Below are 72,089 nucleotides of genomic sequence, written 5' to 3' on the forward strand. Positions count from 1 at the left end.
TGTATGCTATAAATGCTCTGGAAATACCTCTCTGAGGATCTCTTGTGTTATAAGGATGTCTGTCTAAGTCTAGAGCTTCACGTATTTTGTTCTTCGTCTGCTGAGTTTGTTCAGCCTCTGCCGACCTGAAGCTCCTTCTTTCTTCCTTAAGAACTTTTGTCCCTTTTCTCCGGGGAGCCCGCCCCTCTTTATACCCCGTCGGGGCGGCCTGGCGTGCCCAGAAAGGATGGCGCGAGTTCCAAGATGCCATAAATGGAAAGCAACCATCATGGGCTGCAGTTTGATGTTACGGGGAGGGTTGAAATTGCGCCCCCGTCCGGTCCTGTCGTCATCATCCCGTTTTTTAGCGGGTGCAGCGGGGAGGGCCCACCAGGCAGCCACCGAGTAACCCCGCGTGCCCGTTCGGTCAGAGCGACCCTGACACGACAGAGCGGCAGGCGATATGCCTCGAGCCCTGCGACGTTATCCCGAGGCACGTCGGATGACGCGCGATGTGACCTGCCACATTAAATATCCCCATGCCTCCCTACCAGACAGTGGCAGGGACTGACAGCAGGCGTGGGGGAGTGGTTGGAAGTGACAAGCGACGCTCCCTCTTAAATGCAGCATCGGACCTTTCACCAATTGACACCTCACTGCTGAGCCCTTGTGGGGACCACCGGCGAAGGACTTCTCAAGTCCTTGGGGAACTGTGTGTGCTCGGAAACTACTGTTCATAGCCCCGAGTACTCTCTCCCGTATATGCCTTTTCTTGGCCCTCGGGGAAATCGGGTACTCGGGGACCACTGTTTATGGCCCCAAGCACCCTCTCCCGGAACTGTACTTGCTCGAGTCATCGGGGAATTTGGGTACTCGGGGACCACTGTTCATGGCCCCGAGCGCCCTCTCCCGAAACTTGTACTTCTCGGGTCCTCGGGGACTCGGGTACTACTGTTCATGGCCCCGAGTACCCTCTCCCAGAACTTGGTCTTCTCGGACCTCAAGGAGATAATCCTCGAGGGAGGGCGCTACTTGGCACTCTGCTGTCCTAGCCTCGGGACTCGGGGACCCCTGGTTCCCATGTCACCGACAGTACCCAAGGGCAATAAGCTCCATAAAAATCAAAAACTCAAGAACAACCTAAATGACACTATTGATCAATCTCTATTATTCTAACAGGGACTCCCTATTTGGTAGACATGATGGGGTTGCAGGTTCTCCATCTGAGTCACTTTGTTTGGGTACTCTGATCCTAATCTAGAGAGAGGCTCGGAGAGAGCTCTTTTGCTTGTGGTGACACTGGTGTAGGAGCGAATTCACGCAAGTGGTATCGCGAGTGTCATATTGTCCTCTTCAGCTTCTTCCAAGCAATGGTGAACCTCCTTCAGTTCTTGAATGGTGCTCTCATAGAGTCGATCCAAGGCGACTGTGAGTTGAACTTGAATTTGGAGTGTGGTATTCACTTCATTGCAATAACATCGGACTCCAGTATGCGGGCTTGAGTCATCGTGAACGAGGATGTAGTGGCACATCGAGTCCTTGGTTGTTGCTCTATAGTTCAGGCACACACAGCAGAGGGCTTGACGGGTGGCATCTCGTATGCCTTCTTCGAAGCTGGACCTCCTTATCTTTATGGTTTAAGTGTGTGCAACTCTGAATTCTCCCTTGTGTGCGTGGCGTCCATAGACGAAGACGGTGATGGACCATTCAGTGCAGTTGGCTTGCCTTGTTCCTTCATACATTGACTTCTTCTGGTGTCCCAAGTCAGTAAATAAGGCCCATAGCATGCTTGGTAAGATCCCTTAGCACAATCCATTGGAATGGCGAATTTCATTGAGATCCGACTCCATCTGTAGGTTTGAGAACAAGAGGAGGGTAAGTAAACCTTACTAGAAGAGAGGAAGGTAAGGGGTCTTTGAGTATAACTTTTATTCTTTCCAAAATTCCTCTTTTTAGGGGTGACCAAGCTATCTAAGGCTGCGTTCTAGGTCTATATAGCTATTATACCACCTCTGTCGAGACCGAATGAAGAAACAAACTAATCTCATCTATGTGCTGAGCCCAAGAATCAATCCCAACACATAGTGACTTTATTGATGATAATCATTACATTACTCATATTTAATAAAATTAATCGTCTTACAAAAGTGACCTTCAAGGGTCGAAGAACCAAATAAACTGAACGAACTATAACTACTCTAATCCTTTACGACTCTGCCACATGCATTACTAGCGTACAAAGCATCTTAGAATGATCCACCTTCAGCGTACTCTTCTATACCTTCTCCAACTGAGTGTTTGGTGATAGTAAGAGTGAGAACTTATCGTACTCAGCAAGTTGTGAAGGAAATAGTATGCATATGAAGGTTTAACAAAAATACGACAAAATGACTCTTTTGCACAAACAACATTTAACATTCAAAATCCAATAATAATTAAGTAAATGACAAACCACCTCAAGATTCCATCCATCTTGACTTAACCAATAACTAACCATTTCAACCAAAGTTCCGTCCACTAAAGTTCAACACCTCAATCGCAGTTCCCACCATTATGACTAACAACCCTTAACTATGATTCCCACCATCACAGTTGACCAGACTAACCTGCAACACCTGATTTTCATTTTTTGTGATTTCCTAAAATTCTCTAGAATTCTCTAGAATAAATAGAATAGGTTAAAAACCTATTTTTTAAAAATAAATGCAATTTAACATAGGATTTTTTTATGCATTTATGATGTTATTAGACATTTAGGGTTTATTTGCTTTGGTTGGATTTGATTTGGTTTGGTTTGCTTCAGTTTGGAATTTTAAAAATAAATCAAAATAGAAAAGAAAAGGAAAAGATAAAGATAAAAGCCTAACCATTCTACTTGGCACAACTCCCTCTCCCTCACACGGCTTGCCCTCTCCCTCCCCTTCTCCCCTTCGGCCTGTCCCACCAGCCCGAGCTAGCCAACTACCTTTTCGCGTGGGCCACACCCTGGCCCAGCGTGCCGCTCGCCCAACCTACTCCCGCACTCGCCCCGTCGCGCCAAAGACGTCTGTGCCGATTTCACCTACACATGTGCCTCCGTCGTCGTCTCCGAGTCAAAGTCAAACACGCCGCCATATCCAAGAGGATAACACCGTCGCCTAAGAGTCCTAGTCTGCCTCAAGGCCTCTCCTAGCCTCATGTATAATCACCGCCAACCCTTGACCCTTTTCCCATCGATCCAACTCACCGAAAGAGCTTGAGTCATCGAGATTCAATCTTCACCTCCACCATTAGTGTCGCCTCAGCTGAGCTCGCCATGAAGCCACCCCAGTACCTCCTTGCGTTACCTGAGCCCACTAGCAGAGCCACCTTCCCTCATTGAAGGTCATGCCACAGTCACCAGAGTTGTTTCCCCAATGAGATTCTGAGCTTCTCCACCGCCTCCGCCGTCACCAACCCTCCTCAGGTGCCGCGTCACTCTTGGTAGGCCCTCAAACATATTCGCTGTGTTCTCCTCCCCATGTTCCACCGTTCATCATTGTCGCTGGCGAGCCAGAACACCATCTCGGTGACTCTTCCGATCGTGCGCCACCGTGCCTCCCCCAGCACTGTCATGTTAATCCCTTCCGGTAGCCCTATCCCCTCTGAACCGTTAGATCTAGATCATGAGGTCTAGATTAGATCTAATAGATACCCCTTTGGTGATCAATTAGGAGCTGCCACGTGCCCTCCATAAACCCAGTCAGCAACCATGCCTTGTCACCGAGCCACCTCAGCGCCACATCTGCAGAAGTGCTGATGTGTCAGTCTAGTCAGCGCTTGCACAATAAATATAATTTTTTAGTATAAAAACAAATCCAATAATCCTGAACTTTTCTGTTTTCACATAAAAGCCCCTATCTTTTGTAGTTTAGTTCCTAATTTTTTACATATTTACAAATAGGTCCCTTTATTTTTTAAAAAGGTCCTTAATCTTTATGTTTAATTCAAATTAAGTAACTTTTTCAGATTTAACCCTAATCTTTTTTTAGCAGAACTTTGTCATCCTAACTCCTTTTTTAGCATTTTTTCCGAGCTCTATCTTTCTAGATAGGTTTTGTCTTGTTGTTCGTTTATTTTATATATTGTTCTTAGTGTATTTTTTGTGTGCTTTACCGGTAATTATGTGATTAGAAAACAACTTCCCGGATCAGTTTGAGGAACGCCAAGACCAGAAGCTAGAGTACACTAAGCAGCTGCAAGGAGAAGGCAAGTGTCTTTGATCATCTTATACCTATATTTTTAAATATTTTGTTTTGCAAATTGCATGTAGTGTCTGTTAATATGATGGGTAGTCACCTATGTTAGGGTTTGCCCTAGTTTTTCCTTTACATACCTTGAAGCATAAGTGGTAGATTTACTCAGCCATGATGTCAGGATGATGGGAAGTGTCATTTACAGGATTAGTGGACATATGCAGTATTGATGGTAAACTTGATATAGTAACATGGAACCCTATGATTTGGGCAAGGAGATGGTTTGATAATGGTGGTTCATGTGGTGGGCTTGTGGATACGTTCAAGCAAAGGTGTTAGGTTTTGTTCGCTATTTCCTTGTTGGATAGTCTTTGCCCAAGTGTCACATATAAGGACTAGTTCGTGGAGCGATAACCCAAGAAATATGGGTAAGGCTTAGCATATTGAATAGGCACCTATCTCGCATTCGTTGGGGTACCAGGACCTAATTGATGGACCATGCTTCATAGTGATCTCCTGGCAGCACACCACTGGCGTGTGTTAAGTGTTTCGTGAAGACAGCAACATGGAAATCATGACTCATGGGGAAAGCTGGACAACCTTTGCAGAGTGTAAAATCTGATATATCAACCGCGCCCGCGGTTATGGGAGACTTGGATCCACACATGATTAATTGATTATGGTTATGATTATCTAGTTATGGTTATGGTTATGGTTTTGGTTATAGTACATGTAGTACTAGATAGTTATGGTGGTTAACCTCAGAGGATAATTGTTGGAACGTTTGGGTTACATTCACTTAACAATATTCCATATTTTCAATTACATTACTATTTCTTTACTCGTATTTACGTAAATATACCATATGTTAGCCTATTCTTGTCGAAATCCTGCATGTTATTACTTTACCACACTTGTTGAGTACTACATATTCTCACCCTCGCTATCTCCCACAATTCATATGCTGCTTAGTGGAAGACTTTGAAGATTTTCAAGACGAAGACCTGGTGTTCTAGGAGCATGTCTTCCGATTGGTGCATGTGGAGTGTTTGGTCGCCGATGCTTTCGTTCCGCTGCTGCCATTTAGTTTGTTGTCATTTAGGCATTCAAGTTGTTTAGTTTAAGTCTTTAATGTAAGAGTTGAATGATTGCATGTTAAAGTATTAGTATTGTTATCTTCACCTATGATGTCCTTATGTGTGATGAACTTCCTAGGAAGACATAAGTCACACTTAGTTTTGTTCGTTAAAACCGGGAGTGACATAACCAAAACATAAAGTTATAACTCTGCTAGGTTTTTAGCGCTGCTCATGACCGTGAGCACAACTAAATATTCAGTTTTAACTCTGCATATGTGATCAATCAATAAAATCAACAAGTGTTTTCACTTTCATTCTACTGTGTCTCTATTACTCTACAACAAAGTCAATGTGAACTTGGCACCGCTCACCGGTAAGGGCTGGATTGAGAACATGTACTTTATAATTCTTCATGTCCCACATATATGCGCACCGTGTTAAAAAAACCAGCAGTGGAGTGATTATCTACAAATTATGCAGCACACAAAACAAGGTAAAACAATGACGGTTAGAAAATATATAATGCATAGTTCAAACCATCTTCAAATACACTTGATGAGTTTAATAGCATTCACCATGTTGTAATGAGCAATGCTATGATCAATGTGTACAAACTGGTTCAACACATATTGCATCCTCTCTGGCCTAAAACCACCAATTGATTGCATCTCGGAATACATAGAATAAAAATAAACCATAACCTTGGAAAATATGTTAAAGATGAAATGCTCACTGCAAAATATATATCCAGGATGTGACACCAACGAATGGAATTATCAGATTTGTGGATAGTAACATCAAGTTGATTGAACCACCTAATAAGAGCATCAACTATATCATTGTCAAATATCATTGGATTGGTGAAATTGTCCTTGATTTCTTTCCCCATCAACAGTAGGTACCGAGGAAATGAGTGTGTGATCCAAGGACTAGGGAGGAAATCAAAGTGTTTGTTCTATGTGTGATACCTGTACAATACTTTAAGTTATGCATTCCAGCACTAAGTGTGCACCAATGTAACCACATTGTAATCAAGCTGAGGATGCTGTTGTGCAGTGGTCCACGATGATATGTCAAACATTCCTGGGACCACTAGAACCTTCTGGTAACCTAAGTAGATATTCTTGCCATAGAGGACCTTACCACCGTGCTGGTCATCAGCTTCAATGATCAAAATGATGTCTATGACAACATTTTGAGCTTGGTGTTTTATAGCTGAGCACAGTCACATCTGGAAGGATGAAGCTGATGAACCATGTCGGGCAGATAAACCTTCATCATATTTCTAGATAGATGACATAATATGCATCTTCAGCAACATTTGAGCCTTTGGCATGACAAATGCACTATTGGGTTGGGTTTGGTCAAGCTCCAGGTAGAAAGATGGACCCTTCAGCACATTTTCTATTCTAAGAAGGAAATTATCAGATCTTGTGTTCATTTGCAATTTTGCAAACATTAACATCAGCATTCAGTTAGCATACATCATACCAAGATCATCTTTAAGTTTCTTCGCACGAGATGCATCTTCAGGCGGGTTTACCCGCTACGATGTGGCCTTCTTAGCCATCATTATTGGTGTGCCAATAGAGATTTCTGCAAAAAAATAAAGAAAGAATAGCTATATCAATGCAGAGTACTGAACATAAGTGCAATAGTGTTGGAGCAGGAAGACATGCCCCAAACAGATGCGGCGAGAGCCCTACTCATAAGAGGCTCAAGCTTGGAGATGAGCAGTTAGTCGAGAGGAGAGAACGAGAGAGAAATAAAGCCAGTGTTCTGGGGAAAAACCTCTAGGGTCCCTCTCTCCTACCCTTTGGGAGCTTATGAGAAATTACTAGCCTGCTTCTAAAATATTATGTTACAATCATGTACATAGAGGGGTATTTTGGGTACTTCACACATTTACATATGACGTGGTGGTCGAGATACTATGATGGCTATAGTATACCATAGTGCATTGTCTAAATATCTTCAGGCTGGGACATTTCCCAATAGTATCCCCTCATCCGCTAGTTCCAAGGTACCAAGGGGCGAGCAGATGTACATAGAACTAGATCCATCCCTTCTAATGTCAGGCTACCCCGGATCTCCCCCGGTCGCTGTGACGCGGATGTCTTGGTCAAGGAGTGAAGAGCCGCAAGGCTCTTCGGGGTTGCACACCAGGGGAAATGGTAGAGTGGCTCGAAGGAGCCGCATCACTCGAAGTGCTACTATGGTGTGACTCAACGGAGGCGTGACTGTCCGGAACATAGTTGCAAGGGCAGGAAGAGAGAATGACTGCGAGGTAGAAGGAGCTAGTCTGCTATCCTCTTAGTGGTGGATGCAGTGGGGCTCAACGGAGGTAGATCCATCTGGAGCCCCCTGCTATGGTAGCTGGAGACGAAGTCGACGGCGAGGCCAAGGGGGGTAGTATGCTACCCCCTCAGTTGTAAGCATAGCGGGGCTCATCGGAGTCTAAAGCCTCCCGCATCAGTAGCTGGAGACGGAGTCAATGGCGAGGCGGAGGGGGTAGCATGCCACCCCCTCAGCATTAAGAGCAATGGGGCTTGTAGGAGGTTGGGCCGTCTGAAGCCCCCCGCGTTAGTAGCCAGAGACGGAGTCAATGGTGAGGACGAGTGGGGCGGAGCGCTACCCCCTCAGCGGTAAGCGTGATAGGGCTTGACGGAGGCTGGGCAGTCTGAAACCCCTCGCATCGGTAGCTGGAGAGGCCGAGGGGGGCAGTATGCTACCCCCTCAGCGGTAAGCACAGTGACAGGTGGTAAATACACTAGTCACTAATGACCAAGTCCAAGAGACGAGTTGGAAATCTACCCGTCACTAATAATTCAATAACTAATGGCATGTGGTAAGAAACCATCATTGATGACTTGATCAGTAGTGACGGTTTGTAGTTAACACACGTTACTAATGACCGAGTTCTAAAGAAGGGTTGGAAAGTTACCCGTCACCTGGGATAGATAATTAGTGATGGGTGGTATATACACCATCACTAATAACGGTCACAGTGATAGGTAACAGGCTTGCTCAGATCATAGGAGACGCATTTTAATGATGGGTCTCAATTATGACCTATCACTGATAATTATTATTAGTGACGGGTTAAAGAACTCATATTTTATCATTAGTGACGCGATAAGAATGACTGTTATCGTACCCTTCTCTATATTTTCTTCTTTTCTCCTTCACCTAAGAAAATATATAAGGTAGACTCACTTATAGTTGGCTCACATGTACTATTGGAGATGCAAAATTATCTCAGTCGCCTTGGCAAGATAGGAGAGAGACGGGAAAAAAGCAAGGAGAGAAACCGAGCTTCCCTCTCCACCAGCTCGACCACGTACGGGAATCACGTGAGTTCTTTACTTGTTTCCTTTGTCGCCCAACCCAACGCCCCCTGACAAGAAGCAGTCAGTGCTAACTTGGTTGGCCCATCCTTCCACCTTTGCTCGGCTACCTTGTTAGGGCCCAGACATGGCCAAATGGGCCGTTCGTGCCGGCCCGGCACGGGCCCGACTCGGCACGGCACGGCCCAAACGGCCCATCTACAGTAACGGGCCGTGCCGTGCCGGCCCGCGTGCCTTCCCCTCGGCCCACGGCACGGCCCGTCGGTGACCATGCCGTGTCGGGCCGGCCCGGGCACGATTTCGGCCCCACAGCCCGGTCGGCCCGACGGGCCGAAATAGATAAAAAAAATATAAAAAATGAAAAAATACATAAAAATATATAGAAAATAGATAAAAATATAAAAAATATTTAAAAATAGCTAAAAAATTAAAAATATAAATAAAAAAAATAGAAAATAGTGCCGGGCCGGACCGTGCCGGCCTGTCATGCCGCGCGCTCGGCCCAGGCACGGCCCGTGGCGTCGTGCCGTGCCGGCCCGGCCCGTCGGTAATCGGGTCGTGCCGTGCCTGGGCCGTGCCTATAATACCGTGCCTTGGGGCCGGCCCAGTAGGCACGGCCCATTTAGACGTCTTTATTAGGGCCTGACCTATCGAATGTATCTGCATATGCAGAAAGAAACACAAGATGGAACATGCTATGCAATACAACTGTACGTGGTACACACAGGGTATCATTCTCCCACTATATATTCATCATCTTGATCACTAAATTTTTAATAATCGTTACGGTGGTAAGCACACTTTTCCGAGGACTGTATGAACTCTGCAATAATCTTTCAAGTGCTCATTGTCTTGTGGGTTATTACTCTATTGGCAAAACTTTATTGCAGATTCTTCTAATAACCGTCGTCCATTCGCCATAAAATCGCATATATGTTATGAACGGTAGGAATACTTTTCCTTTTATGTGGGAATTATATTACGAGATTCTCTTATTCCTTTCTTGTACATGTTGGAACACACATATATGATGCATACATCTTTTGTCATTTTCACTCAAGGTAGAATATTAGTGTGGAAATGCTTGCTTGCAATGGAGACGATGCTTGCTTGCAATGGTGACGATGCTCGCACGGACGTTAAGAGGAAGACTGAGTCCCAGTATATAGGGAGATGACAATGATACTCGTATAGTCCACACAGTCTTAAAACGTGCGCGAAACCCAACGATCCCAAGGGAAAATGTCCATTCAGATCAAGGAAGCACCAGAAGGTCGAGCCGTCCGCTTAGTCGACGTGGCCCCGGGCAGCACGGCCCCGGTGGTCACCGAGCTCAGCGCCTCCGGGAAGTGCGGCATCCCGGTGCTTATCACGCCGCTCCAGAGCCAGAGTGATGGGCGAGCCGGCGGCTCCGCTCCTGCGCAGGAGATGAGCGCTGCGTTCTAGGGCTTCCTCCTCCTGGGGGAGAAGGACGACAACGACCCGGTGGCGCAGCGCAAGAAGTGGTTCAAGGAGATGCGCGGGTGGCTGATGGTGGTTGCCACCGTCGCGGCGTCGGTGACCTACCAGGCTGGCCTGAACCCGCCCGGCGGGTTCTGGCAGGACAACGACGTCGACGAGACTAACGGGAGGCCCCACCGCGCCGGCAACCCGGTGCTGCGCGACGAGCTCTGGTCGCGGTACATGACCTTCTACTACTTCAACGCGACGGCATTCGTGACGTCGCTGGTAATCATGGTGCTGCTGATGAGCGAGCGGTTCTACCACACGGAGGCCAAGGTGGTGGCGCTCATGCTCACCACGTTCGTCGACCTCATCAGCCTCATCGGCGCCTACATCGCCGGCACCACGCGCTATTTCTCCTCCTGCATCTACGTCATTGTCATCGTTTGCGTCGCCTTCCTCAGCGTCATCTACATCGGAGAGTACGCGCGTGCTACATTGATATATGCTCTCGTTACAATATTCCAATTAACCTGCGATGATTTCAATGTCTGCAGGGTGATGGTGGAAATATGCACGTTCTTCCTGAGCAAGTTTCCATGCATGGCCAACCTGGCGCAGAGCAACTGGGTCCCGGTTCCGGCGGAGGTAAAGAGTGTGATCCAGCAGAAGCAGCAGCAGCAAGGACGAGGCAGAGGAGCGCAGTAGGCAAGCCAGGGCGGCGAGGAGCAACAAGCAGCCATGTGCCTGCAGCCCGTGCTGCGTGCCGCGCGCGGACGTCTGAACGCTCGGGCGCGCGCGACGACGACGAAGGGGCGGCGATCTGATTAAGCTGTGTTTGCATCTTGCACGCGTGGAGACTGGCACCCATAATTTCGTTCCTGGTGTACGTGATGCGATAATTCTTGGTGTGAAAATAATAATGAATTTGTTTGCTAGCTCAAAAAGATTATACATGTTTGCTCTATAAACATCTGGACAATTGTAGACATCTCTTGTATTGATAATAAAAATAACGACTTTGCTAATTTTCGATCGCTTCAAAGTTACTTATTTCCCAGTCATCTAAAACTAGGATAATTATATTCAAATCGCAATACTGTTTGAGCTGTTGGAGGTTGAGCTAATGGTTCGAAAAGTAACAAAATTTCAATCACTCTTGAAATTTAGACACTCTCAGAACACAGCAATTAATACTCCGATCGGTACTGAATAATTATGTTAATATCATAACACCATGCAAGAAAACAAACTAAACGGAAACAAAAAAATTGAATCCAATGAAAGATTAGTCTTCGTTGTGGAACAAAACGACAGGAAAACTGATGCATAGACGGAATGGACAATACATGGTGTAATCAAGCTCTCGATCCATAGTCCAAACCCCTTCCAATCCCTAAAGAGATACTGAAAATCGCGTGAGGTAATCCACTATATGCCATCAGATAAATCCCAATTTCACTCTTTGCCATTGAAGAAGTCCAGCAAGAAGCACGAATAGACAGGCTAGAAAAAGCAAGAATGCCTAGATACTCCTCCATGCAATTGGATCTATAGCCAGACAAGCTCCGACATGCCCTCCGATCCCGAGTCCCGACAGCCGGGAGTACGTCCCCCCACTCGGACGGTGCCGGTGAAGACATCACCATGCACTGTTACATGCCGCCTATTGCGGCTTCGCCCTGGCCGTGACCGCCACCACGGCGCATCATCTTTCACTCTGTCCTTGAGCTCACCGTATGGCCCGCTTCATCCTTCTTGAGCTCACCGTATCTGGCCAGTCCACAGCCTGATCGCATAGCCGGCCAAACGCCCAGACGTGACAAGAAGCTACTCGAACAGGAGGGCGAAGGGGACATCATGGGAACTCACGGACGAGGATCCTTGCGAGTCGCCGCCTCGGGGCGTCGTCACAGCTAGGTATCTAAGCCCTCTCCTTGCTATGGACGGCCCATGAGAATGTAGGGTTTGGGGGATCCCATAGATCCATAGTCGCCATGTGCTCTGTGCATCCGAGAAGTGCTGAAAGGTGGGATGGGAGTGGGAAGATGGCATGTCGTTGACTTTTTCAAAAATAGCTAGTGTGATTGCGCGGCTAGTATTGTGTATATTTTTTAATGGGGTACAAAATTTATCTAGTCAAATGTCATAATATTAGAGTTATTGTAGAAACTAAAATATTTCATGTTGTACTTCATTTTTAACTTTCTTTTTGCACAAAATTTCATTCCTGAAAACAATAGTAGCTCCGATTATCAGACAATGAAACAAGTCCCTTTTACCAGGCTAAGTATTCTTGCTCCATCTCAATATTCTTATGGTTAGATCTATTTATTAGTAAATTGCCTTTTGCGCGAAGTCAATAGTATGGACAAAGCCGGTTTGGTTCGGTGTATATTCTGTTGGCCTGGCTGTCGAGTTGTAAAACTTGGATCGTCAATCATGTGCACTGAAATGTTCTATAATCATTATCATATCAGCACATCTAACTATATATTCAGATAGTGTTATTGGTCGAAGTTAAATTGTATCATGAGACGTGTTAATATGACAATTTCCTTTATGTCTTAAAGGGTAGCATGCATGGACGCTAATAAATTCTTATATTATACGTAGATCTGATCTTTTTTTCTATTATTCTGAAATTTCCATGTATATGCAAGAATCACTCAATATTACCTTCATATAGCATTCCAGTTGCCTATTTGGACAGCATCTATGATTTGCGTAGTGCAAACAGGATTTGGTTTGCTGGTCATCTATCTATTTCCTAAATAAAAAAGAGTTTCGACATTTAACCTCAAGGGCTAGCAATTACGACCTTAATAGTTGAAAAAAGAAATAATCTTAACCATTAATAAGGTTCAAAATTATAATAGTGTTGTAACACACTGGATCACCATAAGCCCGAAGTGCTACTAAAACTAACCTATAAGAGCCACTGAACCTCAAAGAAAAATTCAGCAATATCTTCCATGTAAAATTGAGGTGTAATTGACCAAATACCACAGAGGAAGATAAATATATATCACACTAACAGTATAAGCAACATAAAAAACGAGAACATATCTCGATCATACATCAAAGCCACCATAGACTTTACATAACAGGGCTAAGAGTCATCAACTGATAGCATAACAAGTTTAATCAAATGATAAATATGAAAGTGCAAACAATTTGCAGCTACCCATCATGCAAGCTCGCCATCACCTCAAGGTACAACTAGAAAGATAGCAAGGATGATATTCAAAAATCTCAGTAAGCGAATTGCTTTAATAATTTATTTTGCTATAGTTAATTAAATATTTATCTTAATAAAGATAATAAGTTGCGCATGTTAACAATATTTGAAAAAACATAATTAAGCCTGACAATACCACAACAACCACATGCTATCATCCATTAGCTACAATTCACCATAGTTGTACCATCCAAAACAATATTATAGACCTCACAATATAAGAATGACATTGATGCAATTAAAGAAAAGACATCCACTTGCATGGGAAAGGATGCATATGACATACTCTTTCTCACCCTTATCCCAACACAGTCAATGTAAAGGCATGTGTCATACCCCTCCACGGGCAATGTACAATGTTGTACCAATACAGTCACGGCCATAAAACGACAACAAAACTTCAAATGCATGAGATGCATATGCATATTCTACTTCATGCGTCTTCAATAACATAACTTCCCAAGATATGTATAATACTTCAAAAATTTTATACTATGATAAAAAAAAAAATTGCAAAGCGACGTATCTCGCTTCCTTCACTTCTTAATTTAAGATGTAAGGCAACAAGCTCATGCATAAATCGAAAGATATTACTTTCAACATAAGTATATACGCTATGCTACGCATAGGAAGAATATGAGCAACCGCAAGAAAAAAAACATATCTCACTTCCTTTATCTCATAATCTAGGGAAAACATCAAACCTTCCGAAGGCCGAAAGTAAGTAACATGCTCACATTTCATTTGATAAGTTGTAGTGAGTGCAACAATTAAAAGATAGAGTTAACTAAATAACAAGTTAAAGTGTAGCTATCCACTACATTCACTAGCCTTACCGGCGATGAAAACGGAAACTAGATGTGTCCAAAATGGCAAGACCTGAACAAGTGCATACATTAGCATCAAAATGCCACAAAAACAAAAGAAAAAGGAGACATAGTCCTCCGCCTAAAAACCCCACATACACGACATCCGAAGGTTATGGAAAACCATCTACCTAATTGTTTGCAAGACACCAAGCGAGAACCTTCTCTAGCTAGGTCAAAGACCGAAGAACAAGACAATGACCCATGGACTAACCCTTGTCATACAACAACTCTAAGTTAACAAAAAAAACTCCTAAATCGTTTAACCAAAAAGTCCAAGACCAAAGCCATCTTAAAACTATCAAAAGGGCCTACAGCCTTCCTTTTAAACATAGGATCAAATTCGACACCGGTTAGGCCTAAACTTCAAAATTATATCACTGCAGGGTAAACAAATCATATAATTACCAAAACAATGATGAGATTGGCTGCTCTCCACTAACCACAAGCATCTAAGGACTAATTAAAAGTCACCTTCACGATGAGGAATTGGAATCAACGATGGATTCGATGAAACTCCCAAAAAACCTCCTCTCCTTCTTCCTCCTTCCTTCTCTTTTCTTCATCCTTTTTCCTTCTTCCCCTTCCTTCTCTTTTCTTTCTTTCTTTCTTTCTTTCCTTTCCTTTCCTTTCCTTTTCTTCCTCTTTCTTCCTTCTTCCTGGTTGGCTGGCCTCTTCTCCCTACCTGCCTTTGGTCAGCCCCGCCACCAACCTTCGTCGACCGGTCAACGCACTAACGGCGGCCACAAGACGACGTGCGACGCTGGTGGATCCCTCGTAAATTCAAGAGACCTCTTGCGAGATTTGGATTCCTGACAACGGGAGAAGTTTTCAGGAACCGAGACGACTCAGCCTAAGTTATTGCATTGTAGCTGAAAAAGACTCGACCACTGACACTTGGATAAGTATGTGCTCTTTTCGCATGCTATTCATTAAAAGGTGTGTCGGAAGTAGTGCGGGGAAGAGTCATATGCTTAATAACTGTGTAAACAGTAGAGATTCCTCTCCCCTCTACAAATAGAGGTGATCTATAGCCATTGGGACTTAGACTGGCCCTTGTCTTCTTCTATCTTTCGCCATTCTACTAGCTTTAGCATTTAGGTTTTTCAATGAAAAGCAATGCTCCATCACCATAACTCTTCTCACAATGGTCTTCCCCTCTTACATATGTGCCCCTTGAAGTTGTTCCACCAATCATCCAAATCTCCTTTGATGAAGGTGAAGAAGCAACCACTGATAAAGTCACCTCTGGTGCTCCCCCAAAGAGGTGTGTCGTCAAGGAAGACAACAACATCAACACCACCAAAGGCATAGCTTTTTAGTGAAGATGAGGTCCGAAGTGGATGTCACAAAGCACAATGAGTGGATGATGGAACCGTACACCACAATGAAGAGCCAGTAGGTTGGGTGAGAAGATGAAGCCCGGGAGAGGGAGTTGATAAAGATATCTCTTGACAAAGCCACAATGGCTTCAACTTCTCCCACTTTGGAGATGGAAGATGATGAGGAAACTAACCCTTGTCTTGTCGGTGTTGTCCCCATCGGCATGAATGTCTGGAGGAAGGAGCATGCGTATACTCTAACGAAGATAGGTCTAGTCATAGTTTTTTGAATATGTAATCCTCTTTCGAATGTATCTTGAAAGGCAACATTTGAGTTATCATATTTCTTTTTGCATGCTTTTGAGTTTCCTTGAATGAATCTTTAAGTTTGTTCTTTCCTGCATAGGCTAGAACAAGTAGTCAAAGCAATAATATGAAAATAATTGTAAACCAATCCTCAAGTAAGAATTGGAAATTACTAGAAATTACAAGTTTTAAGATGACTAAGAAAACGATACTCGCTAACATAATAATATTATTGGATAACAAATGTTCAACCCTCTGTAAGGAAAAGTTCTCGCAACTTGTTTTCAAGTACTCCGGCTAGGTCATATGCTTTTTTTCGCCAAGTGTCACCGATAGCCGTGGTCCCTGTGTTACTCGGCTAGTAGTTCGTACTCATTCATCAAGCACTCTCGGACTTGTTACAAGAATTCTCTTACCTGTAAGTTAAGTTAAATGCTTTTCAAGATAAATTTTAAAATATCACGAACACAGGTATCATTATTTCCCTTGCCCCTGGATGTATGCTTGGAAGAAGCTAAGTGGACAGTCAGAGCCAAAATAGTGTAGTCCCCGACTATTTACTGAGGAAGAAGCTCAGGTAGACAATCGAAGTCAAAATAGTGTGAAAAAAATAAATCAAAGAAACATAATCATAGAGTCAAAATAGTTTAGTCCCCCCACTGTTTACTCGCGGAGAAGCTTGAGTAGACGGTCCGAGTTAAATTGTCCAGAGTAAAAATAGTCTTAGCCCCCGACTGTGTGCTTGAAAGAAGCTAAGTGGATAGTCAGACCCAAAATAGTATGACAAAAGTTAATCATGGTCATCCTAAGTTAGAACAGAACATCTTCCGACTAGCCTCCGTGTATATTCAGGAGGAGATTGTATAACGTCAAGTGTAGTAAACTCGGATACTCTTGACTTTGAATTGCAACGGGGCTTTTGCCAGAAAAGTAAGGTATGTTCAAGAAATTTCCAGTACATTATGCTAATTCTGAAGGAATACACAGATATAGGGACTCTATATTTATATGTAAAAAATATAGAATTTACGAAGCTGATTGATGTTCGCAGAATTATGGATGACTATGCTGTACCTTCTCCATTGCCAGCGTGACCCTGACCGATCCAAGCTCTTTCTCGGCTAGCTCAAGTCTCCTTTCGAGTTTCTGCCGCTTTCTGCCTGCCGCCGGGAGCACTGACCTGAGGCCAACCTCAAAACAGCTGACCCAAAACAGAGTGTAGCACGGGGCGAGCATTCGTGGTGCATCTATCTCTGATCATTAATTGTTCTTGCATGGTGTGTCCTTTCTGTCAGGCATCTCCGGCCTGACAAAGAACTTAGACAAAAGGGGGGACAGAGAGAAAGAAATATGGTGTCTGAAAATACTGACAACAAATGAAATGAGTTATGATTTGCGAGATTGAGATGTGAAGTTTGCCAGTATGATCCATCTCTGATCCTGGATTGTGCAAATTCAGAATCAATATTGAGGCTACCTGACAGCAGGTAGTTACCCTACAATTTTTTTTTTAGACAGGATGTCTCAAATATTCAGAAACACAATTTGGTAGATGACTCGATTCATCAGTAATCCAACACTCATACAACAGCGGGGATTATTACCTATATTCCCCTTAAGAACACGCACATGAACAAATGCGTATAAGAATCACACCAGTAGTAATTCATTATCAATACACTGATTGCTTGGCAGTCCAATGTCGGCTGCCACTGACGTTCGTCGATGTGGTCACTTCAAGACTCATACAGCAGTGGGATTATTGCCTATATTCCCCTTATCAACACACCAAATGAACAAATATCACACTAGTAGTAGTAATTCATATCGATTGCTTGGTATCAGCGTTCGATGTCGGCTCCATCCGATTTTGGGGACGACGCCGGGTTGGTTGCCGTGTAGCAGCCTCGGACGTCGTCGCCGCATGAGAAGGCGATCTCCTGCAGCTTTATCGACGCACTGGAGCTGAACACGAGCAGTGGCTTCTTCCGCGGCACGGGCACCGGCTCGGCCTCCCGGTTCAGGATCTGAACCACGCGCCGCATTGCAGGCCGCTCCTCGCAGTTTGGGTTCGCGCAGCTCAGCCCCGCGAGCAGCAGCCGTAGCATCTCCTCCCGGTCGAATTCGCCGGCCAACCGCGCGTCCGCGGCCTCGATGAGCCTGTCCTCGCCGTGGAGCCGCCACACCCAGTCCACCAGGTTGACGTTCTTGCTGCCCCCGCTCTCGTCCTTGTCGATGGGCCGCCTCCCGCAGCAAACCTCAAGCAGCACGACGCCGTAGCTGAATACGTCGGTCTGCTCGGTGGCCTTGCCGGACTGCAGATACTCCGGCGCGAGGTAGCCCATGGTGCCCGCGGTGAGCGTGGAGACGGGGCTCTTGTTGTGGTCCATGAGCCGGGCGAGGCCGAAGTCGCCAAGGCGCGGACTCAGGTTGCCGTCGAGCAGGATGTTGCTGGTCTTGATGTCCCGGTGGATCACGCGCTGCTCGCACTCCTGGTGGAGGTACGACAGCACCGACGCGATGCCGGCGGCGACGGTGTACCGCTGCGGCCACGACAGCGTGCAGGGCTCGCCGTAGAGCGCTTTATCGAGGCTGCCGTTGGGCATGTACTCGTACACCAGCAGCAGCTCGCCCTTTTCGTCGCACCACCCGTCGAGGTGGACGAGGTTCTTGTGCCGGAGGCAGGCGATGACGGAGAGCTCGGCAACAAACTCGCTCCGGCTCTGGTGCGCCTGCGTTGACCGCTTCACGGCGTATGCGGTGGCCGCGCCCGGCATGACGGCCTTGTACACCGTCCCAAACGCGCCCTTGCCGATGACCCTGCTCGAGTGGAATCCTCTGGTCGCCACGCTCAGCTCCTTGTAGCTGAACTTCTTCGGCCCCTTGAGCAGCTCTGGCGAGAAGGTGGCCTCCTTCCTAGATGTGAGCTCGATGAGCTTCTTGATGGACACCCAAGCGAAGAACACAAAGGCGACGGCGAGCGCTACGTTGCCCAGGATGACGAGGGCGAGCCCAACCTTGTTGTGTGGGGCGGGGGCAACCGCCGCTGCCTGCTCTGACGAGTTTTTGGTGGCGTTGGATTCAAAGGAGGAGGCGTTGGCCGTGGCCGGGACGCCGAACGTCTGAAAGGTCCATTCTTTGATGGTGTGCTGCTGGGTGCTCCCCTCCGTGGACGCCGAGAAGCCGACGTACATGGCCTCCTTCAGGTAGCCTGAGAGATCGATGGCCACAGAGAGGACCGGCCGCTTCGGCTTGGAGGCAGCGGAGTAGCTGAGGAACACCTCCAGGCGGTGGTCCGCGCTACGGTAATCTATCCACGCTGTGATGAGGTTACCGCTCTTGAGGTCGACCCCGGACGTGGTGAGGTCGACGGCGGTGACGGACACCGGCGAGCTGACGTCCAGGCCGACGTGGTTGTCGCTGGGGTCGGCGAACTCCGAGTTGGCCATGGTGTCGAACTCGACGGCAACAATGGCTGCGGAGCCGTTGCTGGAGCCGGCCGCGGCGGAGGCGGAGGAGTTAAAGAGGCCGAGGTAGCCGCCGGTGGCGCCGAGGGTGGCGCGGTCGGGGGAGACGAAGAAGGCGATGCCGTCGCCGCCCGCGGCGCCCGCGTTGGGGTTGGCAATGACGAAGGAGAACCTCGCGGCGAACGAAGCGGTGGCGTTGGCAGTGGCGTTGGGGACCCGGAACGCGACGGGCTGGGTGCAGAGGACCGTGCCGGCGCTGGAGGACGGCACGCCGGTCTCCCGCGTGAGCCCCACAGAGCCGTTCCGGAGGAAGGAGTCCCCCAGCAGGATCAGGTCCGAGAAGGACAGCGTCGCGGAGTCGATGCTGATGTTCTTTGCCGCCACTGCCGCCGCGTGCAGCACCGTCAGCGTCAGCAGGACCGGAAAGAATCGGAGGACGGAGAGGAGATACGAGGCCATTGGTGGTGAGAAGAGGAGATCCGGGTCATGAGAGATCTTGCGGGGTGCGCGAGTGGTTTAATGCGTGAGGCGTTTGTGAGCACGAGGAGCAGAGGCAGAGGCAGAGAAGAGCATGGTGGGGAGACAGGAGGCACCGAGGGTATCCGTGCGTGCAGGGGGGGGGGGTGGAATTTGGGGTTTTTTATGTGGGCTAACGGTCGGATTGGCGCGTTTGAACGCAACGGTCGGCGAGTGAGCATCTCTGCCTCAGTGTCTTTGCTGGTGGAACGTGGGTCAGCCCCGGGTGGCGAAAAGGGCGCAGCTGGAGTGTACTTCTCTCCAGTAGGCCTGACAACTAAATCGGAAAACCGACTTAGATCATCTCCACTAGCTACTCAAATTTTTATCCTTTAAAATACTATTACAGCATCCTCTATCACTATTACAGTATCCCTTATTTTTTCATCTCCAGCAGCTACCCTATTTTCTACCTTCTACTCCTTTTTTTCTCTCTCCGGACCCGCTGCCAGCCTCTGTGAATAGTACTGCTACAGTAGGTCCGCAGATTTGCTGCTCCATTTTCTCTCTCCGCAGTACTGTAGCACCGGATACCGACTCTGCTCGAGTTGCTACAGTACACCTCAAAGTACTGTAGCAGCCGGATCTTAAAAATGCCGATTCTGCTGGAGATGGTCTTAATCCCGATTTATCTAACCTGTGTAAAAATACTTCTGACTTTGAATATGATGAGTACATGAAACCGTACAGGGACCGTGGGTGTGAAGGCGGGAGCGTCAGCGCGAGCAACGGTCGGGAAGTGGGTGTGGCACTGGCGGCGCATGTAGGGCAGGTGGCGACGAGCGAGCGGCGGCCCGAAGGCGGACGCAGGGTGGGCGGAGCCAATCGAGCGGTGTCCAAGAGGCGGCGGTGGGCGAGCAGTGGCCAGGAGGTGGACACGGGATGGGCAACTGGTGAGCGGTGGATGCGGGCGACAACGGGTGAGCGGCGGTGGGAGGGAGACGCGGGGCAGTGGGCAAAAACCCAGCCCTAACCATAGGTCCTCGACCCGACTCGCTTCGTTACCAGCCTTATTCTCCAGGGGACGATGACCGGCTAGGTTCCAGTGCCAACGGACAAGCGTCTCATTTTGATCCAGCATGAGCCAGTCAGGGTTTCAAAAATCGAACTTGGATCGAAAACCGGTCCCCAACGGTTTCGTCGGTTTTTGTGAATACTGCTTAAAGACCGACAAAAACCAGTAAAATTCAAATATTTTTGCCAAAAAAATGAATTTTAAATTTGAATTTGACTGAATTCTACCGAATTCCCTACCGGTTTCGGTTATCAAACCGCATCGAATCGATCGAAATTCACAAATATCGATCGGTATTCGACGAATTGGTAAACCCTGGAGCCAGATCACCGACTATCATGCCTACGGTCGTGTTTGGATTGCTCCCGAGACATGCTTCCTCCAATTCAAAATTAGTGTTGTTTTGGTTGCATGTAGTTAACTATTTTAAATTTTGATTATAAATTAATTTTATGTATTGGGTTTTTATATTTGAAAATAACACATGTAGATTTATCTTGAAAAGTTCTTTCATAATAATATATTTTAACTATATTTTATCAATATATTACAATAAAAAATAATAATTAAAATTATATTTTGGAGACTATATTAATATCAAAATGACATTTATTTTGAACGAAAGAGAGTACATCACTAAAAAGTCTGAGAGAGCAAAACACTGCTTGTGTTACGTGGCAGATGTCCAATGACTGCACCAGCTTGGAGTTTTTTGGATTAACAAACATCATACCATTATATCTCTTAAACCGTGTACCTGTTTTGTGATCTATTTTTACCATGATATTCCTTATAATTAAATTAGAAAACATCACTGGACTATTTTTCAATAATACAGGTCATACTTATATTTTTGATAAATTTGATATGGCTACGATCTAAACACCATTTTACCCATGTTTTAGCAACACCCGTGTTTTGGCGTTACCAAATTTTAGTAAGGTTGTCATATATAACAAACCAATCATGCTCGACATCTCCACGTGAGCAACCACGATGACAGGAGTACATGACCCATGTCAGTCACCCCCTCTTTTGTGCCACGTAGGATTCGGGCTCACGTAGAGGAGAAGGACAGGACGCTGGGAGCCCATCTCCATGACAAGAGTAAGACGCGGCTCCGCCACTGCATAAGAACACTGAACATTTCTATGTTAGGAAAACAATTAACATCTCTGAACTTACAAAAAAAATCAACAGAAATGTTGAATGTTCTTACGGGTGTCCAATAAAACGATAAATGTTAAACTTTAAAAAGAACAGAACAACATAGAGGTACAAACATTCCCATTAAAGATTTCTGTACGTATACAAGTTAAAAAAAATTGAATGTTCTGTCACTCATTGTTCATTTGGAATTTCAAACCCAAATGTATACACCACAGAATTTGTAAAGTTTCACAATGGGATACAAAATGCAATCACAAACCGTGATCTGTACACATATTTGAACAACTTTCAGTCACAAAATTAATTTGTTCACATCAGATCTAGTGGTTCTTATTTGAACATGATCATTTGAAATCCATGGACCCCAAAATTCAAAAATTGTATGGCATACACATTCATGTAGAAATATGGAAATTGCAGCAAAATCATTCAAAAGATGAACACATTTCTTTGATCACCTAATCAATATGAACATCCTCACGAATTTAAATCTGTACACATGAATTCAACCAAACAAAATTAAAAATGCACATTCAAACGATGGAAGCAGGAAGCAAAGATGGTGAGAGGAAGAGGAAGCAGTGGACGGGTTGCCGGCGTAGGCCAGCAGTGGCATGAGCAGACACTGTACTCTGAGCAAGCCCTCTCCCAGCATGGAGGCGGGGGGGGGGGGGACGAGGTCTTGCCACACCGATGGCCGTGAGACTATTTCAAAGGTACCGTTTACAGGTATGCAAATCTGGATAGCAGGGGCTCCTCCTCGACAGATCCAGCGAGGAGCAAGCCAGATTTGGCCAGGACCAAGCAAACCTCTCCATACATGTCATGTACCTCGCCGCCTGCCGCCTTTTACATTACCGCCAGTCAAGCAGATAGAGGAGAGAGAGAAATTAAAGGTACATATAGCCAATACACAAAAAAAAACAGAGAAAAAGCCTCAAAACACTTCCAACTCAGCATCCAAAGAAATCCTTGATGTCCAGACGCTCGCTAGCTGTTACGGCATCCATATTCTTCTCTACGGACTAGATCAGACAGACACCCTAAAAATCCGAACTCATGCCGAATAAACCGTCAAAGATCCGAACTATCTTCGTAGAACAGAATTGATTCCGCCGCTAAGACAGGTCGCAAGCAATGACATCCAAACTCCAACGGCCGCCACAGAGACCAAACCTCCCCATCATTGAGGCATGACACGAGCAGGCCCGATCTCGCGGAGAGGAGGCAGCTATGGCAATCCACAGGCTCATCCGTCGTAAGGCACGCAAGTGTGTCGATGGCGTGGACTAGCCAAACCGCGCCGATCCACGCGAGAGAAAAGCCCAAACTGAAGCATCCATGGACCTGCACTGCCACTGCTGTAGACGATGTGGCCAAGTAGCACCGACCGGCCATCCCTGAGCACGGGGAGGATTTTCCAAGGCAACGCCTCCACAGAGGACACGACGTTGAACATGCTGCCATTGCTCAATCCGGCACGCCGAATAAAGTTTTCACCCGAAGAACAGAAGAAACACTCCAGCAACGCCTAAGGAGGAAAACGACACCCATGAGAGTCATTGTTGCAGCTTTCACCTGGAGGCCCGGCACAAACCAATCCAACCAAGCCGCGTCGAAGAAGAAGTTGTACATGTGACACTCTTTTTGGGGTATATAGGAGAAATACACAACACTAAAAGTGTTATGAGATTCTCTATTAGAAGTTGTTTTGTTGCATATGACCATCTACAAATTCGGTTTGGTCAGAACTACACCTCTGCGCACACGTATTTTACTTCTCTGACCTATTTCCGTTGACGTGGATGTGGCGCTCGCCATGGTAGCTCAGCTGGGCTCGGTCCAGCGTGGAGCTAGTTAAGTCGCACCTACACTCGAGCCTGTCTCCATCCATCGAGTATGAGAGGCGAATGGCAGGAGGAAGTGAAGGGACGACATCAGCGACATCGACTCCAATAGAGGTTTCGGCTGAGAAGTGACTTAAGGCTCAAGCCAGGTAAGCTATCATTCTTGCTCCGTTCCTTGCTACCTGGGTCTGGTAAGGTTAATTGAACATGATGATTTACCTTATTTTGGGTATATTCTCACGTACAATTGCAAGTTAATGGTCACATGAACAAAAAAGTATGGATATGGTTAATTGAACCTGACGACTAATTTTGTTTTGTGTATATGTTTAGGTATATGAGTAGCAGAATTGTAGGTGATGGTCACATAAAGCAAAAAATGGGCCACGCTGGACCGACCCCGACTAGGCTGCCATGGCGAGCCCCGTGTCCACATCGATGGATATGGGCCAGAGAAATAAAACACGTACGTGTAGAGGTGCAGTTCAGACCAGATCGAATTTGTGGGTAGCCCTTTGCAACAAAATAACTTTTGAAGAGAATATCAAAACCAGACTGATTGTTGGGGTGATTTTTTTTTTCTTTTGCATTTTTGCCTGGGCGAATCCATGTACTTCTACTCTTCTAATTACTAATTTCTCCAGTCCAATAGGCCCAAATCTATACGCTTCATCTATGGCTCAAAACAAGGGTCCACAAGCACCCGAGTTCACAGCATTCCCGTCCCTTGATCTACGCATCAATGACATGCATCTTGCCTCTTGTGGTGGCGATTTGCGATGAGAATAGAGCAAGATGAAGCAGAGTTGAGCTGTGTTGAGTTGCTACATCTCTGTAAATGGAGACAAGAGTAGCACAGCAAGTGAAGCCACTAGGATGGCAACTTCGAAATTGTGTGTCGGTAGCAAACGGGATACCAAGAAGAGAGGAAGAAAATCTTGCTTCCAAGATTAAGTAATTGAAAAGGTATAAGTCATGATAGTTCCAAACTAAATATATAAAAGATTATGAAAAATCACGACAAAATTTGGTAACATAGGTATGATGTCATCTATAATTGGACAAAATTTGAACTTAAAAGATGGCTAGTGTAAGGCAAAAAAGAGAGATAACGTCGTTACAGAATGAAGCGAGCTAGTTTTAATAGTTCGGGGTAGAGTGAGATGAAAAAAAAGTTTAGGACGTTAAGGGCTTCGACGAAATAATTTACAGGAGAAAATCTAACTTAAAATTTCATCTTATGTAGATGTCGTGTGTCAACTTCAGTAAATGTTTAATAGCAGCTTCAACCATATGTGTGGTAGCAACTTATGTCAAGATGATGTAGCGACTTCTGATGAGGTAACATCTTCAGGAGGTAATTTGCAGAAACTTATATAGTGTAGGAATTAACTTCAGATGAGGTAGTGAATCTTTGGTTAATATATTAGATAGAAACTTATATGGAGATTCTATTAGCAAGTTTACACCTAAGTTGCTAGTTTCATTAAACATAACTTACTAGTAAATATAAAACGATTTCGAAAAATATGCAATGCGAGTAATCATGGTTTAAAATGTGGAAACAAACTAGTACAATAAACTAGCTAGCTTTCCTGTTTGCTGATTTCGACCCACTTCACCCACGTTTCGGCCTAAATTAGGCTGCTCCACAGGGATTTTTTTTATTTTTATATTTTTTAGTTAAAATTTAAATAAATAGATTCCCGGCAAAAATATTTACAAAACTAGATGCCTGCAGCCCTCTGAGAGGGCGGTTATGGGTCCTAACCGCTCCCTGAGAGGGCAGTAGGCCTAACCGCCCCCTCAGAGGGCGGTTGGGGCCTTGCCGCCCAGCCCACGAGCTTACCGCCCCCTCAGGGGGCGGGTAGAGCTCCTTACCGCCCTCTCAGGGGACGGTAAGGGCTCCGCCCACCCCGCCGCGCCGCATCAGCCCCCCGCGCCCTCTCGGTTATAAATAGCCAAAAAAAAATGGGAAAAAACTCATAAAATTCGGAAAAAAGTGAAATTTGAGAAGAGAGTGAAGTAGAGAGGAGAGGAGAGGGGAGGAAGAGAGGTCGGTGAAGCCCTGCTGTATTTGGGCTGTGGATTTGAAGAAAAAATTCAGGTAATTTTTTTCCTTTTTATTTTTGTTAATTAGTTCAGTAGTAGTATATGATATAGATTTTAGACATTTATGACCTAGGGTTTAGAAAATTATCAAATTTAGTTAGAAAATGGTACGATAGCAGTTAAATATAGAATATTATTTTTAGTATATTATTTTCAGTATGTTATTTGTAGTATATAGTTTTTAGTATATTATTTGTACCTGCGGACGTATGAGGCAACATTAGATAATAATTTGAGAACAAAGGGTAGCATTTAAAAACTATTTTATCCGATAATCAGAAATATAGTTTGTTGTCTTAATATGGGTTATATTTGCGGGTGTTTTCAGGGATGGCAGATAAATTAATTTTTCAGATATATTATGGTGAGGGTGAAATTAGGTACGGTCCCAACGGTGTAGATCTCTCTGGATTTCGTCATGTCATGAAGGGACTTAGTAAGGCTAATGAGAGGACTATTGTGGGTGTATGCAAATGGCTCATGCGGTTTTTCCAACTGGATCCGCAGCAATATGAGCTGAAGTTGAAAGCTGTTCTGAGCCGTGCTAGTCAGGGATACTTTGGTGAGCTTGTTCCCATCGAAGCCACATCAACTTGGAGGCAGTATGTAGATATATGCTGTGAACGTGGTCTGCCGCTTGTTTTATTAGCTGAGACGTACTTGAAAGATCAAAATGAGGTGAACTTTGCAGAAGCAGTAGCAGGACCAAGTGAGGCAGTGGAAGATGAGTCAGAGGCGGCTAATGTAGGGTCTAGGGAGGAGGTTAGTGATGTTCCAGAGCTGCAGCCGATGGGTGTAGCTGATGAAGGGGAGCACATCCCTAGCATCATTGAAGATATGGATTTGGAGGCTGAAGAGTTGGAGGAAGGCCTTGCCGATGGGGATTCGTCTGATGAGGAGGCTAATGCTCCAGTTCCTGCAGAGTGGCGGGATCAAGAATTTTTGAAGTTGGTGGTTAGCGAGGCTGACCAGACACCGTGGCAGTACCATGAGAATGAGGTGTCACAGGGTGCTATGTACCCTACAAAAGATGCAGTTATTGATGCAGTGAAATTTTGGTCGTTGTCTCTTCGTAGGCAATTCAAGGTTGTTAAATCAAGTAAAAGAGAGTATGATGTGAAGTGCTTGGTTCCTCAGTGCTCTTGGCGGGTGCACGCATTTAGAGGGAAATGGGCAGACTACTGGCAATACTCAATAGTTAAGGAACATAATTGTCACATTGAGGAAATAGAGTTCGCCCACCGGAACCTGTCTTCTGCTTTCATTGCAAATGTTATGTATGGAGAGATTGTGGACAACCTAAGGTATGAGCTACGATCAATAATCCGTGCTATTGAGCAAAGGTTCCAGTACACAATAAACTATGCGAATGCATAGAGGGCGAAACAAAAGGCTATTGAGATGAGGTTCGGTACATATGAAGATTCGTATCACAATCTACCTCGTCAATTAGCCACAATTTGTGCAAAAAATCCAGGCAGCTACTATGATATCAAGCATTACCCCTCTACTGATGTGTTGCAGCGTGCTTTCTTTGCATTCGGTGCAACTATCAAAGCATTTAGATATTGCCGACCCATCATATGCCTAGATGGAACATTCCTGACTGGGAAGTACAAAGGGCAGATTTTGTCTGCAATAGGGGTCGACGGTAACAACCAAGTCTTGCCACTAGGGTTTGCGTTCGTGGAGAGTGAGAACGGGGACAACTGGTATTGGTTCCTAAAGCGGGTGAAGCATGCAATTGTTCTTGACCGACCAGATGTGTGTCTCATTCATGATAGACATGCAAGATTGTTGCAGGCTTTGCTGGATATGCAACACGGTAGCGTGCGACGGGGTGTACCAGTACAGTGGCCAGATCTCAAAAGCAGGTGGTGCATGCGCCATATGGGTGCGAACTTCTACAAACAGTTTAAAAACAAAGAATTAATGAAGCTCTTCAAGAAGTTGTGCAGTCAGAACCAGCAACGTAAGTTCAACGCATTATGGGCAAGACTTGATGAACTGACTCTTAAATAAACTGCGGAGGCTGCACCTAACGGTGAGGAACCAATAGCTCTCAGTCCTCTCCCAACCGATACTCCGCAGATTGTAAGGAGATCGGGCTCATCTATTAGGAGCTTTTCACAGTGGATACGCAATGAGCCGAATGAAAAATGGGCTCTGCTGTACGACAGTGGTGGTGCCAGGTATGGAGTAATGACTACAAACCTTGCAGAGGTTTATAACTGGGTCATGCGAGGAATGAGGTCCCTACCACTAGTTAGAATTGTAGAAGGCATTTTGCATGGGACCTGCAAGTACTTCATTGATCGGTATGCAGCTGCTAAGGTTGTAATGGAGGACAATCGTATGCTTTACGGCCGGATGCTATGTGAGTACATGGAGAAGGCAAATAGGAAGGCCCACATACATCACGCAAATCAAGAGGGCACTGCAGAGCACAGGTTCAGTGTCCTGTGTCAGGATAAGGGTCGGAGGGGGGGTAGACGTGAGCGGCATGTTCAAGAGTGTGTGCTAAGGAGTGGGATATGCATATGTAGTTGTCAGAAGCCACAATTACTCCACAAACCTTGTACACACGTTATAGCTGCGTGCGCGGAGCACCATATGCTTCCAAGGCAATATGTGTCACAATATTTCATGAAAGATCAAGTACTGAACACATGGAACCAGGAGCTGTATGGTTACGGCATTGTTGACACTTTTACAAGTAACCCAGGGCCTGCAAGAATATATGTGCCTGATTTGGGAAAGATGAAGAACGCACCGGGCCGAAGACAAACTCATCGGATTCGCAACGATATGGATGAATCCGAGGCTGGCCCTAGGATTAAGCGATGCAGTCAGTGCAATGAAGTAGGTCACACTTACAAATATTGTCCCAAAACTGCAGGCGGTGATGCACCTGTTGTCTAGGTGAGCTTCATGTGTGTTCAGCTAGTTTTGTACCATTTTAATATGTGTTAATTTCGCATTTAGTTAATTTGCATTCAAAGTATATTGTTGTTGTATTTATTTATCAATGTATTAATGTACATGTCTTTCAAATGCAGAGATGGCTCACCCTTCGACCCCGGAGCTTTTGGACCCTGCCGTGGACAAGAAGCATCGCAGCTTCTTATCCGCTGAGCACCAGACGGAGCTAGGAGTGTTTCGCCCACGAGACCCCGGAGAGCTGCTGATGGTAAACGAGCGATGGAGCCACAGGGTACTAAGAAAATTTGATACGAAATTGTCATATCACTGCTGTTGTTACATATTATTGATGTACTGCAATACTTATAGGTTGGCAGCGGCCGGACTCCTACCGCTTTGCCGGTTGGTCGAGGCCCGATCGACGGAGAACCCCGAGGTTGCAGCCCGTCGTTTCTACTTCGATCGGTCGCTGATAGTAGCACTGGTCGACTGTTGGAGGCCGGAGACACATACGTTCCACCTACCGTGCGAAGAGATGACCCCGACCCTGCAGGACGTCTCCTACCTCTTAGGCCTTCCTTGCGCGGGAGCTACGGTTGGGGTCATCGATATGCAGGCTGACTGGATAAACGACATGCATCAGCGATTTGGGCCGGTGGAGCGAAAGGCGGACGCACCCCCCTACGTGCCTGAGTTCTTATCTGATGCATGAGGGCCAACGAAGAAGTGGATCCTACAGTTTCAGGTACGGTAACATGGAACCTATCGAATACTAACAAAGTATGTCGTAATGATCCTTTCTGACACCAGTCATATGTGCAGCCGGCGTACACCCACCCACACACCAACGCATACGTGGTCTCGAGACATTTGGAGGCCTACCTCCTTTGGTTGTTTGGGTGGGTGATGTTCACTAGTGGCCAAGGCCACCTGGTAACGAGGACACTTGTGCCGTACGCCCGGTTGATAGCAGACGCTGATGCGGAGGACGTACCGCAGTTCAGCTGGGCATCCGCTGTTCTTGCTACGACGTATCGGGCGCTCTGCGACGCATGCACGAAGAAGGAGGCACTAGCCACTTTCGCCGGGTGTCCACTTCTTCTTCAGCTATGGTCGTACGAGCATTTCACCATAGGCAGGCCGGTGGTGGATCGCTCCCCGTACCCAGAGGAATGGTACGGCGAGACAGACGAGGATGCGCCCACAATGGCCTCGCTGTGGTGTCGTTAATAGTTTCGTTCGTACTATGTTAGTCTCTGAATATTTGTATTGATGTTTGTCACTCAGCCACACTGGGCCCACGAGCAGCCTCGCAGCGCGTACGAGTATTTTCGTACCCAGTTCGACAGGCTACGTCCCAACGATGTGGTATGGGAGCCATACAGCGTTCGGTCCGTGCATACACGGGCAGGGTTGGGTTTGTCACCCTTGTGCACCCGCGACGAGGAGTACTGGCTCACCAAGGCGCCCCTTGTCTTCGACATCTACGTCAAAGAGTACTCACCGCATCGCGTCATGCGGCAGTTTGGCCGTCACCAGGCATTCCCGCTCGTCCCCATCCGTATCGTCCCCTTGCAAGTCCACAGGTACACTTGCAAAATTATAGTTTGAGCAACCTTCATTTCAGTTTGACTTACATTTGCCGCGGTATGAATGCAAATACACGCGAAAAGGCCAGCCAGCTGGCAACATCTGGGCGGACCGCTTGGCCCCTTACGTGGCAACATGGGCCCAAGCGCTACAGGACGTCGTTGATGAGGCGCGTCCCCACACCGAGGGGAACTTCAGGGAGTACCTACGGTGGTATGTATCACGTACGCGGACACGTGTCACCTACACCCCTGAGGATGTCCGGGCCCACGTCGCATCGACAACGGAGACATACACGGTGCATTGGGACGAGGACGCCGCTTTAGCAGTAAGTAACTTTTTGAAGTCTGTACTCCATATTCAATGAACATAACCATATACTTTAATTGTTCACTTTTGTTCGTATCCGCAGACAGATATCATTTATGACGTAAATAGGGATGCAGCTGCTGCCATGGACCGCGTCTGGCAAGGGCATCACCTAAGTGCGTCGGATGTTGCGAGCTTCATTAGACGGGTTTTCGACAAGACGACGCACGCCTTGAAGCTGACCTCCTGCCAATCTACCACAGATGTAGCAGGGCCGCCTCCCAGGACGAGTGGTGTACACGTCGAGTCATCTCGGCCGTCGGACGTGCACCGACGTTCTTCAGTGTCGGCTCCCACACGACCCCTTCTATCACGTCTTGGAGGGTCCGAGCAACATGGTACGAATTATACTTTTCAATAATATTGACCAATATCCTTTACTTATTGTTATTAAACATTCATTAGGTCCGTCTACACAAGTCTCGACGCAGCCTCGCAGATCGAGCCCTGTGCATCCACAGTCAGGTACTCCGGGAACTCTTCTTCCTAATTTCTAATACTTTCAACAAAATAAGTTAGTACTGTGCTCAGGTTACTTCGGTGACGAGGCCAATCCGTCTTCGGCGGCCCCACGCCTACCCCCCCCCCCCGCAACGTACTACGGCACATCAGCGTGGCCTTCTTTTGCTGCACCGTCGTACCACGCAGATACAATTATACATTTTTTACTACTACTTTTAAAACCATATTGTTTGTACCTAACGTGATTATTTGTTCACAGGCTCCTCCAGCCAGTACACATGGACGCCTGCCGAGCCTTCACAGTCCTTCTACCCTAATCAGAAGGATGAGGCTAGCCCCGACACCGCATACGACATCGTCCGTGACTTCTTCGGGGGCACACCTGACTACGACGTCCTTCAGCGGTCCCAGGTTTCCAGTGCACCGCTTCGGACACAGGCCACGCACAACGAGCCCTCGACACCGGTGGTCCCTACTAAGCCTACCAGATACGTCGGCCCACCCGACCCTCTCACCTACTCCAGGGGTCACGTGAGGGTTAACCAGCGGCATCGGGACTACGATGGGGCGCACGGGCGACGACAACGAGGGAGGCATGAGTAGCATTTTACATTTTATGTAACTAACATATGCATATTCGCTTCGTGATGTACTCCTATGTATTAAGACACGTTCACTTTGTATGGTCGACTTAGCATTTCGTAAATGCATTCTATATTCAGACACGTTCAATGAAGAAGTGACCACAGCACTAAACTTTAACCATGACTTGACAACACATGCCTCCTGCCGCAGGCTTTAAACAAGATGTGACAACACTACCCAGCCTTTTCAAATCAGTAACTGACAACACGGGTACCAATAAACGTGGAATCTCTGACCATGGGCAATGACAAAACTTTCCCATTCTTCAAGATGGAATCCGATGCTCCTCCCACCAGCTACGCCCATGCCCTCACTCCTTTCTTCAAGAGCGAATCCAATGCTCCTGCCTCCCCCAACTATAAATAGCCAAACCTCCTTACGGTGAAGCATCGCTCATTTCTCATATCTCTCAAGTGCAATGTCTTCCTCAGCTCCATCGAGCCCACCAAAGAAACATTGGGGGACTACCATACCTGAAGGTCTCGAACCACCAATGTGCTTCTGTGGTGACCTTTGTAAGCTCCGCGAGTCGCAGGATATCTCATACACCTATGGACTACGCTTCTTCATGTGTGCCAACTACGAGTATGACAAGCCTCGCCATGCAACAACTGGTTATCGACCGGTACGGTAACAGATATCCGCCTCATCTCTTCTGATTATGCACCCTCTTTTACTAACCGCTCATCTTGTTCCATTTGTTCAGTCCCCTCCACCGCTCTGTGATTTTATTCAGTGGCTCGACAATGAGCAAAATGACTCACAGAAGCTGTGGGTCGACATGAATATGAGGTGGAGAAGGGAAGCCTACGCACGTCGGGAGTACGAACAACAGCAAGAGGAACTTCGCCTCAAGTGGGAGGAAGAAGAGCGTATGAGGAAGGCGGCGCACGACCGTACCGTGGCTCATGCTCGAGAGGCTGAGAGGGAAAGGAAGCGGGAGAGAGCCCGCCGTGCTAAGGCGGCAGGTCCCGATGCCCTCCGAAAGGGAAATTATCCTAGATGCACGCAGTAGAGAGTACCTAATATAACCCGACATACTTTCCTTCCCTAAGGCATGTTATGATTAGGATCGGCGCACTAATAAGTAGGTCTTAGTGCGAACCGTACATGCCACCTTTGTTTTCTCATCGTGTCGTCGCGGTTACAGTGTATTGTAATATTTTCACCATATGTTCAATACTATGTTTGTCCTCGTTCCCACCCCATACCCACGTAAAATGCTGCAACTACTAATTACTGATTTTTTTCTCCCGTTATTACATAACCTACTCCAAATTTAATTTCTTAATTTCCTTACACCCTTTCCTTTTTTATTTCTTTAATTACAAAAATTATACATTTTTAGAGGATAAAATGGGAAACAAATTAATTTTACAGGAAAAAATAGCCCTACCGCCCCTCTGAGGGGGCGGTTAGGACCCGTAGCCGCCCTCTCAGAGGGCTACGGGCGTCTAGTTTTGCAAATTTTTTCACCGGAAATCTATTTATTTAAATTTTAACTCAAAAAAATAAAAAAATAAAAAAAAACTCCTCCACGTGATCCAATCCCACCCCTTAAGAAAACTATGAAGGGAAGTCCATGCCCACGGAGCCTGCGCGGGCCAGCCCACCTACGCGCAGTCACACGTTTCAGTTAGAGCGCGCCTGTCGTTTTAGAGTCTCCGTATTCTATTTGAAGTAAATTTTCTGGGCAACGACAACACACCCTACTCATAAGTATGCTTCTTTTACAATTTTTTGTTACGTTTCATTTGAAATAAATTTGCTGCGCAGGATACCTACACAGCCAGCACGCAAGCTTTTTTGGATGTAGTTGACCCTTGAACCAAAACTTTTGTTCACACACTCGTCGCTTTCGCAACTTTTGGCTGTGTTTTTCTTTCCTACATGAGGCTGCACATAAGTAGATGGTACATGGTGTATGTAGTGAGTATTTTCCACCTACTAGAGTAATAGGTATGCAGATAACACTAACAAAGTTAGTTGGATGAAAACCTCACCATTGAATATGTCACTCAAAATGTGGGAACATGGCCCAGATGACATCGAGACACATATTATATTGCTTATAAGATACCGTAAATTTTGCTGCGGCAGATGAGGACCTATCTGTCTAAAGGTGCATTTGGTCTCAGTTCTCTCAGGATGGAAGGAGGCGATGATGAACCTAACATATAGCTTAGGGAGAGAAATAGAACGAGACGGCCAAGCGTGCGGCCTAGTGGAAGCTGCTGGCTGCGGCGGCACCTGTGCCACCTAGATCGCCGCCGGAGAGCGCAGTGGCAGGTTGTTGGACGCCTCTCCCCAACACATCGACTCTGCCGCGCGCGACAATGCACTTCCACGCCAGCCGTACTACTTCACCGACGTCACGCTCGGCAGTTTCCTCCCCAGCGCAGCATGCCGTCACCGGTCAGACCTCGGAGCACGTACATAGCTCCAAAACTCATTCAAGATCAAGGCCACTTTCCCAACCGAACACATGGAGAGAGCGACAACGAGACAGCTGAGAGAGACGCGAGTCTTCCAGCCTTCGTGCACAGGAGCATGCAAGCATGCACTTGACCGGTCCTGGTTGAACGCACGTAATTAATTCATGGAGAGCAACATGGTAATCATGGAGTACAATGCTCAAGTTTCTTGCTGGATGGAACGATGGATGACAGAAGCTTAATTACTAGCTGGATAAATTAAAAGCAAGGTAAGTACATGCCGCTCTCCGACGATGCCAACGACCGGCGGCGAGAACGGCGCGCGCGCGCGCACACTCACACCAAGCACCTGCAGCAAGCTCAGGCGGCTGGCGAGTGGAGCCGCCTCTTATTAGACACGCGAGCTAGCTCGTCTACTCCGACCCAGTGCCCACCGCCGCCGGTGGCTCCTCATTCGACGAGCTTGCCTCGTCGGCGCAGAATCTTCCTTGGCTTCCACCGGCTTGGAACGCCGCTCCCCCGAAGTAGGCAGGAATGGAGTGCTCGCCACCGAGCATCTGGTACTGGCCGCCGAAATGTGGCCTAAGGTTGGCTGGAACCATGGGAACGGCGGCGTACGCCTGCATCGGAGTGGAGTACGGGAGCGGGTACACGGCAGGGTGCATCTGCCCGCCGTGGAGCGCAGCCATGGCCACGGACGGCGCGCAGGGCGCCCTTGTCTGGGCGCGGTCACCGCGCCCGGAGCCGCGGCCTGTGCCCTCACAGTCGCGCATGCGCTGGAGGTAGCCGCCGAGGGGCGCTACGTAGTCGTCGAAGCCCAGGCGTTCCATGGCCCACACGATGTCCTCGGCAGTGACGGTCTTGCGGCGCTCGGTGTGGCATCGTTCGTTGGCCTCGCCGGTGACGAAGCTGATGAACTCAGATACGCACTCCTGAATCACCTCCTTGGCGTCGTCGGAGATCTTGGCGTGGGGAGGGAGCACGCGGCGCATGATGCGGACCACGTTGGCAATCGGCATCAGGCTGTCCTGCTCCCGGATGACCATCTCCGTGTTGGGCACCGGAGGTTCAGTCGTCACTGCTGCTTCGTTGGGAACGGTGGGCTCCGTTGTCAAGGTGCAAGGAGCATTGGCTTGAGGGCTCTGGGGATGCATGGTCATCGATGTGATGGTGTTAGGTGCTATGTGCTGCTGTGATGGTCATGTTAAATAGGAAGCTTGCCAGCTGGGGGATGCTGCCTTAGCAATTAATCCAGATGAACCCTGATGGGAAAAAAAATGTTGTTGGGGGATAACTCAAAACATCAAAGATTGCATCCCTGATGGGTTCGGCATTATTACCTGTCGGACTTCTTGGTCAAGGTTTCGATGAAATACCTAGCAGAGGTGACTAAATGAGTGACCCGGTCTAGCATGGGTCCATTGAGATATGACTCGTTTAGTTAAATGGGTTAGGTTATATCGATTCACTTGTCATGACTTTAGCTCAAGCATGACCTCACTTAAGATTCAGTCTGGCATGGCACAAGCTCATTGAGGCAAAACCCGTTTAGGCACGATCTATTTAGGTCTGTTAGCTAAACGGACTGTTTCGTGCCGATCCACGTATAGCGACTCTAGCTCAGACACAACCCATTTAAGATCGGGTTGTACCGTGCTGCGGGGCAACACGGTAGGCCCGATGACCTTTTTTAGCCTGTTAGTCTGTAAAAAATTAAAAAAATCAAAAAACTTGTTTTTATTGGAATCAAACACATATCCTTCTGTTTGAGAGTCAAACATACTACTATTACACCATATATCATATATAGTATTAGATCTAAATAAATTATATAAAATATTAAAAGAAAGAAACTGTTAAATAGATCATTACCGTACCAACCTATTCGTTAGTCACCGTGTTAACCTGGTCCACTTGACCACTTTAGGGCGTGTTTGGTTGCCTGCACGCGTGCCGTCTGGCTCTACGCGTGCAGGCAACGCTCGGCTGCTTGCTGTTTGGTTGCCCGGATCGATGTTGGCGTCTGTATCCGCCCGTGCAAACGCATCGCCCCAGCCTGGCTCTGCGCGTACATCGGAATCGGGCGTACGCGCTGGGCCTGGCTCGGTCGGTGCAAATCCACTCTACATGTAAATTTTTTTATTTAACTCTCGATTTTATTTAGAGGTACAAGAATAGTCTAAAAATTCTAAATATTTTCATGAGTAAACTAGAGCTCACTAGCAACCTATTTTAATTAGGTTGATCCAAAAAGTCTAAGTCAATATTTAATTAAAATTCTTCAAAAATCATAAAAAAAATTCATTAATATTCTTATCTGGTGATGTACTAATTTATAAAAATATTTTCAGCTCTAGCTTATTTGGTAAAAAAATGAGTTTCTTTATAATGCAACATATACTCATGCGGGCATCCAAACACAATATCTTCTCAACCAAACTGAACACATACAGCCAACCAAACAGATCCTACTGTATCTCCTCAGCCTGTCTCAACTCAGCCTGTATAACTCATACGAGTCAGACTGAGAACATACGGGTAACCAAACAGACCCTTAATACCCAGCGAAAGGTCTACAGGGATACGTCCTGTCTGAAATCCCTACCAGTGGTTGTCAACATAACAAGCTGTGACATTGACAGCTGAGAATAATAATAAAAAAAGATTAGTAAGCATAGACAAGATGTGACATCGGTAGCTAAGAATAAACATAAAAATTGCTGAGCATTAGAACAAATTACAAGAAAAACTAACTACACATCAAATGACAGAAATTAAGAAAAGATAATTGTAACACAGATATTTCACTGGTTGCTAACGCAGTGCACCTTATCTTCGTAAATAGAGTAAATTTCACAAACCTATAATTATTTATGTCTTTGTAAAACAATACTATAGCTTCTAAGATCTATTTTACAAAATCACAACTACTTATGTCCTTTGTAACGTAAAATTATAATTTTTGGATTTGGTTCCACCCATCAGCTACATATTACTAGTGTTTCCCATTATACTAAAAGTATATGGCTGACGGGTGGGACCTAACAAAAAAATTGTAGTATTACGTTGTAAATAGCATAAATAGTTGTAGTTTTGTAATATAGATTTTAGAAGATGTAGTTTTATGATATAAATGGATAAATAGTTTTAGGTTTATGAAATTACTCTCATAAATATTGCAGTACAATACTGTCATCAAGTGCTTCTTGCCAAAATGATCAACAATCTGCAAGCAAGTGTTTCAATGAAATGTGACACGAAAATAATAAATCTACATAAGTAAGAGATGTGAACATGTAAGGATGCCATACTTTACAAACTCAACTAGATAGGAACCACACCATTTTCTGATAAACACAATTGCTTGTTTCTGTAGATATCGAAACGGTACGCTAACTGATGCATTCAGTATTCGTGATAGTACGACAACTAGGACTACAATGAACAAAATTCAAGAGAAGAAATATTAGCATCAAGCAATCATCAAGAAATTGCACGAGAAACAATAGTTGCTGAACATCGAACAAGGCCAAAAATTTCATGTGAAACCACACTTCAAGTAAATGTAACATTTTGATGTGTTGCAGGACATGATGATCCACCTGAGCGCAAATTTCGTGATCCAGACGATGGTGGTGCTGGTGGGGTGGCGCGGTGCAACGTCGGCACGCTGATGAGGTACTCGCACGGCAGTCACGTCCTCTCCACCATCGAGAGGTTCCTCACCGCGAGGAGGCTGGTGCTTCTCCGACCCGCACTCCCAGTCCAACCCCAGTGAGGTCAGTCAGGCTAAGGCTGCTGAAGAAGAGAAAGGAGGACGCTTCTCTGCTCTGCCTCTTCGATTCCTCCGGTTCTGTTCGGCCATTAGTAGCCAACCGATAAATATTTGAGCTCTGTTCTGTTGAAAACAGATAGAGACACTACACCACAGCACATAATTTGAGGCAGCTATTCAAGGCAGACTAAACTGGTTAGCCTCGAATTTGTGCTTTGAGGTAGACTGCGCAGCCTCACAATGCCTACTTGAGGCAGACCGGTCGGCAGTTTACGGATCATCGACAACCGGCACTGGCCGTGGAGATCATGATCATAGGTGTTGAAACATTTACACACAACATGCTATCGACTTCGCCCAAGCCTGCACCGAGGACCGGCTTCTCTAACTAGGGGTTCTAAGATAACTTTACCCCTCCAACCAACTAACCAGCAATCAATCGGGTGGATTCGATGAAGAACTATCTGCTGATGATTCCGGCAACGAGGTAAGTCATTTCATGGAGTTTGAACCACTCGGTTACCAAGACAACCGCGAAAGTGATGATCACCACAAGTCGGGATCCTCCCTCGTAGCTTCCGACAACATGGATTGTTGAGACATCTATCTGGAGCAATCCGATGACAAATTCATGATGGATCTGGACTCCTCCTCCATTCGAGATTACTCCAGAGAAGTCTTCTCTATTGAAGAGGGGGGGGGGGTGATGATCTGGGCAATCATGATGATGATCCCACAAACACACATATCCCTCCTGCCTCGGCTCTGGGTGACCATTAGTAGGGGGCTCGACACTTCAAATCTACAATGGTTCATAGGCTCCTCCTTCCACAAAAGGCTCTCATGCGCCCGCCGACTGCGGAACTGACAACCCCTATTGGCAAGGGTTGGATCACATTGATGACCGGATTGACAAAGAAGGCTCTTATTCGGACCAAGAACTCTCATCTAGCCTTCACTGGGCACAACTCTAATATAGGGAAGTCTCGCACCGCCCTATCTCATGATGGATCAAATTCTGAGAGACACAATCCCTGAACAAGATGACCTGGGAAGATAGCCAAGCGTTTAATTGCCGAAGAACCTTGCCGCTCAAAGATCATCCGATCAATGATCTACGCGATGTCATCAACCGGTGTAGGCGCTCGAAGACCCCTGAGGAGGCATCAACTGCACCTCGGCGGTCTAGTCGAGAGGCGTCCCAGCACCACTCGAGTCGAGGTCGATCTCTGACCCCCGTGGGTAGAACTCCCGAGGCCACCCGGACTAATCAAGGTGCCAGCAACGGGTGCCAGGCCTTCTCTCTAGACCTATGGAATGTTAACTTGCTGGCAAGGTTCCGTCACAGGATAATCGAGAAGTACAATGATAGTCTGAACCCCGTTGAGTTCCTCCAGATCTACACCACGGTAATCCAAGCGACAGGCTCTATGATGTATTATGACTAAGTTCTACAATACGTATGTTGATCCTGGCACGAAAAATTATCTCTACCATTGTGAACAGACAGAGAAAGAGACCTTTCATGAGTTCGTACGTCGCTTTAGCAATACCCAAAACATCATCCCTAAGTTCACCGAATACGATGTCATCCTGACATTCACTCAAGGGGTTAAGAGCCGATGATGCATTGAAGACGTCGTCAGAAAGGAGTTTGAGATGGTCAAGAGATCATGAAGATCGTCGACATGGTGGCAAAGGCCAAAGAGGCGCTCCTATTCATCAAGGAGATGGCCCAGGGCATCAAATGCCCTAGCCTCAGCTCGACAACGACAAGACCAGGAGCAAGTGCAAGAAGAACTCTAAGGGAGGTAAGAGCGAGAAAACCAAAGCTAACGAGGTTTTTGCAGATCTGCCTGACACCCATCTTGACAAGTGTTCCGGCTTATCCTGGGGCAAGAGCTACACATCTGGCACTGGTGAACGAGATGGCAAAACCTAGTGCGATCTCCACCAGATCGACAACCATAACTTCCACGAGTGCTACCTCTAGAAGAAGATGGTCAAAGCAGAGATTGAGAAAACAGCTAAGGAAAAGAAGACCCAGGTTATGATCCAAAGCAAGAACTCCAGCTCCAGCAGCAGCGAGGATGACTTGGATTTGGTCTCTTTCCAGTTGAGCGAGAGTACAGTTGACCACATGTTCAGTGGTTCCGCATCCTATGAGTCCAAGTGGCAATATAAGACAATAACCCAAGAAGTTTTGGCTGCCATCCCCAAGGGTCGTCGGGCCATCAAGTGGTCGAATGTCAAGATCTCCTTTGGTCAGGATGACTATCCTGAAAATTTCGTACGGCTTGGCTGCTTCCTAATAGTGGTCGAGCGTACAACAAACAATTGTAGGGTCACCCGAGTGCTAATTGACAAAGGAAATTCACTCAAAGCAATGCAGATCTCGTGATCTGCCATCAAGTCAGTTATGCAAACCTTCCATGACATAATACTCGGATCCTCAACTACTCCCACAGCATAGCACTACACCTATTAGTGCATGAAGATCCCAAGATCTGAGGAAGTCATAAATGTCCACTGCGATAAGCGAAGTCTTGATATGGCAACACAACATCAACTCGATAAGGAGACAAAGAACTCAAGGCCTAAGGTGGCTGTAAAGTCCCATGGAGAAGTCATAACTGTTCCTTTGGACCCAGTAGAGCCTTCCAAGACCATTTAGATCAGCTCTAACCTGGACCCTAAATAGGAACTCGCGCTCGTCACCTTGCTCTAGGCAAACACCGACATGTTTGCATGGCAATCGTCTAATGTGTTTGGGATCCCCAAGGAGGTGATTGAGCACAAACTAGCTACCCGGCCTGATGCAAAGCCGATTAAGCAGAATCTCTAGCGGTTCATGCCTGACCGAAAGGAGGCTATCAAAGAGGAAATCAAAAGGCTCACCAAGGCAGGATTCATTCGAAACATGGATTACCTCAGGTGGCTCACCAACCCCGTCATGGTAATAATATCAAACGGCAAGTGGCGTAGGTGCATAGACTTCATGAACCTTAACAAAAGCTTGCCAGAAGGAAGCCTTGCCTCTGACACAAATAGATCAGATAGTTGACTCCACCTCCGGGAGTGACTATTTAAGGCTTCTCGACGCTGATTCCGATTATCATCAAAGTAGCATGCATCCAGGAGATGAGGAGAAACCTCCTTTGTCACTCCTTTTGGAGTCTACTGTCATGTCAAGGTTCCTTTTGGATTGAAGAATGCTGGTGCTACATACCTATGAGACATGCAAATAACCCTCCATAACTAGATTGGCCAAATGTCAAGGCCTATGTCGATGATCTCATCATTAAAACTAAAAATAAGGAAGATCTCATCTCTGACATGCAAGAAACCTTCAACAGCCTACATAAGAACCAAATCACATTGAACCCAGAGAAGTGCGTGTTCAAAGTCAATACAGGAAAATTACTCGAGTACTTGGCGTCGTACCAAGGAATCGAAGTTAATTCCGAGAAGATCAAAACTATCGAAGAAATGCAACCTCCCAAATCAGTACAAGAAGTCCAAAAACTCACTGGATGCATGACAGCTCTCAATCGTTTTATATCCCGACTAGGAGATTGAGGACTTCCTTTCATCAAATTGTTGTGCCAACATGACAAGTTTATATGATCAGAATGTACTGATCAGAATAAGTACACGATTCATTCAAAAATCTAAAGAGATATCTTTCGTCCCCCCTATGCTAGTCACTCCCAACCCAAACAAAGATCTTTTGTTATACATAGTGACCGGACCAAATACCGTGAACGGGGTATTGGTGGTAGAAAGGGAAGTGCCCGACAAGCGAGAGAAGAGCCAGCGATCGATGTACTATGTTAGCGAAGTACTCCATGGTCTGAAAGAACACGACCCCTAGGTGCAAAAGCTATTATGCACTATGCTTATGACATCTCGCATGCTATGATACTATTTTCAAGCTCACAAGATCACTATATCATCAATATTCCCACTAAGGGAAATCCTCCATAGCAGAGATTCACTCGGCCGAATCGCCAAGTGGGCTTTCGAGCTCAGGGAATTCAATATTCGTTTCATACCTCATACAACGATCAAGTCACAAGTACTCGCCAATTTCGTTGCCAAATGGAAAGGACATTATCAACCCCAGGACAACCGCGATGACCTATCAGATGTATGCATTCTTTTCTTTGATAGATAAGCTTCAAGGCGCGCAGGGGGCTGGAATTATACTTATCTCTCCTATAGGAGAAAGCCTGCAATACACTATGCAGATTGACTTCCCGACCAAAACAATGTAGCAGAATATGAGGGTCTACTTGCTGATCTCTGAGTTGCTTCTGCTTTTGGAATCTGTTGCCTTCTCGTGAAAGGGAATTCACAGTTGGTGGTGAAGAAAGTTAGCAAGTAGTATAAAATCTCAGATAAGACCGTATCAGACTACTTTGCAGAGGTGAGGAAGCTTAAAAAGAAATTCATCGAACTCAAGGTCAAGTATATCCCAAGGAAGGATAATTGTCTCGTTGATAGTCTTGCCCATCTAGCATCCTCATGGTCTCCAAGACAAACCGGCATTTTCTTAGAGAAACTATCAAAGCTGTCTGTGAAATTATCAGATGCCACAGCCAAAGGAGAGGTGGTCAATGAGACCTATAACTAGCTCATGGCTCATTAGGGATTGACGCCTCAAAAGGAGTCACAAGGGAACTCGTGGCTCAGCTCAAAAGCAAAGTTTCATGGATGGACACAATCCACAAGTACATTTAAGATCAAGTTGTACCTAAATATGATGCACTATTCGAGCAGATTTTCTATCGATCTAGGATGTATACCCTGGTGGACAACATTCTCTATTGATGGGGCGCCCACATAGTAATCATGAAGTGCATCTCTCAAAAGCGAAGTAGAGAACTACTCGAGGAAATCCATGGAATAGTGTGCAGAGTTCATACTTCCTTCTGAACTCTATTCAGGAAGGCATTTAGATAAGATTTCTATTGTCCTACCACTCTCCATGATGCGAGTGAGTTGGTAAAAAAGTCTACCACCTGTAAATTTCACAGCAGACATGCACATCAACCTGCTCAAGCCTTACTGATGATCCCCTTGTCGTGGCCATTCGTGACTTGGGTGCTGGATATTCTGGAGCACTTCTCGGTCACATCTGGGGGCTTCAAGTTCCTATTTATCGCAATTGACACCTTCACCAAGTGGATTGAAGCTGAGTCAGTCGGTAAGATCACCTCGGCAATAGCCAAGAGCTTATCATGAAAAGCATCATGACATGGTTCAGCGTCCCGAGTAGGGTCATCATTGACAATGACATTTATTTCTCTAGTGCGGCATTCATTGATTGCTATGAGGGACTAGGCACAATAATTTGTTTTGCCTCTGCAGCCCATGCACAAAGCAACGGATAGGTCGAGCACACCAACGGTCTGGTGCTCCAAGTAATCAAGACCCGCGTCTTCAACCGCTTATCCACCTATGCTAAAGCCTGGGCTTCTGAGTTTCCCAATGTACTTTGGACACTCTGAATGACAATCAATTGGGCGATGGATGAAACACCTTTCTTCCTAGTCTATGGGGTTGAAGCCATGCTACCTTATGAACTAAAGATCAAATCCCCCTGAGTCATTCCCATATACTTGTCATGAAGAATATCACCTCCAGTAATTCTCTACAAGATAATCCACTCTTCCTTGTCAGTATTAATTGTGTCAACGGTTGAGAATTCCATCAAGCACATGGTGTCAATCCTCAGGTAGGAACATGATGTTGGGGTAGAAGATGAGTGCGCAGCTCCTGCCCATGGACACCTTCCACATGAACCACGATGGATCCGGAGGACGCAATGGTGAGGGTGGAGAGCCTAAGAGCACCCCAGCCTTGCATAACACAACTGCACCCAACCATGGTGGCAATGGTGATGGCCTGGGGCACGTGGTATGGATATCAGTTAAGGCAGCGCAGCGACCTGCACCCAGGTCTGTGGACGTTGCAGCAGTGGGTGTGTCCCATCTGACAACAACAATGAGCTTGGCAGAGTCACTCGTGGCCACGTCCTTGCCATTGGCATTGACAAAATATTGTAAGCATTCCATTGAACATTTGGCGGGCATCGCTTCCTCCAGCTTGATGGTGTCTAATGGCTTCAAGGAGACCAACGAAGACTCCACAGTCACCAAGATTACCTTGGACACAATCGTTGGAAGCCAAGACATGGCCACGACATGGGTTTCACTGGTGTCGATGTCGAGACCCTATGTGGAACGCACAGCGTCTGACTTAGCAGTTAGGATGACTGCTGCATTTGGAGCCACTGCAACCACGCTGTAGTTGGCGATGGTGATGGCCACTAATTATGACATGGTTGTGACACCGGAGTCAGACGTGATGTTTCCTAGGCATATTGTCGAATAGTTGGTGGGCGACTCATTGTCGAGGGTTGCATCGATGCATGAAGCATCAATGCATCATCATCCATTATATCGTCCTTGGTGGTGTTGATGTAGAGCGTCGACAAGGTCGCTGTCAGCTCCACGACTCCGATGAGTGCAACCAAGGCCCTCAAATCAGCCCCCATATTCGTCACCTTCACCAAAATCTCTATGTTGGAGGCTTGCAACGCCACCAACACCTTGGTGATCTCTACCATCTGCTTCTCCATCTCAATCTTCTTTCGCTTGTAATCAAGAACCTGGAAAGCAACAGCTCTGATGCCAAATTGTTATTCCAACTTGATCAACTCCCAAAATAGAACAAGTACACTAGGAATTGTCCAATAACTGAATCAGGTACACATGTATTTAGTGAACTAAGGGGTATGGGAATGGAGAAAGAGGACTAGGTACACATGAATTAGAGGTAGAATTTGGGATTAGAGTAGCGGTAGCAGGGGTTGGGGAACAGGAAGCAAAGCACGAGGTAGGAGTAGAGCCAGAGGAGGAAGAAGAAGCCATTTCGCAGTTTCTGTTCGATCCTTAGCCGATGACTGCTTGGCATCCTTTTGTAGCCCTCTTGTTTCCATTTGGTTGGGCCATGAGCCAGACGGCTTGTCCAGCAAGGAAACCTAATGGCAAGGGCCCCGTTCGTGATACAATCTCCCATGTCTCAATCAAATTCGAGGCCGGTGATGGCAAATAATTGGATACACACACCCTCTTCTGGGCGAATAATTGGATACACGGCTCCTCGATTGAGCTGCTCATGCCAAACCTATGGCGGGCAGTGTTGCGACGGACCAGGAATAAAAGGACGGTGGCAGAGGGCCATGTCAACCGGCAATGGATTTGTGACATCATTGGGGCTCTGATGTTGTAGGTCCTTCGTGAATACAATCGTACATCTGGGAGCTCCTCCAATCCATGTCGACACATCCTTCTGCCACCGTGTACAGGACCGATTCATATCGAAATGGACTCCTTCTGCCAACTACTCGACGTCAAGCACCTACGCGAAGCAGTTCATCAGGCAAACAACGATCTGGGCAGCAAGCTGCTATGGAAGACACGTGCTCCATTGAAATGCAAGTTTTTTGTTTAGCTAGTCCTAGACTGCCGATGTTGGACCCCAGATTGTCTCCGATGTCACAACCTACCTAACCATGGGACGTGCGCGCTGTGCACCCAGGAACAGGAGACGCTCGAACACTTGCTTGTGGGCTGGGTCTTCAGCTGAGAGGTATGGTTTCTCTTACTTCCTCGAGTCACAAATAAGTGTTCTTTTAGATATTAATACGATCATCAATATACTATTTTGTTCACTAATTACTAGCATAAGATATATGCAGAATATAGCAAAGTTGTTATATTATGAGACCAATATTCAAGTCAAATATAAATATATCATTTCAAAAGTTCAATCGTAATATTCAAAAAGATATTGATAGTCAAAGTTTAGGTGTTAACTATACGTAACACAAAATAACACTTATTTATGACTCGATGGAGTATTAAGACGAGTCTTTGCTGGTCTGGTGGGAATGATGTCAGAAACGAATTGCAAAGAGAAAAGGAAACAATTTGACTCCTTGGTGGTTCTTTTTTTCAAATACAGAGATACCCCATTTCTATTACCATATAATGGAACCAACCGTTTAGTGTATTACAACCACACAAAAGGATAGACTAAAAGATCTAGTTCTAAAAGTCATTTGATGAACACGAGGACTAAGACTAAGCAAACCAAAACAAACGACATAATCAGACAACTAGCAGTCCGCTGTCATACGACAAAAACTGGAAGTAGAAAGGCCTGACGGAGATCACTGAGCCTCATCATTATCCTTCGACGGACGTTGTTCATCATCTTCATGCTAATCTTCAGATATAATTACCTGATTATTTGGAAGAGCTCTTGAAGAAGACTGTTGTTGAGCACCAAGAACACTCATCACAGTGTTCAGCAGGCTTTGCGCCCCTTGCATCAGCCCATCCTTACTCATGCCCTTTAATAAATCTACTAAAGTTTTCAAAAAAGAACATGCATGAAAGATAATCACACTAGGATCACGGATTAACTTTTTTCAAAACATGCACTATTACGCATTTTCCAAATAGCCCAGCAAACGGTAGCCAAGGCAATCACAAGAAACATCTTCCCTTGAAGAGGGAATGTTTTAATCCAACCATAATATTGAGTGTTAGAGCTAGAAATAAAATCAGCTCCAATAAAGAGAACAACAAAGCCCCATGCTGCTTTAGCTACCGGGCAAAGGAAAAAAATGCGCATGTGATTCCTACTGAGACAAAAGTAGCAAGTACCATCACCAACCCAATTACGTTTTATCATATTATCTTTAGTGAGGAGTGCATTTTGTTCTAAAAGCCACATAAATGCTTTGATTTTCAAAGGTAACTTAGCTTTCCAAATGTGCTCATATGATATGTGAGGAGAGTCTCTCACAAATCACCTATACATAGATCTAACAGTAAAGATACCATTTTTTTCAAAAGCCCATGAGATCACATCATCAGATTCATTTATGAATTGGAGTAACCAAATTTCTACTACTTGAAAAATCAGTTTTTCTTCCGCTCCTAATTCGTTCGTCCGCCTTTCGTCTGTCTCGCTCTTTGGTCAGCCCACGTTCTGCACTTCTGCTTTCATTGGTGGGCCCATGGACTTGCATCCTCATCCCTTCCCCGTCCCCTCCCCCAGGGTTTGATTCCGCCACCTAATTTCATGCCTCTAACGCGGCCTCTCAGCCTCCACCTCATAGACGCGATGGCGCCGCTTTCGGGTGAATCCACCCTATCGACACTGCCTCTGCTCACACTTCCCCTTCTTCACCACCCCATCGGCGCTGCCTCTGCTCAGGTTCCCGATCTGTGACCACCTTCACGCGGATCTACTTGCCCCATCCTCATCTCTGGTGCGCCGCTCGTGGAGGCCTACAACTCACGGTGCCCGCCGCGGGGGAACGTGGAGCCCTTGCCGTCGCTTCTCCTCCTCCACGCGGGCTCCAGCTCCCTGCCTTCACGTCGTTCTTCTCCAGTCGTCCGTCGTCATGACCATCAAACGGACTCCCCGACGCCCGAAGGTCGTCTTCCGCCGCTCGCTGGAGTTCCCCCATCATCACAGCATTGTCACCGTCCTTCTTCGGTCGTCCGTCGTCGTCCCGACCTCATCGCTGTCAATGTCCTGAGCCGGATCCAAGGTAGCCGCCCTCAGTCAACACTCATAGTCCACGTCAGCGCCACGTGCCTTCCACGTGTCAGTCCACGTCACCCACCCAAGCCCAGTCAGCCTGCAGACGCATTAATTAGGTTTTTTAATTCAAAAATAAACCCTTTAATCTCTAAAATTAGGTGATCTTACATTTAGGCTCTTAAACTTTATTGTTTTCACAATTATGGCCCTATCAGTATTGTTATTTTACTTTCAGCCCTCTGAATGTTTACTAATTTACAAATAGGTCCTTGAATTATATAAATAAGTCCCTGGAACTTTTTGTTTTTACAAATTAGCCCTTGTTTTTTTAGAAAGCCCATGTAGCTTAAAACCTTCATAACTTTTTCATACGAGCTCCATTTTAGGTGATTCTGTTTAGTGTACCGTTCTTAGATGTTTGTACTTGTTTGTTTCCAGTGTACGCGATTGCAATAGGAGATGAGCAGTTCGTGAATTGCAGGATCGGACTTTTGAAGAGTTTGAGCAGCCCGCTACTGAAGGCAAGTGTCCTTGATCACAGTGATCCTATTATAGAAAAGTGTGTCTTTTACTTTCTAATTGCATGCTCTGTCAATATGAATCACTTGTTTAGGGTTTATTAGTACTTTCCATGATTATCCTTGTCGCCTGTGTTGTAGTTGGGTGTCAAGGGTAGAAATGCTTAGTTGTGCTGTCAAGTTAGGTGGGATAAATGTTAATTTGATTAATGGTCTATGCAACATGAACCGGTTTGGGTAATCTTTGGTAACAACATGGAACATAGGGATCTAGGCAGGTTGGTTGGTTGGTATGACTGCTGTGTGTGCATTGGGTGATGTGCGAGTACATGCTTGAGATCCTAAGGACCGGTTCCTGGATATGTAACCCAGCATAACAGCTCAACCACGAGGGTTATATGGGTACGGCTTGGCCAGTTAATTAACCACCCCTCCAATTCTGTGAGCACCATCGACGGCTGAATGGCACAAGAGGGGGCTTCTACAGTGATGTAATCTATGTTAGCGGTGAAACCTTAATGGGTGCTTGTAGTTTGGCGGGAGCTTTGTAACGGCATTGTAGTGATCTCTCGACGCATACCTTGGAAGTGTGTAAGGTACCGACGGGTACCGGCAAAAGAGTTGTTCACGACTCGTGGGTAAAGTGTGCAGACTGTGCAGAGTATAAAACTGACCGGTCATCCATGCTCACGGTCAAGAGCAGGCTTGGACTTCTTGATGATTAGTGGGGATCTTGGATGGTTGGTTTTAGGTAGTCGGGTGATGGTACTCCGATGAGTCGGTAGCCAGATATGAGATATCTTGTGAGTTTGGTAGTCTGATGGAATCCGATGAGCTGTTCCCTTAATGATGGTGTCATCACACTTAGTAAATAGAATTGATCAGTCCTTTTTGAGTCCTAGAATAGGATGACATAGATGCAGTAAATGTGAGTTAAGCCTTTCTTGCCTTAAGCCTCCATATCATGTTTTTTCACACTTGCTGAGTACTCTATGTACTCACGTTTTCCTTTTCCCAACCTCTTGATGTTGCTCAAAAGGTGTGGACTTCGAGGACATCCTAGCCGATGGAGCTGAGTTTTAGGCGAAGGTAGATTTCGACTTGAAGACCATATTCTAGGCTGGCGCTGCCCCAGAAAACGCATGTGGATAGATGGAGGACCAGTTACTGCTGGAGTTATCTTAGTGTTTTCTTTAAGACCTACATGTCTTTTTGTAATGAATCTTATCGTTATGTAATGATACTATTATGTTATTCCTTATGAAGTTACCGTATGTATGAAACTTGATCCTGACATATATGTAGAATGCATCTGGTTTGTCCTTTTGAAACCGGGTGTGAAAGAGGTGGTATCAGAGCCGTGTCGACCGTAGGACAAGCCTAGCTAGAAATGGTCTTTATTAAGGACATATCTATATCAAAAACTAATTCTGAAAATTATTTACTCTACCAGTGTCATTTTTGCCATTCTTTCTATTGCTGTTGTTTCTAAAATTTTGGAAAATTGTTACTGACTCATCTCTTTCATTCAAAAATTTTAGATGACTCGCACAAAGCAGACACCCTGCAAGCAGATTAGTGGTTTTGTTCCAGCTAGAGCTCCCGCAGAGGACACCTGGGCGTTCCAACCGCCCGTGGAGTTTCACTCTTCTGGACTTCAGGCAGGGGAGTTTCCTCGCAAGCTTTGGACGATCCTCGAGAGTCTGGGCTATCAGGAGGCCCCAGTCTACAAGGGAATCAGGACCCCGCTCATCGGTCATGGCTACGCTTAGATGGTGGAGGTGATCATCTTTGCGAAGCGTTCGGACGATGATGGCCACAGGGTGTGCATAGGATCCATTTAGCCCTCACACCGAGAGAGACCTTTGCAGCTGGGATATGTGACGCAGCTCGCCAGGCACTTTCAGTCATCTGTGCAGAGTACCACGACACTATTTAGACTACGCAGTACAACTTCTACCCGCAGCGTAGGAGTAGTAGCTTAGAGGTCACCTTTGTCGGCACCAACAGGGAGGGTGACGCCAGACTGGTGGAGCAGGTTCACCTCACCGACACCTTGACTCAGGAGCTAGACAGAGCCCTTGACAAGCTAGACGACGTGCACCTGAGGCTGGCTGAGGCAAAGGAGAGGATTTGCACCGTTCAGGCTACGATGACTAATAACTTGAAGGAGGAACCAGAGGAGATGCCCGAGCCAGAGTTGCCCCGCTCTCTCTCCCGCAAGAAGCTCCGCCTCGACACCACTCTACATGTTGCACTGCAGGAACTTTCTCAGGGTGGCGACAATTCCTGAGTTAGTAGTTTTCCCATAGTAGCAGTTTAGCGTCGTTTAGAGTCATTTGTTTTATGATGTAATGAACTTGTTTGATTTCAATGCTATGAACTTGTGTGTTAGGTTTGCCTTGTGTCTGTCGGTGTATTGTGAAAGTTTATCTTTCGCAGTTGTATCATCTTCGATCTATAGATATCAGCTTATAAGTTCTTTGTCATACTTCATCTATCCTTGCCCTATTCTCATTTCCCAATCTCATGTTCTTGCAATCGTCAGATGGTGAACATGAGGAATACGAACAATGCTGGTGCCAATAGGAACAACACCGAAGGCACCAGCCCCAATGCTCACTCCCAGGATGAAAATCAGGATGCGTTTCCCTCATGGAACGGGCGGACAACCGGAACTAAGTGCACCCAATGCAGATGATGGTTGTGCAGACTCAGATTCTATAGGGACTGATGCAGGCCATGGCAAGACTTCAACAGGCACCCCCAGCTTATCAGGCACCACCACTGCCACCGCAAATGCAGCCGTAGAATAAGCTAAAGGACTTCCTGAGCACCAAGCCATCTATGTTTGCACAGGCAATCGAGCTAATGGACGTCGATGATTGGCTCAAGACGATTGAGAGTAAGCTGCAGATTTCTCAATGCCTAGGCAAGAAAAGAGTCCTCTTCACTTCTCACCAGCTTGGAGGATCAGCTTCAGATTGGTGAGTAGCCTACACTACAGCCCATGATGACCCCTAAGAGATCACCTGGAAAGAATTCAAGGACATTTTCCACAAGCACCACGTGCCAGCAGGGAAAGTGAACTGAAATAGAAGGAGTTTCTTGGATTAAAGAAAGGTCTCATGTTAGTGCGTGAATACCTTACCAAATTCACGCGGCCATCCCATTATGCCCCTGGAGATGTAACACCGATGAGAAGAAACAAGACTATTTCTTATAAAGTTTGAACTCGAGACTTCAGTATTCTCTCTCAGCTAATGAGTACCCGAGCTTCCAAAACTTGTTGACAGAGCCTTTATTCTGGAGAAGAAGAAGCAGAATTTAGGAGAAGAACGCAAGCAGATGATGCAGGGTCAGTCTTCAGGCAACAACACCCGTCTCCGTTTCAACCCACCACCAATAGGACAGGTGTACCATTAGGTAGGCTACAACCAGCAACAGAGGGCACCTAACTAGACTTCGGGATCTTTTAGTCAGCCAAGGCAGCAATAGCCCCAGCAGCAGCAGCGCTCCAACTACTAGGCCCCACGCCCAATGAACTAAAACCAGCAACAATAGGGTCGCACTAGCCAGGGATCCAGTACAATTGGCCCATGCTTCAGCTGTGGGAACTTTGGGCACCTTGCTAATATGTGTTCCAAGAAACAGCAGGGTTAGACCAACAATCAGTAGTAGAACCGCCCCGAAGGTCAGCCACAACAGCAGCCTCGTCATAACTTCATGAGTGGGTGAGTCAACCACGTTGCAACAGAGGATGCCCAGGATACCCCGGATGTGATACTTGGTACGTTTCCCGCCCAACTCTCACCCCACTACAATTTTATTCGATTTCGGAGCAACACATTCCTTTATTTCAACTAAGTTCGTAGAAAAGCATAGTCTACCGATAGCCATAATGAAAAGTCGGTTGATAGTTAGTTCTCCAGGCGGAGAAATGGAATCGAAGCATGTATTCCCTAAGATATTCCTTGCCATTAAAGGGGTGGAATTTGCCGCAAACCTTATTGTCTTGGAGTCTAAAGGGATATAATTATTCTGGGAATGGATTGGTTGGCTAAGTTCAATGAAGTGATAGGATGTACCACCAAGATAGTTCAGTTGACACACACATGTGGCACCAAGGTGGAGTTCAAAGCCACAGCATCATCAGAAGAGAATATCAAGCTCAACCTGGCCAAGGCAGTAGGGGAAGTCATAGTAGTCAGCGAGTTCCCAGATGTCTTCCCTGAAGAGTTGCCAGGTATGCCACCAGACCGAGACATTGAGTTCGCTATTGAATTAGTACCTGCCACTACTCCCATATATAAGATACCGTACATAATGGATGCCAATCAGTTGGTTGAGCTCAAGGAGCAAATCCAAGAGCTATTAGACAAGGGGTTTATTCACCCCAGCACCTTGCCCTAGGGAGCCCCAGTTATCTTTGTGCCAAAAAAGGATGGGACTTAGAGAATGTGTATTGATTATGATGCACTTAATGAGGTGACCATTAGGAACAAGTACTCCTTGCCTCGCATCGAATATTTGATTGATCAACTAAAAGGAGCATGCGTCTTTTCCAAGATTGATCTTCGGTCAGGTTATCATCAGCTGAAGATCCGAGCATCGGACATTCCCAAGACCACTTTTGTCACCCGTTATGGTCTGTATGAGTTTACAGTAATGTCTTTTGGATTAACCAATGCCCCAGTATACTTCATGTACCTCATGGACAAGGTCTTCATGGATTATCTGGACAAGTTTGTGGTTATGTTCATCGATGATATTCTGGTCTTCTCGAAGGATGAGGAAGAGCACAAAGAGCATTTGAGGATTGTTTTGCGGAAGCTCAGTGAGAATCAGTTGTATGTCAAGATGAGCATTTGTGAGTTTTGGTTGAAAGAAGTCTCTTTTTTAGGTCATATCATCTCAGCAGGGGGAGTATCCATTGACCCCAACAAAGTGAAGGAAGTTCTAAATTGGAAGCCACCACATACCATTTCAGAGATCCAGAGTTTTTTGGGTTTAGCAGGATATTACCGTCGCTTTATAGAAGACTTCTCCAAGATTGCCAAGCCAATGACGGAGCTATTGGATAAAGGGAAGGAATTTAAGTGGACTCCCACTCGTGGGACCAACTTTAATGAATTAAAGAAGAGATTAACCACCATCCCAGTGCTAATCATGCTCGACACACAAAAGCCGTTCTCGATATACTATGATGCCTTGCGCCAAGGTTTGGGATGTGTGCTAATGCAAGAAGGCCACGTAATAGCCTATGCTTCAAGGCAATTAAGGAAGCGTGAGGAGAATTACCCTACCCATGACTTAGAATTAGCTGTTGTGGTTTATGCACTTAAGATTTGGAGATAGTACTTGATAGGGAAAAGATGCGAGATCTTCTCCGACCACAAAAGTCTAAAGTATATCTTCACTCAATCCAATCTCAATCTCAGGTAGTGTAGATGGCTAGAACTAATCAAAGATTATAATCTTGGAATCTACTACCATCCAGGAAAAGCAAATGTAGTGGCAGATGCTCTGAGTAGAAAGACCTATGTTAGTATAATGATTATACAAGAAAGACAACCTGGATTATGTAAAGAGTTTGAGGAGCTTAATTTGGAAATTGTATCTAGCACAACAGCAGTTGTAATGGAAGTGGATTCTACCTTGGAGCAGGATATACGCAAGGGTCAATAAGAAGATGAGAAGATTCTAGAGATCAAACAACTCATTAAGGAGGATACAGCTCCAGGATTCACGAAAGATGAGCAAGGAGTGGTGTGGTATAAGAAAAGAATATGTGCTCCTAATGTTAAGTCTATTCGGGAGTCAATTCTAAGAGAAGCCCACGATTCAGCTTACTCTATTCACCCGTGAAGTACTAAGATGTACCAGGATCTCAAGGATCGTTACTGGTGGTACGGAATGAAACGTGAGGTAGCAGAATATGTAGCCATGTGTGACACCGCCAGTGAGTTAAGGCCGAACACCAGAGACCAGAAGGGTTGTTTCAACCACTGAAGGTACCCGAGTGGAAATAGGAAGAAATCAAGATGGATTTTATAGTGGGATTACCTTGAACATAGTCCAAGTATGATTCGATTTGGGTCATAGTAGATCGGTTAACAAATGTAGCTCATTTCATACCAATCAATGAGACAAATCAAGGACCGAAGCTCGCAGAGTTGTACCTGTCCAAGATTGTGTGTCTTCATGGTGTACCCAAGAGGATAGTTTCTAACCAAGGTACCCAGTTCACATAACGTTTTTGGTGGCATTTGCATGAGTCTATGGGCACCAAGTTGAACTTTAGCTCGTCTTATCACCCGCAGACTGATGGACAGACAGAGAGGACCAATTAGATTCTAGAAGATATGTTGAGAGTATGTGCTTTAAAGAACGGCAAGAGTTGGGATAAGAATCTTCCCTATGCGGAATTCTTGTATAATAACAGCTATCAGGCAAGTTTAAAGAGGGCCCCTTTTGAAGCACTATATGGACGGAAAAGCAGAACCCCGCTATTCTGGAATCAGACCGGAGAAAGCCAAGTCTTTGGCCCAAAAGTTCTAAGGGAAGCAGAAAGGCAAGTACAGGAAATTCAAAAGTAAAACGAACGGCGCAGTCAAGGAAGAAGAGTTATGCGAACAATCGACGTCGGGAGTTGACCTTTGAAGTCAGAGACTTCGTGTATCTCAAGGTATCCCCGATTAGAGGACTTCGCAGATTGAAGGTCAAAGGAAAACTGGCACTCCGATACATTGGGCCATTCAAAATACTACAAAGGAGATGTGAAGTGGCCTATCAGCTTGAACTGCCACCCTAGCTCCCCGACGTCCACAATGTGTTTCACATCTCACAATTAAAGAAATGTACGAGAGTTCTACAAGAGTAGCTGTCGATGGAGGAATTAAATGTACAGGAGGATCTCTCTTTTTCGGAATACCCTGTCAAGATTCTCGAGACATCAGAACGTGTTACCTGGAATAAAAGAATCCATATGTGCAAGGTGTAGTGGAAGCATCACTCAGAAGCAGAAGCCACCTGGGACAGAGAAGATGATCTAAAAGCAGACTTTCCCAGTCTCTTCTCCAATCTTTTCGAATCTCGAAGACGAGATTCATCCTAAGGGGGGTAAGTTTGTGGCGCTCGTTCTTTGCGCCAGCACCGCACCCGCGCCCACTCGGCCAAAATCGCCACCATGATCCCCCCTCAACGCGCCGTGGTGCAACAGCTTCCCAAAACTACCGGCGCACGATCCAACCCCGTGCCCCAAAACCTCACAATCGCCCGCGGCTATAAAACCCGAATCAACCCCCGACCAAGTTTCCTCTCGCTCCTTCGCGCCTAAGCCCCCAAATTGCGTCGGTTTCCCACACTCGAGAGCTCCCGTGACGTCGTCGCAGTTTCGCTATACTTCGTCGCTGTCACCATCGCCGTGCCGTTCTGTGCCTCCCCGACGCCATTCGAGCCCATGCCCATGTTCTCCGCCCACACCTCATCGTCTCCCGTTGTTTCCTGTTGAAGCCCAGCCACCGCATGAAGCTTTAGCCACCGCTGAAGTCGTGCAGTTGAACCTCGCTATCGCTAGGCTGCTTCGCCGTGCTCCGACACCGACGTGCCCATCAAACAGACTCCCCGACGCCCGAAGGTCGTCTTCTGCTGCTTGCCGGAGTTCCCCGATCATCACAGCGTCGTTGTCGTCCTTCTTCGGTCTTCCATTATCATCCTGACCTCAACGTCGTCAACATCCTGAGCCAGATCCAAGGTAGCCCCACCACCATCCGATCGTAGATGAACGGTCACGATTAGATCCAGTCATACCGCTTCGTGAGCTACCAGGAAGCTACACGTGTCACATAATCCCAGTCAGCACTCATAGTCCATGTCAGCGCCACGTGCCTTCCACGTATCGATCCACGTCACCCACCCAAGCCCAGTCAGCCTGCTGACGCACTAATTAGGTTTTTCAATTAAAAAATAAATCCTTCAATCTCTGAAATTAGGTGATTTTGCATTTAGGCCCTTAGACTTTACTATTTTTAGAATTATGCCCCTGTCAGTAAACTATTTTACTTTCAGCCCTTTGAATTTTTACTTATATACAAATAGGTCCCTAAATTTTATAAATAAGTCCCAAAAACTTTCTTTTTTACAAATTAGCCCTTGTTCTTTTTTAGAAAAGCCCATGTAGCTTAAAACCCTCATAGCTTTTTCATACCAGCTCCGTTTTAGGAGATTCTTGCGCTCACACGATCATAGCAGTCAGTACTATCCATTATTAGGCTTTTCATAATACCTTATTTCTGTTTAGTGTACTGTTCTTAGATGTTTGTACTTATTTTTTTTTGGTGTACATGATAGCAATAGGAGACGAGCAGTTCATGAATCTACAGGACCGGATTTTTGGAGAGTTTGAGCAGCCTGCTACTGAAGGCAAGTGTCCTTAATCACAGTGATCCTATTATAGAAAAGTGTGTCTTTTACTTTTTAATTGCATGCTTTGTCAATATGAATCCCATGTTTAGGGTTTATTAGTACTTACCATGATTATCCTTGTCGCCTGTGTTGTAGTTGGGTGTCATGGGTAGAAATGCTTAGTTGTGCTATTAAGTCAAGTGGGATAAATGTTAATTTGATTAATAGTCTATGCAACATGAACCAGTTTGGGTAATCTTTGGTAGCAACATGGAACATAGGGATCTTGGCAGGTTGCTTTGGTTGGTATGACTGTTGTGTGCCCACTGGGTGATGTGCGAGTACCTGCTTCAGATCTTAAGGACCGGTTCATGGACATGTAACCTGGCATAACAGCGCAACCACGAGGCCTATATGGGTACGACCTGGCTAATTAATTAGCCACATCTCTAGTTCTATGAGCACCATTGGACGGTTGAGTGGCATAAGAGTGGGTTTCTGCAGTGATGGAATTGCTGTTAGCGGTGAAATCTCAGTGGGTGCTTGCAGTTCGACGAAAGCTTTGTAACGGCCTTGTAGTGATCTCTCGGCGCACACCTTGGAAGTGTGTAAGGTACAGACAGGTACCGGCAAAAGAGTTGTTCACAACTCTTTGATACAGTGTGCAGACTCTGCAGAGTATAAAACTAATCGATTAGCCGTAATTCACGGTCAAGAGCGGGCTCGAACTTCTTAATGATTAGTTGGGATCTTGGATGGTTGGTTTTAAGTAGTCGCGTGGTGGTACTCCGATGAGTTGGTAGCCGGATATGAGATATTTGGTGAGTCTGGTAGTCCGATGGAATCTGATGAGCTGTTCCCTTAATGATGGTGTCCTCACACTTAGTAAATATAATTGATAAGTCTTTTTTGAGTCTTAGAATAGGATGACATAGATGTAGTAAATCAGATGTTGGAGCAAGAGTTCGTCTTGCCCCAGCAAATACGGCGAGAGTTTCTTCTAAAGAGGAGACTCAAGCTTGGAGATGAAGTTTAAGAGGAAGGAACACCACGAATGTATTGATGGTAGGAAAAATGGATTGATCTGGGGGGAGTATCACAGGTTCGCTGTGATGCATGTTCTGTGTCCATCTAGCCCTCCTTCTCTGCCAAGAGGACCATGGCCTCCTATTTATAGGGCTATGCATAGCTTGGCGTACAAGTTATAATAACGTACAAATATCTGGGGTCCGCCCAAATTACCGAGCCTTTTCCCGAATGACTACCTTCTATCCTGTCGGGGGATAAATATCCACCGTGGTAATTATCGTGGTGCCTGCCCCCTGAAGGGGGAGAGCCGGTCGCTAATTGCGGCCCGGTGCCGCACTGTCAGGGGTGTCAGGATAGCCCTCATCACGCCGAGATGTCAGAGTGGCGTCTATTTAGCCCGGGCCTTTAATGCTGGTCACTTCCTTGCAGGCAAAGCAGGACCGGCGCTCCCCTCTCGGCAGATCTTCCCAAGGCCTACTGACTCACCTTGCTGCCTTCGGGAAGTGGCCTGACCATCCCGATGTGGGAGGCCTCAGGAGGCATAGAACAGGGAGGTGAAGACGTTGGGAAGCGGGACCCCGGAGGGCCGGGACTTAGGGAGGCCGAAGCTTCAGAGGACCGAGGCTTCGGGAGGCCGTGTTTTGGAAGGCTTCGGAGGGTCGAACCGGCGATGCCAAGGGAGGGCTTCGTAGTTCGATGAGTTGGTAGCTGGATATGAGATATCTGGTGAGTCTGATTAATAGAATTGATAAGTCTTTTTTGAGTCTTAGAATAGGATGACATAGATGTAATAAATCAGATGTTGGAGCAAGAGTTCGTCTCACACTTAGTAAATAGAATTGATAAGTCTTTTTTTAGTCTTAGAATAGGATGACATAGATGTAGTAAATTAGATGTTGGAGCAAGAGTTCGTCTTGCCCCAGCAAGTACGGCGAGAGTTTCTTCTAAGGAGGAGACTCAAGCTTGGAGATGAAGTTTAAGAGGAAGGAACACCACGAATGTATTGATGGTAGGAAAAATGGATCGATCTGGGGGGAGTATCACAGGTTCGTTGTGATGCGTGTTCTGTGTCCGTCTAGCCCTCCTTCTCTGCCCAGAGGACCATAGTTTCCTATTTATAGGGCCATGCGTAGCTTGGCGTACAATTTATAATAACGTACAAATATCCGGGGTCCACCCAAATTACCAAGCCTTATCCTGAATGACTACCTTCTATCCTATCAGGGGATAAATATCCACCGTGGTAATTATCGTCGTGCCTACCCCCTGAAGGGGGCGAGCCGGTCCCCAATTGCGGCCCGGTGCTGGACTATCAGGATAGCCTTCATCACGCCGAGATGTCAGAGTGGCGTCTATTCAGCCTGGGCCTTTAATGCCGGTCACTTCCTTAAGGCAAAGCACGACCAGCACTCCCCTCTTGGCAGATCTTCCCAAGGCCTGCTGACTCACCTTGCTACCTTCGGGAAGGTGGCCTGATCATCCCGAGGCGGGAGGCCTCGGGAGGCATAGAACAGGGATGTGAAGACGTTGGGAAGCGGGACCCCGGAGGGCCGGGACTTAGGAAGGCCGAAGCTTTGGAGGACCGAGGCTTCGGGAGGCCGTGTTTTGGAAGGCTTCAGAGGGTTGAACCGGCGATGCCAAGGGAGGGCTTCGTAGGTGCGAAGGATACCGTGAAAGGATCTGATGATATCAGAGATAGAGCTTTTAACAGACGGTTTGGAGATCAAGGCTCCGGAGGGACCGGGCTAGTGATCTTCGACCGTTATCCTCAGGCTGGTTTATTTTCCCCCCAACAGTACCCCCTCATTCTCCGGCCCCGATGTTTCAGAGGGGGGAGAGGATGCAGAGGAAAAATCAACCCCAGCCTGGTATCATATCAAGGATGCTTGATGGCATTTCTCTGTCCTTCGGAGTCGCCAGAGTAGAGGTTTCGTGCGGGTTGTGAGAATCCCACACGTTTACCTGGTGGGACAAGACGTGCCACTGTTGTGTTCTGACTGGATAATGCGAGGGGTCGCTAGGGTCTTGTGCCCGCGATCCTGTCACGTGCCGAAAGGGGTTCGTGTCATTAATGTAACGGGACGTCCGTGCTAGAAAACGAGGCATTTCTTCGTGGAGTGCTGCCACGTATTGGAGGGAAACCGGATAAGGCCACGGCCCCTTCCCCTAGGAGTTTTAATGGGAGGACACGGCAACGTTCATCCCGCTTCATCTTCCGGACCTATGTGGTTGCGTGGCTCAGGTATAAAGGCGGGGTTACCCGGTTGGAGTCTCCACAGCCCATGAGCAAGTAGTTAACCTTGACTTGGGTATATCATCGTCTTCCTCCTCATCCTCCTCGGAGACATTGATGATCTCGATGACTCCTTCAGGAGATGGGTTGTTTCGGTCGTCAGTAGAGGCGTCGGAGGCGAAATAGCCTCCACCTTTGCAGGGGAGGCGGTTGTCCGCCGCTCCGGCCCGACCTTTGGTTGGGGAGGGCATGCCTATCGAGATCATCGATATCTCTGATGATGACGATGAGATCGACTGGGATCTCCTGTGAAGGGAGAGTGAGTCGGTGTCAATGGGCCCGGCGGTGAAGCAGGAAGAGGCCAGGAAGGCGAGGGAGAGGGCCTCACCGGTGACCTCCTAGGACTCCTCAGCGTCCTTCAGCATCTTGGGAGTTGGCTACTGTATCGGCTTTCGCAACAGCGGGCCGTAGATGAGGCGCATACGCCGTCTCATGCGTGGCCCCTGCCGGGACCCGTAGGAGGTGAAGGCGGTCACTGGGATGGCGTACTTGGTGACGCCGTGATATACCCATGTCACAGCGGGACTTAGTCACCTTGTACTCTTTCTCGCCTTGTTTTGCTCCGTAGGGATCCATCTTCGTGGCATTTTCTGTACGGTGTTTTAGTTTGTATCCCCTGGCTGTGTTGGTTGTTTAATAATATAACGTGGGTCTTCGGGAATGGTCGTGTCTCTTTCCGTATTGGAATGCGAGAGGACCATTTGAACGGGTGGCCGCATGCGTGCGTGCTTTCGTGGCTCGAAACCGTACTTCTTCATCCCTTTCGAAGGCTATGGCTAATTTTTCTGATGACCGATGTATACGTAGGGTAGCTAAGGAGAATCGGGTGGAGTAGTGGCGATCTCGTCGTCTCTGGTTACAGCGTACTTCTTCCTAATTTGTTCCAGATTTCTGACTCTATGAAGTCCCTCTGGAACCTTTGGAGATGAGCTCCGGAGGTGGTCCTTGAACCTTCGGGTTCCTTAGCAACTACCTGAGTTGAAGGCGATGATGTGTCAGAGGCGCAGCCGAAGGCTTAGGAAAGAGAGGCGGTCCGTGACTCCCTCGACCCCTACCGCTGACCAGCTTCGGAGGTATTCCGTCTAGAGCCTGGCGACGACGCGTCGAAAGCGAAGCCGAAGGCAAGGAGGAAGAGAGGATCCGCGACCCCCTCGGCCCTTAGCCGCTGCCCGGCTCTAGAGGGATTCCGTCCAGAGCCTGGCGACGGCGCGTCAGAGGCACAGCCGAAGACTGGGCATAAGAGAGGGTCTGCAATACCCTCGGCCCTTAGCCGCTGCCCGGCTCCGGAGGTATTCCGTCCGGAGCCTGGCAACGGCGCGTCGGAGGTGAAGCCGAAGACCAGAAGGAATAGAGGGTCCGTGACCCCCTCTGCCCTTAGCTGCTGCCCGGCTCCGGAGGTATTCTGTCCGGAGCCTGGCAACGATGCATCGGAGGTGAAGCTGAAGATCGAGCGGAAGAGAGGGTCCGCAACCCCCTCGGCCCTTAGCTGCTGCTTGGCTACGGAGGTATTCCGTCCGAAGCCTGGCGATGGTGCGTTAGAGGCAAAACCGAAGGCCGGGCGGAAGAGAGGGTCCTTGACCCCCTCGGCCCTTAGCCGTTGCCCAGCTCCGGTGGTATTCCGTCCGGAGCCTGGCGACGGAGTGTCGGAGGCAAAGCCGAAGGCCGGGCGGAAGAGAGGGTCCACGACCCCCTCGGTCCTTAGCCGTTGCCCAGCTTCGAAGGTATTCCATCCGGAGTCTGGCGACGATGCGTTAGAGGCGAAGCCGAAGGATGGGCAGAAGAGAGGGTCTGCGACCCCCTCGGCCCTTAGCCGCTGCTCGGCTCTGGAGGCATTCCTTCTGGAGCCTGGCGATGGCGCGTCAGAGGCGAAGCCGAAGGCCGGGCGAAATAGAGGGTCCGCGACCCCCTCGGCCCTTAGCCGCTGCCCAGCTCCTGAGGTATTCCATCCGGAGCCTAGCGATGGAGCGTCGGAGGTGAAGCCGAAGGCCGGGCAGAAGAGAGGGTCCGCGACCCCCTCGATCCTTAGCCGCTACCCGGCTCTGGAGGTACGTCCGGAGCCTGGCGACAGCGTGTCAGAGGCGAAGCCGAAGGCCGGGCGGAAGAGAGGGTCCACGACCCCCTCGGCCCTTAGCCACTGCCCAGCTCTGGAGGTATTCCGTCCAGAGCTTGGTGACAGCGCGTCGGAGGCGAAGCCGAACACCGGGCGGAAGAGAGGGTCCGCGACCCCCTCGGCCCTTAGCCGCTGCCCAGATCCGGAGGCATTCCGTCCGGAGCCTGGCGACGGTGCGTTGGAGGTGAAGCCGAAGGCCGGGTGGAATAGAGGGTCCGCGACCCCCTCAGCCCTTAGCCACTGCCTGGCTCCGAAGGTATTCCGTCTGGAGCCTGGCGACGGTGCATGGGAGGCGAAGCCGAAGGCCGGGCGGAAGAGAGGGTCCGCGACCCCCTCGGCCCTTAGCTGCTGCCCGGCCTTACTGTCTCTGCAATGGATAGTCAGGGGTTCCACTATGTTTCCCGTGCTATGAGACGCGTGCTTTTATTAAATGTTAGTATAACCCTCATAAAATAACATGTAAAAGGTGTTTTCGGTGGAGGTGGTAGGGTAATGTTGTTACCTTTTACCATACATGTTTGAGTCACCTGATCATACCTTTCCCTATAGGGAGGGGAATTTTTATACCCCATTGATTTATCTACTGTGCCTTTTTAGAGGCTAGCGGGTTTTGTACCCCTTCGGCACGGAGGCATTAGCCTTCAAGATGCCGGGGTACCTTTCCTGCCAGGTCTTTTCAGAATCCTTTTGCCTAACGGAGCTTTCAAAGAAAACATCTCCATCGCGGGGGTTTTCGGAAGTCTCTCCGTCGTGCGGAGGTTTTGCAAAAGCTCTCCATCATGCGGAGGTTTTGGAGAGGCTCTCCGTTTTTGCCGGAGGTTTGTAAAACTCTCCGTTGTGCGGAGGTTTGGAAAAGGCTCTCTGTTTTTGCCAGAGGTTTGTAAAAATTTCTCCGTTGTGCGGAGGTTTAGAAAGGCTACCTGTTTTTGCCGAAGGTTTGTAAAATTCTTTGTTGTGCGGAGGTTTGGAAAAGGCTCTCCGTTTTTGCCGGAGGTTTGTAAAAAACTCTCTGTTGTGTGGAGGTTTGGAAAAGGCTCTCCGTTTTACAGAGGTTGTGAAAGGCTCTTCGTTTTTTGTGGAGGTTTGTAAGGTTCTCCATTTTTGTCGGAGGTTTGTAAAACTCTCCGTTGTGCGGAGGTTTGTAAAAGGCTCTCCGTTTTTACCGGAGATTTGGTAAAGCTCTCCATTTTCGCCGGAGGTTTTTGTTAGAGTTCACCGTTTTTACAAGAGGTTTGGTAAAGTTCTCCGTTCTCACTGGAGGTTTGGTAAAGCTCTCCATTTTTACCGGAGGTTTTGGTAATATTTTCTGTTTTCACCGGAGATTTTGTAAAGCTCTCTGTTTTTACCGGAGGTTTTGGTAAAGATCTCCATTTTCACCGGAGGTTTTGGTAAGGTTCCTTGGCATGTATTAATGCCGAAGGCCCTACACACTATCGGAGCTACGCAATACCTTCCAGGAAACCTAGGCAGTCTTGCCTTCCAGGTGACCTAGGCATGCTACGCCCGTGGTGTGTAGGTATGTCGTGCTCCCAGGGAAACGCCCGGGGTGCACCGCAACACTGTCCACCAAGGATGTGCCCTAGCGCGTGGCATTTATACGACCGAAGCTATGCAATGCCTTCCAGGGCACCCTGGGCATAATCTGCCTTGCAGGTGACCTAGGCATTAGCGGCGCCCACGGTACATAAGCATGTCGTGCAGAGAGGATTCCTTGTGACAGCATTCCTCAGAGCACCGCATCCTCAAATCAGGGCAGTCCCCTGATATGCGGTGTCCACACACTATTGAAGCTACATAATACCTTCTAGGTTGGGCAGTCTTGCCCCCCAGGTGACCTAGGCATGCTACGTCCGCAGTGTGTGGGCTCCACTTCCTACCAGGGTAAAGCCTACCCTCCGGGAAACCTTATTAGGTAACCTTGGGTTTAGGCAAGCGATGCTTACTGGTGCGTGGGCTTGTCACGCCTCCGGAGAAATCCCCCGAGGGCGCCGCAACTACATTACCGAGGAAGTCCCTTGATAACCGGCATCTACACACTATCGAGGCTACACAATACCTTTAAGGAAACCTAGGCAGTCTTGCCTTCCAGGTGACCTAGGTATGCTACGCCTGCAGTGTGTAGGCATGTCATGCAACGAGGATTCCTTACGATAGCATTTCTCGAAGTACCGCAACTCCGCCACCGAGGACATCCCCCAGGGCGTGGCTTCGACACCCGAGGCTATGGAAATGCCTTCCAGGGCACCCTAAGCATAATATGCCTTGCAGGTGACCTAGGCATGGGCGGCTCCCGCGGGTGTGGGCCTCACTGTGTATCGAGACTACGCAATGCCATCTAGGAAATCTAGGCAGTCTTGCCTTCCAGTTGACCTAGGCATGCTACATCCGCGATACGTGGGCTTGTTACGCCACCCGAAGATGTCCTACGGGTGACGCCGCAACACGGTCTATCAAGGAAATCCCTTGATACGTGGCAACTACACTTCTGAGGCCACACAATGCCTTCCAGGAAACCTGGGCAGACCCGTCCCCCAGGTGACCTAGGCACGATACGTCTACGGGAGTGCAGGGATTTTGCATGGTTATACTAGCAAAGTTTTGCAGTCTACTGTTGGTAATAAGAAGCTATTTGTAGCATGAAACATAGCTAGGTTAAACAACTGCTCATGCTAAATGAGAATGTAACTTAAGTTCTACTACATCTACTTAGTAGCTATCTATTGCAAAAGACTTCTAACAATATTGTTGGAGGCCTCCAACGGACTCTAACCTTGCCGTATGAAAGACGGATCACTAGGTAAACTACTGGGTAGTTAACAGTGGGCATACCTTGGTAGGAATAAGGCCTCTATTGTGAGGCTTGGCGGCCTCGAAGCCTGTGGCTAGGCTGGGAGAGGCAGTGCTTGACCCCCTCAGCCTTTAGCCGTTGACTGGCTCCGGAAGTAATCCGTCCGGAGCCTGGCGGCAACACGTGGGAGATGTGGTTGAAGGCTGGCCAGGAGAGGCGGTCCTCGACCACCTCGGCCCCTAGCCGCTGCCCGGCTCTGGAGGTACTTCTTCCAGAGCCTGGCGACGGCGTGTCCCCAACTCAGTTCTCGTTGTTGGGTATGGTATCATTGGTAGTAGCATTGGTGGTGATGGCGCAAGGTTGAGGGGCCGGGGATTCACCCGGGAGTTTGCCCCGGGCCCCTAAACTCTGCGTCGTCCTTCGCTGGCTCCTTCTACGGCCAGGTGCTCTGCTTGCCTTCCAAGGTATTCCTCCCGAAATGTCATGAGGGTGCGACAGTCGTTGGTGTTGTGGCCGTGCCCTGGTCCGTGCAGGACGCACCCGTGTGCCTCCAGCGGCACCGGAGCTTGGAGTTGTCGTTGGGGTCGCTGTCGAAGGTGATGTGCCCCGGAGCCTGTTTCCCCATGGTTTCCTTCCCCCTTGGGAGACCATCAAGGCCGCCCGGTGGATCGGCTTTTGGAGCCAAAGTGGTTCTGACTATGCCTCCCCGGACGAGGCGGGCTTGGAGTTCCCTGCGCGTGGTTGGCATTGCGAGGGCGGCGTCGGAGGCGCTGGCGGGGTCCGCGCCCCCCGGAGCCCTCTGTCTCCTTGGAACCCTTTCTTATCTGAGGGGCCCAAGGAGGGCGCTGGGTGGATAAACTTTTCGAAGATGTTGGCTCGCTCGGGGTATCCCAGGTGAGGTCAAAGGGGATACCCGGGGACTAAGCCCAATTGGGAGCATTCCTGGGTTGGACTGCCTAGAACCATTGGAAGGTGGCCTGCTTGGCCGTGGCGTCGGCCGCGTCCTCTCCTGAGGTGGTGAGGTCTTCGTTGTGCAGGGGCTGGGAGGCCAAGGTCGGAGGAACGCCATCCCACATGGCAGCAGAACTAGAGCATGCATACGGTGCGTATGGCTGAGACAGCCATGCATATGGTTGCATGCTTGCAACGGTGGGTATGACGGCTCTAGCCGATTCTCTGGTGGTTTTTCTGATGGATTCCTACCTCTCTTAGCACTTTTGTGTTCGAATCCCCACGGACGGCGCCACTGTTGGAGCAAGAGTTCGTCTTGCCCCAGCAAGTACGGCGAGAGTTTCTTCTAAGGAGGAGACTCAAGCTTAAAACGAAGTTTAAGAGGAAGAAACACCACGAATGTATTGATGGTAGGAAAAATGGATCGATCTGGAGGGAGTATCACAGGTTCGCTGTGATGCGTATCTGTGTCCGTCTAGTCCTCCTTCTCTGCCCAAAGAACCTTGGCCTCCTATTTATAGAGTTATGCATAGCTTGGCGTACAACTTATCATAACGTACAAATATCCGGGGTCCGGCCAAATTACCGAGCCTTATCCCGAATGACTATCTTCTATCCTTTCGGGGGATAAATATCCACCGTAGTAATTATCGTGGTGCCTGCCCCCTGAAGGGGGCGAGCCGGTCGCCAATTGGGGCCCAGCGCCGCACTGTCAGGGGTGTCAGGATAGCTCTCATCACGCCGAGATGTCAGAGTGGCGTCTATTCAGCCTGGGCCTTTAATACCGGTCATTTCCTTGCAGGCAAAGCACAACCGGCGCTTCCCCCTCGGCAGATCTTCCCAGGGCCTCCTGACTCACCTTGTTGCCTTCGGGAAGGTGGCCTGATCATCCCGAGGCGGGAGGCCTCAAGAGGCATAGAACAGGGAGGTGAAGACGTTGGGAAGCGGGACCCCGGAGGGTCGGGACTTAGGGAGCCCGAAGCTTCGAAGGACCAAGGCTTCGGGAGGCCGTGTTTTGGAAGGTTTCGGAGGGTCGAACCGGCGATGCTAAGGGAGGGCTTCGTAGGTGCGAAGGGTACCGTGAAAGGATTTGATGATATCAGAGATAGAGCTTTTAATAGAGGGTTTGGAGATCAAGACTCCGGAGGGATTGGAATGGTGATCTTCGACTGTTATCCTCAGGTTGGTTTATTTTCCCCCTAATACCTGAGTTAAGCCTTTCTTACCTTAAGTCTTCATGTCATATTTTTCCACACTTGCTGAGTACTCTATGTACTCATGTTTGCCTTCTCCTAACCTCTTGATGCTGCTTAGAAGGTATGGACTTCGAAGATATCCTGACCGATGAAGCCGAGTTTTAGGCGAATGAAGATTTCAACTTGAAGACCATGTTATAGACTGGCGCTCCTCTGGACAACGCCTGTGGATAGATAGAGGACTCGCTACCGCTATAAATTATCTTAATGTTTTCTTTAAGGCTTACTACTCCTTTTATAATAAATCTTATTATTATGTAATGACACTGTTATGTTATCGTTTATAAAGTCATTGTATATATAATTTGATCCTGACATATTTATATATATATATATGAAATACATGTAGTTTGTCTTTTTAAAATCAAGTGTGACAATAGACGACAAAAAGCTCGCTCGAATAAAAAATGTTAAGGCTACGCCCAACGGTTTCTCTTCGGGAACGAAAATCCTGTCGTGAAGGGATTTTCGTTCCCTTTAGCACTCCAACGGTTTTCCTTCACAGTTCCCTTCATGACAGGATTTTTAGGGTCATTTCCTTCAGGACGGGATTCTCTCTCCTTTCCTTTCGCGATTTTACTCGAAAGGAAGCTGTTGGAAATGAGAGAAAATAAAAGGAATAAGAACGTGGAAAGAAATCGAGAAAGGAACGAAATAAAAAAAATATGGTTGAAGATGGTCTAAAGGGGTTGCACCTGTCGTGGGCAGGTGATTCCTTGGATCTCCGTTCGCGACGGCGCTGAGGCCCGCAAGTACTGGCGCTGCTTCGTCGCGCCCGCTTCCTATTCGATGGAATACCATGCCGCCGATACGATACCAACTTCTGGTTCTTTCACTCAGGTGCGTGCGTGCTTATCAGCATCAACACCTTCGTATGATGCTTGCACCAATTTCGTCAGACTGAGCTTGCGGTCTACTCTTATGTTTTCTTGTACTTATCTCTGGTCAGCGGGACTATTACACTAATCACAACATGCAGTAACCCTGAATTGAATTGATCACTTGTTCATGGCCTCAAATACTACATGGTATTACTCTTTACCACCTAGATTTCATAGTTCTTGTAATTTGATCCTCACAGAACAACACAAGCTGAATTTCTCAAGTAATACTGCCATAAATATCAAAATAATCATTCAGTTAATTGCACAAGTACACTGCCCTGTGAATTAAAAATGCTTATTTTCTAAACTATTGAGAAGCTATAAATGTCAACAAGTACAGGATATGCATATCCCCTTTGAATAGAATCAGCTGGTTAGCAGACGCTAATTAATCTCAGTGAGTGCGCTGCAATAACCTTAAAGAAAGCTAAACAAAGCATTCTGGCATCGGGCCACAACCTGGCATGTCAAATCTAAAGTCTTGTTTGATAGCTCCATGATGAATTTGGTTCCGTCCTGCAATTCTGTGCTGTCGATATATTAACTTTTGTGGTTTTGTTCACCTTAAAAAGCATGTACCAGACATGAGCTGCAGATTTTTCTTAGAATGGAAATAATCAAATCTGAACTTGGGCCTACTATAGAGGACGGTTCGAAACAGAAAATGATAAAAGTGATATGCTCGCTTTTGCAGTTTATTGATACCAACCTCCAAGGGGATTCATTTCAGTCTGACATTATCCTTGAATTTGCTGAAAAGACCATAAAGTCCAGGTATCACTTAATTTCTGTACTTTCAATTTATCTTAATGTTCTTTACTAGGGACTAGCTTTGTGAATGCTCGTGAATGTTAGTGAAGCGCATATAATCGTGTGCAGTGCAATGAAGGTTAAACTTGCAACCTACGCCAGGAAAAGCGATTTCATGTTGCTTCAATGCATTTAGTTCAAAAAAAAATGTTGTTTCAATGCTAATATGGGATTTGTTTGAGAGAACAAGTTTAGCATCAGGGCAAGTATCGTATGTTACGTTAGCAAAAATTCATGTTCCATACTGCTCTCTTTGCCAGAAGCAAGTTTGATGCTTCAAGGCAAAATAGTTCTGTCTGTTATTTGTTATTTGTTTTGTAGTAATGTACAAACATGCGCATAGTCTATTCATGTTATGAAGTCTATTAAAAGGAAAGTGAAAAAACTATACGATAGAAGAGCACAATAAAAATGATGACTTGAATATTGTCCCAACGATCAGGAATGCTATTCTTCAGTTAGAGGAAAACAGCCATTTCCAGGATTTTTGTAATAAGTGCTGGAATTTGTCTCATTGTAGTGACTTGCAATGTACTTATTTGAAGTTTCAAGTGAAGTACATCCAATTCTCACTGATTTCTGGTGTTCTTTTAAGAAAAAATATTCTTCTATACTATACAAAAATATATATACAATGTTTTCCCCACAGCTCTGGCTAAAAATTATATATACAAAGTTCCAACATCAATATGATATTTCCTGTGTTGTACCGAATTTTGTAGCAGAAATCGAAGTGATCGATTGTCCTGCGGACTGCAGAAGCAGATGCCCCTAAAGCCTGAAAGTAAGGTTCAGTGGTTCACCCCAGCAATCCAGCATCATTCTGACTTGCATGCGACGTTGTTTACCTACCTGCATGTCATTTAGATTGGACAGGGTACGATTCCCCTCATGGCCATTTTCAAATTCAACATTCAACTGCTCTTCGACCATCTGTTACCTTCATGTTTCTTTTGCCTGAACATTTTAAATTTGAAGCAGTGCCGTTCATGAACTCCTGCAGCTTCCGATTGGCATGGAGCCCCTTGTCCAATCTGTACATGCTGCTAGCTACAAGCTGCTCGCCAATAGGAAACGCTTGTCTCGAATAGTGATTGATTCTTAGAATTGTCTTAATATTTTTTCTTCTTATGCAAGATCTATTCACGGCTGCCTGTATGAATGCTCACGCGATTGACCCTTGTTTTTCTCAAAGTCCTGTGAATTATCCAATGTAATACTTGATGAATTTTTGTACATAATGAAGTTTGTAATATTTCCTATGCACTTCAAGTCAGATATGTTTCCCCACATTCGTCATGTCGAGCGTCTCTGCTTACTGGAGCTATGTTAACTTTCGATTTTGGTCATCTAAACCTGTTGGAAGGTTTTCTACCACCTTGCAATTTGTCCTAATATTTCCTGACAACTTAGTCTTATTTTCTGCCTTTTTCACTGATATTCACAGTTTGTCTCGTATCACAGTGTGTTAATTGGTTTTGAAAGATAGCGCTCATCTGCTATGCACTACATGAATTGCACGATGAGGTATCTGATCAAACATTTCAAAATCGTGTACACTTCCATGTTTTGCACATGACCAAGGAACCTACTTTCTTTCTTTTTCAAACGTGGTATATCGCTTGGCCACTGGAAATTTACTAGATTACTAATCTGAAGAGCCCACCTGGGGCTTGGTTTGAACACACTATTTGATGAGTATGCAATTTTTCTAAATGAATTCTCTTTTCTTATGCTACCATATCCTAGCAGAAGCAAAGGTTGCCTAAAGAAATCAAATGCAAGCAGAGGCGCTCGGGTTTGTTGTAGAAGTTCTTCGCTGGATGGTCGTCAATGGTCAAAGCTGCCCTTCCGTCCCATAGGGAATTGTATGCAAAGGAACAAGCCTTTTTGTGATGGATAAATAGAAAATGCACAATCTAATTTCAAATTATTAACCCTTCCGTCCCGTAGGGAATCTTATGCAAAGGCACAAGCTTTTTTGTGATGAATAAATAGAAAATGCACAAACTAATTTCAAAATATTAGCAATCGACATCCATTGTTGTGAGCAGCCATGAAATTGTATAAGTGGGTTCATCATCCTGATCTTTCCATAGAGTTGCTTCCAGAACATTTGGTTCTTGTTTCCTGCCGGTGTTTAGCTTAATTATGGCCATTGACCGAGTTCTTGATTGTTTTCGATGGGAAGATGGGTTTTGCTGGGTAGAGAATTGGAAAATGAAGCAAGGGAGGTATGTTGTGAAGAGGATGTGCTTGTGCCGCTATTGATATTTGCATTCCCGTCGTAACGCACGGGTATTTAACTAGTTTTTTATAAAGTCCACTGGGATTGCAAATCATTAGTCAATCATCTTTTAAAAGATAAATCTCAATTTTCGTTATGGACATCACTAACAAGGATATTGGAATCATTGCAGATTTTATACAAAATAGAAAACAGATCACAAAGAGGTTTAGTTCCACTTTGACTTGTTTTGCAAAGATTTTTCTCCAAGATATATATATTTGAAATAACATTTTCACCTCCTTTACGATTTATAAGTGGAGTAAACTAGTAATCCAATAATCATTAGACTCCGTGACAGAGAGAAAAAATGTATTCATTAATCAAATCCATTCAGTTGAAACGATTGACCCCATAATGTTGCAAGAGCAAACGAAATGAGCAAAGCAAAGAAACACTTGATCCCTCCCGACCAGACGAGCAATAAGGCACAGTCAAGCTTTCCCTTCCTCTCGCCGTACGTGTCCACCCTAACGGCTCACACGACACAGCTCCGGTGACTCAGTAGAAGATGATGGTAGCAGCGGCGGCAGCAACGCCGGCGAGGGTAGCACCGCTCCCGAGGGTAGCAGCACCAGAGTGCTCAGCATCAGCCGGTGCCTCAGCAGGTCCGTCGGCGGCGGGGGACGCTGCGGAGGTGGATGGCTCCGGGGGGCTCGACACTCCTTCAGCGGCAGAATTCGCTGGTGCAGGGGCAGCCTCCGAGCTCTTGGTAGTTGGTGCGGCAGCTGGGCCGGACTTCCTAGATGCCGGGGCGGTGGCAGCCTCGGGCGCCTTGACAGGAGTGGCAGCCGCGGTGGCCTTGGATGCCTTCGGCAACTCCGCTGGGGCCTGGGCCGCCTCGCTGATGGCCGCCACGGCGAGGATGTAGAAGAGGATTGCAACCGTGGCGCGCGCCATCTTTATTGGCCGGGAAAGTTTGGATCACTCAGCTGAGGAGGGATGGGTGTGTAGATTTATTTCTCGCTTTGTGGGGTGGATTGAAAAGTTGGAAGGGAATGGGAT

The 72,089-nt window shown here is 46.9% G+C and overlaps 3 protein-coding genes, 1 long non-coding RNA gene and 1 pseudogene across 4 annotated transcripts; 2 read left to right on the plus strand and 3 right to left on the minus strand.

Annotated features, from left to right (window-relative positions):
* Positions 1-9,709: 9,709 nt before the first annotated feature.
* LOC133883311 (uncharacterized) lies at positions 9,710-11,036 on the plus strand (annotated as a pseudogene).
* A 6,311-nt stretch (positions 11,037-17,347) lies between these two features.
* LOC133930636 (probable L-type lectin-domain containing receptor kinase S.7) lies at positions 17,348-19,840 on the minus strand. Its single transcript, XM_062377321.1, has one exon. It carries the CDS (start codon positions 19,721-19,723, stop codon positions 17,639-17,641), a length of 2,085 nt encoding a protein of 694 aa, XP_062233305.1. The 5' UTR covers positions 19,724-19,840; the 3' UTR covers positions 17,348-17,638.
* Positions 19,841-34,760: 14,920 nt separating this feature from the next.
* On the minus strand, positions 34,761-35,507 carry LOC133930177 (nuclear transcription factor Y subunit B-8-like). The gene has a single exon (XM_062376857.1). It carries the CDS (start codon positions 35,505-35,507, stop codon positions 34,761-34,763), a length of 747 nt encoding a protein of 248 aa, XP_062232841.1.
* A 32,541-nt stretch (positions 35,508-68,048) lies between these two features.
* On the plus strand, positions 68,049-70,059 carry LOC133931361 (uncharacterized). The gene is made up of 4 exons (XR_009911887.1): positions 68,049-68,131; positions 68,682-68,761; positions 69,523-69,674; positions 69,779-70,059. It is a non-coding gene; the product is annotated as an uncharacterized LOC133931361 (long non-coding RNA).
* A 1,362-nt stretch (positions 70,060-71,421) lies between these two features.
* On the minus strand, positions 71,422-72,045 carry LOC133883766 (classical arabinogalactan protein 11-like). The gene has a single exon (XM_062323204.1). It carries the CDS (start codon positions 71,982-71,984, stop codon positions 71,586-71,588), a length of 399 nt encoding a protein of 132 aa, XP_062179188.1. The 5' UTR covers positions 71,985-72,045; the 3' UTR covers positions 71,422-71,585.
* Positions 72,046-72,089: the final 44 nt, after the last annotated feature.

This window comes from Phragmites australis, chromosome 10, assembly GCF_958298935.1.
Source record: "Phragmites australis chromosome 10, lpPhrAust1.1, whole genome shotgun sequence".
Lineage (NCBI taxonomy): Eukaryota > Viridiplantae > Streptophyta > Magnoliopsida > Poales > Poaceae > Phragmites > Phragmites australis.

Bases quoted from the DNA above. Each gene is read 5' to 3' on its own strand.
- LOC133930636 (XM_062377321.1), bottom strand. From the start codon at position 19,723: ATGGCCTCGTATCTCCTCTCCGTCCTCCGATTCTTTCCGGTCCTGCTG.
- LOC133930177 (XM_062376857.1), bottom strand. From the start codon at position 35,507: ATGACCATGCATCCCCAGAGCCCTCAAGCCAATGCTCCTTGCACCTTG.
- LOC133883766 (XM_062323204.1), bottom strand. From the start codon at position 71,984: ATGGCGCGCGCCACGGTTGCAATCCTCTTCTACATCCTCGCCGTGGCG.